At 37.7% G+C, this 67,660-nt stretch overlaps 1 protein-coding gene and 1 non-coding gene across 4 annotated transcripts; both read left to right on the top strand.

The window, feature by feature from the left end:
- The first annotated feature begins 7,510 nt into the window (after positions 1–7,510).
- On the top strand, positions 7,511–34,697 carry cd99 (CD99 molecule). Of its 3 annotated transcripts, XM_051704434.1 has the most exons (14): positions 7,511–7,748; positions 18,181–18,222; positions 18,459–18,509; positions 18,671–18,703; positions 23,906–23,947; positions 24,174–24,194; positions 24,365–24,397; positions 24,933–24,983; positions 25,118–25,201; positions 25,824–25,850; positions 26,022–26,045; positions 29,813–29,929; positions 30,536–30,589; positions 33,398–34,649. In XM_051704434.1, the coding sequence occupies exons 1-14, from the start codon at positions 7,691–7,693 to the stop codon at positions 33,424–33,426; spliced, it is 666 nt and encodes a 221-aa protein (XP_051560394.1). In that variant the 5' UTR covers positions 7,511–7,690; the 3' UTR covers positions 33,427–34,649. The 3 variants fall into 3 exon arrangements, with proteins under 3 accessions (XP_051560394.1, XP_051560395.1, XP_051560396.1); XM_051704435.1 differs by lacking the exon at positions 24,365–24,397 and having other exon boundaries at positions 33,398–34,697; XM_051704436.1 differs by lacking the exons at positions 29,813–29,929; positions 30,536–30,589; positions 33,398–34,649 and adding an exon at positions 28,155–29,803.
- trnar-ucu (transfer RNA arginine (anticodon UCU)) lies at positions 30,286–30,377 on the top strand. Its single transcript is given in 2 exon segments — positions 30,286–30,322; positions 30,342–30,377. It is a non-coding gene; the product is annotated as a tRNA-Arg (tRNA).
- Positions 34,698–67,660: the final 32,963 nt, after the last annotated feature.

The following is a 67,660-nucleotide window of genomic DNA, read 5'->3' as shown; positions in this document are numbered from 1 at the left end:
GTTTTTAATAAAAAACATCAAAATGTTATTAATGAGAGAGTGCAACAAAAATCCATCTTCCAAACCATGTCTTTACTTTACCCAAATACACTTTGATAAACATATAATAATGATTTATATTTTAGAGCTGTTTGGACGGATTTCACGGGAAATTGCATACATACGTCATTCGCCTGTGTGTGTTCACGTCATATCCGTACACAGAGAAAATAAGCTCTGGCTACTGTAGCGCATGTATGATGTGGGAGTAGCGTGAAGCTGAAAGTTTGTTGTCACAATGAACCAGAAAAATTTACCATGGATCATTCAAAACAGCAAACCTCCGGGGAATCACTGGTTGTAAAATTAAAGAAACCCCGAACAGAGCAGAGTTCTACAAGCAAAAAGGGAAAGTGACATAGTCCGTAATAAAACCCGAATCAACATCGGCTTGGCTTTTCAGAGGTGGCGACAACTCCGAGATCTGAAAGGATTTAAAAGCGACTCAGAGATGGCTTTTTTCTTACACAACAGGTAAGATATTTTATTGATATGGTTTATGTATATGTATAGTTGTGTAATCACACACACACACACTGTGTGAAGTGAAATACAGTAATTATACTGTAATGGGTGCAGAACTTTTCACTTGCTAGCACACGTGTGTATTTTTCTTCATAACAGCAATAATTTATATAAATAAATCCTTTAGTACTAGGCCTGCCAAGGACATGTGAGTCTTGAAATGATGTTGACCACTGGTTGGTAACAATGACAATCTATAAAGTAGTTACTACCGTGGTCTATTTGGCCAGAATATCCTACAGTTATAAAAACTTTACAACGTTTGACCTTATCAGACTAGCAATCATTGTCTAATGTTAACGAATGTTGCCTAACTTTTGTAACGTCATTTATTTCAAAACATCAATGTTTCCAATAAGTCAAAACAACAGCATAATATATGGCTTTCCTTCCTGAGATGAGGAGGGCCAGACAGAGGCTACAAGAGTTCAATTGGAATTAAATTCCAGATGCAGTATATGGTGCAACCAATATACCAATAATCAATCAATCAATAAATAAATAAACTTTTAACTTTAAAGGCTGAAATACACCGGGAACTCTTTTTTTGAAATATATGCGCTTCACTGTTTCTAGCTGCTCATTCAAACAGATATGGGAAATAAAATGTATACTACAATAACCTACAACATATCACAATATAAACAATTAAAAGTAAACATTGTCATATTTCAACAGATGATCATTAGTGATTGCTTGTCATAAATTTCCGATATGTACTAATAATTGCGAACTGCTCTGCAACAGCTGAAAACACTCACAAGCCCCCATGTGCTTGGAGAAAACACAACAGTCACGTTTTCATTCTGAAGGACGCATAGCATGCATTTATTTAATTAAATCTTATTCTTTTGAAGTTTGATTATCACATTAGGTTACACAGTTGAAGTCAGAAGTTTACATTCACCTTAGTCAAATACATTTAAACTCAGTTTTTCACAATTCCTGACAATTAATCGTAAAAACCATTCCCTGTCTTAGGTCAGTTAGGATCACTACTTTATTTTAAGAATGTGAAATATCAGAATAATAGTAGAGAGAATTATTTATTTCAGCTTTTATTTCTTTCATCACATTCCCAGTGGGTCAGAAGTTTACATACACTTTGTTAGTATTTGGTAGCATAGCCTTTAACCTGTTCAGCTCTTAGGGTTTTTTTTTTTTTTGGAATTCTGCCTGAAACTGACATACCCAAATCTGAAGGCTCCTCTTACCCACATACAGTGAAGTAAATGTAAAATGTTGGTCTCATTTTAAAGGAAACGTAATTATTGTATAATTAATAATTAGCAATAATCAATAATTGTTATTGTATGTGTTCAAACTACTGTAATAAACCCAAAAAATAAGTGCTTTTTGAATTATGTTTTTGAAAGTGCATAATTCTGGCCCTGTATGCTCTTTTTAATATATGGCAAGTTTTGTTTGATTCCACTAGATGGCAGCAAATATTGAAAAAAAAAAAAGATTTTTTTCTCTTTCATTTAACATTCAAAAGGTATTACTATGAAATCGAGGGAGGCAAAGTGGCCATTTAGTGTCTACAAGGTCCCGGGTTATCCAAAATGCAAAAACAAGCTATTACAAAGAATATTACACCAAAAATCCTACTTTTACTATTTGGTATACATGACAACAGCACTTACAAGGATTCCCAAACAGGTTTTCTTATCTTCTTTTCAAAGACATTAGTAATGGGATAGACGAAATTGAGACCTGAGACATGAAAATACTGAAGATGTTTTTATATATATATTTATTTATTTATAATATCATAACAAATGTATAAACTCTCTTTTGCTGCATGTTTTGCTTTTTTGGAGCCATACTGAGATAAATAATATACTATAAAAAATAAAGTGTGTGTCTGCGTGTGCGTCTGCAAGTGCTTCGGCAATACGAAGTGCGTCTCACCTGAGCGCACGTTACATGCCTTGTGTTGACGCCCAACTGCGCACAGACTATGATGATGATTATCTCAGGCTCTGATTGGTCGGGAGGGAAAGATTGACATGTCTTTGGACAGCTTAGATCATCAGCTTTCCAATGATATGTGTCTTGTCATTATCCATGGACGATACTATATTTTGCCGATTTTATGAATATAACAACCTATGTTGTGCACTATGGTGTTTACAAATATAAAAGATCTTCTTTGCGATTCATTCTGCAATCATTTGATCTGTTGTTTTATTCCAACAAAATAAAATAAATATACATAATCTGGAGAATGAGAGCTTTTGTATGATATATGGCTTGTCTATGTTCATCAAATCTGAGTGATATGAAAAATATTCAAATTCATAATCATACTTGATTTTTATCTGTATATTTGTTGCGGAAGTGGGAATTTAAACATTCAAATGCTGCACGATGTAAAATAAATTAAAAAAAATGATGGTTTTGTGTGAAAAGTAGAGGGTCTAAGCTTTGTAATGATACCACATATGACTGTTACTGTTCCATCAGGACATATAAATATTGAAGGATGATCGTGATTATATAATTTTCAACCCAGGGGCGGGTTTAAGAGCTGAAGTGGATTGTTTAACTTGGGTCAAACATTTTGGGTAGCCTTCCACAAGCTTCTTACAATAAGTTGCTGGAATTTTGGCCCTTTCCTCCAGACAGAACTGGTGTAACTGAGTCAGGTTTGTAGGCCTCCTTGCTCGCACACACTTTTTCAGTTCTGCCCACACATTTTCTATCAGATTGAGGTCAGAGCTTTGTGATGGCCACTCCAATGCTTTGACTTTGTTGTCCTTAAGCCATTTTACCACAACTTTTGAGGTATGCTTGGGGTCATTGTCCATTTGGAAGACCCATTTGCGATGAGCTTTAACTTCCTGGCTGATGTCTTAAGATGTTACTTCAATATATCCACATAATTTTCCTTCCACATGATGCCATCTATTTTGTGAAGTGCACCAGTTCCTCCTGCAGCAAAGCACCCCAACAACATGATGCTTCCACCCCATGCTTCATGGTTGGGATGGTGTTCTTTGGCTTGCAAGCCTCACCCTTTTTCCTCCAAACATAACGACAGTCATCATGGCCAAACAGTAAAATTTTTGTTTCATTTGACCAGAGGACATTTCTCCAGAAAGTAAGATCTTTGTCCCAATGTGCACTTGCAAACTGTAGTCTGGCTTTTTTATGGTGGTTTTGGAGCAGTGGCTTCTTCCTTGCTGAGCAGCCTTTCAGGTTATGTCGATATAAGACTAGTTTTACTGTGGATATAGATACTTGTCTACCTGTTTCCTCCAGCATCTTCACAAGGTCCTTTGCTGTTGTTCTGGGATTGATTTGCACTTTTTGCACCAAACTACATTCATCTCTAGGAGACAGAATGCGCCTCCTTCCTGAGCAGTATGAGGGCTGTGTGGTACCATGGTGTTTATTCTTGCATACTATTGTTTGTACAGATGAACGTGGTACCTTCAGGCATTTGGAAATTGCTCCCAAGGTTGAACCAGACTTGTGGAGGTCCACAATTTTTTTTCTGAGGTCTTGGCTGATTTCTTTTAATTCTCCCATGATGTCAAGCAAAGAGACACTGGGTTTGAAGGTAGGCCTTAAAATACATCCACAGGTACACCTCCAATTCAGTACACCTCCTATCGGATGCTAACTGACTAATTGTCTAAAGGCTTGACATCATTTTCTGGAATTTTCCAAGCTGTTTATAGGCACAGTTAACTTAGTGTATGTAAACTTCTGACCCACTGGAATTGTGATATAGTCAATTAAAAGTGAAACAATCTGTCTGTAAACTATGGTTGGAAAAATTACTCAAGTCATGCACAAAGCAGATGTCCTAAACGACTTGCCAAAACTATAGTTTGCTGATATTAAATTAGTGGAGTGGTTAAAAAATGACTTTAATGACAAGTGTATGTAAACTTCTGACTTCAACTGTATCAGGATTCCTGTTTTTCCGTCTCCAAGTTTAAGACATCTTTAAATGATAATTAAAGAGCACCTATTACGGTTTTTCAAATATGACCTTTCATGTAGTGTTATATAACTGTTTGTGAATGTAAAAAAGTCTGCAAAGTTTCAAAAATCAAAGTACACGACAAATGGAGTTATTGACTCCCAAAAGAAAGAACCGATTCTGAACACCTGAAATGAGTCGTTAGTAATTCCAGACTTACTTCCTGTACTAACTTAGATAATTTGGTAACAAAAAACCCTACCTCTGGTCTTCATTGGCTGCTCGCGAACAGCTTTGACCCGCCCTCAAACACTACACTAAGCGGTAGACCAATCACAACAGACTGGGACATCTGACTAATCAGAGCAGAGTAGGCTCTCTGAAAGGAGGAGTTTAGAATGAATCCTTTAGAACGGATCATTGAACGAGTCATTTTTGACACTGGGAAAAAAAGGTAATGCTGCAATTTAAATTATGAGCAAATTAAAGTGATTTTTGACCTTGGATGCATGTAAATCTATTGTATGAGACCTTTAAAACAAAATTAGGCACGTTTAAAAACCATAATAGGTGGTCTTTAAGACTTTTGTTGTATCATTTAAGATATTTAAGACTTTTTAAGGATCCACGGGAACCCTGAACACACTTCTTATTGCGTTCTGTTGACATTTCAGTTATTTGTTGCTTTTTTCCCCCCTACACTCAAACATAGACTAAAGAAAGTGGAAGCTGCGTTAGTCATTAAAACCAGAGTTATTATTGTTTCGAATTTTAATTTAATTTGTTAGTTCTACTTCATTTTCAATTTGTCCTTTCAATTTAGTTTAGTTTTATCTAAAATGATCCCTATCTAAAGAAGTAATATATACTGAGATTCCTTTTTTGTCTCTATCTGCCGACTGGTTTGGGAAAATAATGAGTCAACATTAGCACTTGCTGAGAAGTTACATCTCACGACTTGACTGCAAATGCTAAAGCTGAAAACACTGGTAAAGCCCATTGCTAATATTAGGGCCATTTAACACTGACATGCTAAAGCTGAAAACACTGGTAAAGCCCATTGCTAATATTAGGGCCATTTAACACTGACATGACTGTTAATTCACAGACAAAGTGGGGCAATTCTACGCGCTGCTTGTGCACCTAAAACCTTGATGCGTTCATGTCCACGCATTTATGAGGTATCATAAAGATTTGTTAGTACTACCTTGAAAAAGCTATATGACAACAGATACTCACATACTGTATATTCCACAAGACAAAAAGGTAACTGAATTTAAACAAATGATCCAGTTCAAAAGTTTACATTCCCTTGGTTCTAAAAGGATTAGTTCACCCAAAAATGAAAATTCAGTCATTGTTTACTCACCCCTGTGTTGTTATAACTCCATATTATTTTCTTTCTTTTTCTTAACACAAAGGGAGAAACTGTGAAAAAAAAAAAAAAAAAACTTGCGCTCAGTGATGTCACACAATGGCAGTTTATGATGATCACTTCTCCAAGCTTCAAAAGGACACAGAAGTATAATTCAGAAGTCTAACAAATTATTGTATGCGACTCATGTCTTGTTCTCAAGGAATACGATAAGGTTTGGTGAGAAACAAACTGAAATCTGATGTATTATTAAGTGGAACTCTTCACCGACCATTGATCTCCTGTGCACGTTCATGAGACAGACTGCACGCGTGCTTTAGAGCTACTGGCACGATAGCAAACCCTTTAATATGGTGTGTTGCTTTCTCTATGATTAATGACTATTTGTGTAATAATTGTTCATGAGTCCCTGCTTTGTCCTGAGCTGAGAAGCTGCCCACTTTTCTTAAGAAAAATACTGTACATTCTTTGGTTTCCCAGCATCTTTTGCACATTTTAGTTCTTCCCAGCAGTGGCTAAATGATATAGACATCCAGCTTTTGACACTTAGAACAACTGATGGACACAAAATGTGCAAACATTCATTGATGCTCAAGAAGGCAACACAAGAACCAAGGGGATGCAAACTTTTTAACAGGATGATTTGTGTAAATTACAGTACATTTTGTGTAATGTAGCTTTTGAAGGGCAGTACTACATAAAATATATAATCTTATCTCTTATATTTGCATACTTAAGAGTTAATTCATCAAGGACCAGTTTAAGTTGACAGATGCCTACACGTGTGGATACATCAAGCCAAAAAAAGACTTAATAGCCCAATATTAATCATATTTTTCTGAATTTTTATTTTGATATGTTGTTTTAATAAACTGTGAGAGACATGATGTGGGTGACTTGACTTAATGGAGTTCTTAACCATGACGAAACCGCGATCCGAGCACCGTCTTGGCTGCACAAACGCGTGTGCGATTTTACCAATTGTCAGGTCCCGTGCCGTGCGAAACTGCCTTTTAGTTTCTAGTACAATGGCTACATACCTGTCTTTATGTGTTCGTCGAGTCAGCCACCTCGGTAATCGATGTTATACAGCAGTCTCCGTAGTAACACGCAAGCGTATTTGGTTGACTGAGTGTAATGCTCTGCAGGTGTGTTTGCTCAGCACGGGTGAAACAAACTCTGGCTATGTCTACGACATCAGGGGGTGCTACAACTGCTTGCTGACAGAGTGACTATTTATTTCTGTTTCGTTATTTTTATTTATTTATTTATTTATTTATTTTGTTCATTGCATCACAAATCAAATGGTGCTATGTGCCCTGTTGCAGCGCCTAAATATAACACTAGATGGCGTAGGAAACCAGCTCATTTGCAATTTAACGGCATGGAAATAGCCACAAATGCTAACAATAATAATTATTAGTAGTAGTAGTTTTAATGTTTACCTCGAACAAATTGTATTTTATTTTTATTTATTTTTTCAAAATTGGCTGCAATGAACACAACAAAGCCTGTAGAAACGCGCACAGAAACGCAGGAAGGGCGTGGCGAAGCGCGCCTGTAAATCACTCTAATTAGGCTACACAGACAACTGCTGAATAGCAATTGGACCAAGCTTGGATCACAGAGGGGTGGGTAACTTTGGTTGTTGTTCAACGTCACTTTCCAGAAACTTGGAATGCAGAACGTTTTCATGCTTGTAACGTTCATGCGTTCACGTGTTATTTACAGATACACTTAAACGGATATCTTTTTTAGCGGAAAAAACGTAACTGCACAAGATTTCTTTTAATTTTTTATCTTTTTATAGCAAGATGACTTCATACCTGTGGATTCTCCTTCTGGCAAGTCTTGTGACAACAAGAGCGCAAGGTATGATTTCACCCTATACAGTTCACTTTATATTTAAGTAACATCGCATAGCTTTGAAACAATTTGGCTATTATTGTCAGGACTTAAAATTACAAACATAACAGTTGGACAAACAGAGGAGTCGTTTTTGCCAACCACTCTGTTGAGAGTGCATAGGCGCTTGAGACGGGAATCTAACCCCTAAATTTAAAAGGTCTTTAGACATACCAGTTTCAAGAAGTGTCAGTCATTTAGCTGAAAACAAACACATTAACTTCAAGAGAGTGAATCCATTATGTGAGAAGAAACAGCTCAACAGTGATAGTCACGCAATTGACACTTCTCACGTCGCATGTCCCTTTTCTCACAACTCTTACGCAAAGCTGAACTCAAAAGTTGGAAGCCCTGCCTAACAGTGATAAGAAAACACCTCAAAATATCTCCAGTTAGACCCCCAAGGTCACAGGGAAAAAAACAACAACATTTTCAACCAAACAAACGCTGCACTGAGCTGCTTTTTCAGCAGAGTTACCTTGGAACACAGTGTACTAAATATATTTGATCCCATGAGGTTGACTCCATACGTCCTGTGATGTTGTTCCTGGATTGGGCAGCAAAGCAAACTACAGGACTGTCTCCTTTGTAAATAGGGCATTGACAGTAGACACTTGTTTAGTATGATTGTTTGTCATGCATCAGTTTCACATGAATGCAATTCTCACATGTGGGCTGAGGATAAGTTCAGACACAACCAATTCAAATTTCAATGTTTTACATTTAAAACTTGTGACACTCAAGTTTGCACAAATCTTTGCCTTTCCAGAACTCTGAATGTAGGTTGTAGCCTATGGGATGAGGAACCGACTCAGATCCCTCTTGTTTCAGTTCTGACTCAACAGTCAGTCATCATGTGTTATGTGTAGACCTTAATAAAAAACAAACCATCATCCTTGCTTCTGCCAGGGTGTGTTCGCACACACTCCCTCACGTGTGTTTGGTAATCTGAGAACATTTGTGGTTTTTTCCCCACTATATAAGGATTCTAGTTTGAATTTTAACAGATCCCAGATCAGTACAAATGATCAACTCCTACTTAAAACCTTGAGGTCTGAAAGTACTCAATCGCATTTATCCATACACGCTGTCTGAAACTGGAGCTTAGTATGTTATATGGATGGGAGGTTTTGTTCAATTTATGATTCCTTTGTTCTCGTAGAATAGGCACAGTAAAACTGGGCAGGGCCACAACATTTTTTGTGTGAAGTGACCGGACAAATTCCTTCTAGGAATGAGATATATTTCTGTCTCTCTCTCTCACTCTCTCACACACTCACACAGACACACATTTATTGGGGGGTCATGCAAAAAAAAATAATTAGGCAGCAGGTGATGTTATGCTTTCTATGAGAGTGTCTTGTCACTACCTTCTCACTGCGTGCTACCATTTACTATAACACTAATAGCTATTATACTTGGAAATGATATAGAGAAAATAATTACATTGACTCATTTTAGTTTCTTAACTAGGGCTCCACGTACAACCGTTATTTGGGTTTGAACTATGTGAAATGGGGCCACCTGCAATTCAGCTCAAACCAGTAGTGTTGGGTTCGAGTCCACCTTAGTCAAGTCCGAGTCTTTAAACAATCGAGTCTGAGTTGAGTCCAAGTCTAAAAGGGTCCGAGTCAAACTCAAGACCGAGTCCATAACAGGCGAAGTCCTAGTCGATTCCGAATTAATCTGTTCATGAATCTGAATTAAAATTGTAACTGTAAACTCAACATCAATATTTTAAGCAATTTGTCAATATAAATGCAACAAAAACACCTCTGTTGCATTTCATATTCACATTTTATGATTAGTATACTGCTGAACAAATTTCATAGTGGTTTCAGAATGAAAGCATATGCTTTAGGTGTATGAAGATAAAACTGTCCTTCAACACTCTTCTTATTGTGTTCTGTTGACTTTTTCAATTGTTTTTTTATTTTTCCCCTCCACTCAAACATAGAATAAAGAAAGCGAAAGCTGCGTTAGTCATTACAACCAGAGTTATTATTTTGAATTTGAATTTAGTTTTTTTTTTCTACTTCATTTTCAATTTGTCCATTCAGTTTAGTTTAGTTTTATCTAAAATTATGGGTGAAATACATGTAATTAAATTTAATGTGTTTAATACATTTAATAAATGGTAATATTAAAACATTTAATAATGGCCATAAAATTAAACGGAAAATAAAAACAGGAAAGATCAGATACCATTAGAAATGTATTTTTATTACACTTCACACTTTTCAGTCCTCCTGCTGTGTCCAGGCATAGCCTACTTCCCTAAAGTTAAGATCAAATTTTTTATGACAAACTCTCCTTGAGCTGATGTGTTGTTCTTTTCACATTATATTTAGTATGAATAATAGGTGAATAGAGACTTCTCCCCTCACTTGTGTTCTTCATTGCCATTGAAACGCAAGTGCCAGCTTTTCAGGTAACACACAGAGGTTGCACTACAAATATGTAACGGACTGTGTTGTACAATTTCCATGGTCTATTTCATCCATCATTTTAGTTTAAATATCTCTAATACATAGCATATTTGATTTTGTCTCGATATAGTCAACATTTTCAGTTAGAAATGGCTTTGCGTAGTAACGTGAGTCTGATAAAACATTTGTTCTATTTAATAATTTGCAGAGTTGGGGAACATACTTTTAAAAGTGTACTTACGTTATTGATGTTTCTGGATGAGAGCGGCAGAGCATGTGTGGCGATCTCTTTCCCGCACGCACGCGCACGCACACACAAACACACACAGAGAGAAAGTACTTTGAAAGAGTGCGTGCTGCTGCTCTCAGCCAGAATAATCACATGTAAGGACATATACGTGTGAAAACTGATGTGCAGTCTCAAATACACAGAATGTATGATGGTACTAACTGTAGAGAGCACATCATTATGAAGACAAAGCCAAATCCCGGACATTTAGAGGCAATTTTGAAATCCCAGCCAGATGCTTTATTCAGGTCTGAAAAAGAGGATAAGTCCAGGAAAAAGAGAATGTATGGTCACCCTATGTTACGTTATTTTTTTTGTCATTGCATCACAAATGCCATGGACTCAGCTGGACTCAGAAACAAAATCCTGAGTCCTAAAGGCCCGAGTCTGAATCAAGTCCGAATAAAAATGCATCCGAGTCCGTGACAAGTCCAAGTCCATTAAAAGTGTACTTGTGACTCGGACTCGAGTCCGAGACCGAACTCGGGTACCACAACTCTACAAATCAGGTTAAAGGGTTAGTTCACACAAAAATGAAAATTCTCACATGATTTACTTACCTTTAAGCCATCCCATATGTGTATTACTTTCCTTCTTCAGCAGAACTGAAGGGAAGATTTTTATAAGCAGATTTCAGCTCAGTTTGTCAATACAATGCATGTAAATGGGTGCCATCAGGCTGCTGGCTGTTTGATGGTCCAAAACGCATATTTAGGCAGCATAAAAGTAATCCAGACAACTCCAGTTGATCAATTAATTAGGGATGCACCTAATTATTATTGACCGATAACCAGGAAAATCAAAATATTATTATTGCGCCGATAATGAAATTGCTGCAGATAGTTTAAGTTTTGTTTACTTGCGGATAAAATTATCTGCCTGCGGCATCTGCGGCAGCGACAGTACGCATGCGCATACACAGTGTGTCTGTGTGAGTGAGAGCCAAGTTTATGTTGTTCTGTGAGGATTATGTCAACATTTCTTCACCTTGTTACATTGTTTTGGGGCTGGTTTTAGTCATCTGGTGAAAGTAACGATGGCATTTCCCATATTCTGTTTGTTTCATGAGGCAATAAACGAAATGCGACAAAAACATGTATGTATGTTACATGGGGCTATCGTATTCGCTTATTCATGAAACATAAACAGAATTTGGGAAATAGCACATTGTTACTTACATCGCAGTATTGTGATTAAAACAAGTCCAAGCACAAACTAAAACGGGTTATTTAATAAGTTATACAGTGGAACTGTCACAGATGAGCACTGTAGCAAGCGTCTGTGAATGAGATGTGCATAAGCACAAGCACGCACATTCATAACACACACACAAACCACCGCTGCACTCGCAGTCCGGCTGCTGTTGTTCTGACAATCTGTGCTACCTGCTCAGTATGTGCTACCAGCAGTAAAAACAGTGATATGTAAAGTTAAAACATGGGTAGTACATGTTGGGAGGCACGGGAGAAACTTTCGGTATCTACTACAACAGCATGAAATGTGTTAAAAACCTAGGTAGCACATCTTGTCAGGCAGATAATATCTAGAGTTGAAGTCAGAAGTTTAAATACACTTAGGTTGAAGTCATTAAAACTAATTTTAACCACTCCACAGATTTCATATTAGCAAACTATAGTTTTGTCAAGTCGTTTAGGACATCTACTTTGTGCATGACACAAGTAATTTTTCCAATAGTTGTTTACAGACAGATTGTTTCACTTTTAATTGACTGTATCACAATTCCAGTGGGTCAGTTTACATTCACTAAGTTAACTGTGCCTTTAAGCAGCTTGGAAAATTCCAGAAAATGATGTCAAGCCTTTAGGCAATTAGCCAATTAGCTTCTGATTGGCTAATTGGCTAATTGAGGGGTACCTGTGGATGTATTTTAAGGCATACCTTCAAACTCAGTGCCTCTTTGCTTGACATAATGCAAAAATCAAAAGAAATCAGCCAAGTCTGGTTCATCCTTGGGAGCAATTTCCAAATGCCTTAAGGTACCACGTTCATCTGTAAAATCAATAGTGTGCAAGTATAAACACCATGGGACCACATAGTCATCATACCGCTCAGGAAGGTGACGCATTCTGTCTCCTAGAGATGAACTTAGTTTGGTGTGAAAAGTGCAAATCAATCCCAGAACAACAGCAAAGGACCCTGTGAAGATGCTGGAGGAAACAGGTAGACAAGTATCTATATCCACAGTAAAAAGAGTCCTATATCGACATAACCTGAAAGGCTGCTCAGCAAGGAAGAAGCCAATGCTCCAGAACCGCCATAAAAAAGCCAGACTACAGTTTGCAAGTGCACATGGGGACAAAGATCTAACATTTTGGAGAAATTTCCTATCGTCTGGTTAAAGAAAAATTTGACTTTTTGGCCATAATGACCATCATTATGTTTGGAGGAAAAAGGGTGAGGCTTGCTAGCCGAAGAACACCATCCCAACCGTGAAGCATGGGGGTGGCAGCATCATGTTGTGGGGATGCTTTGCTGCAGGAGGGACTGGTGTACTTCACAAAATAAATGCCATCATGATGAAGGAAAATAGTGTGTATATATTGAAGCAACATCTCAAGACATCAGCCATGAAATGTTAAAGCTTGGTCGCAAATGGATCTTCCAAATGGGCAATGACACCAAGCATACCTCCAAAGCTGTTGCAAAATAGCATAAGGACAACAAAGTCAAGGTATTGGAGTGGCCATCACAAAGCACTAACCTCAATCCGATAGAAAATTTGTGGGCGAGCTAGGAGACCTACAACCCTGACTCCATTACACCAGTTCTGTCTGGAGGAATGGGCCAAAATTCCAGCAACTTATTGTGAGAAGCTTGTGGAAGGCTACCCAAAAAGTTTGACCCAAGTTAAACAATTTAAAGGCAATGCTACCAAATACTAACAAAGTGTATGTAAGCTTCTTTCCCACTGGAAATGTGATGAAAGAATTAAAAGCTGAAATAAATAAATTTCTCTACTATTATCCTGGCGTTTCACATTCTTAAAATAGTGATCCTAACTGACCTAAGACATACAATGTTTTTTACGATAAAATGTCAGGACTTGTGAAAAATTGAGTTTAAATGTATTTGGCTACGGTGTACGTAAACTTCTGACTTCAGCTGTATCAGGATGTGCTACCAGCATAACTGTCAGATAGTGCGATGTCGTGTGAGGCTGTGCTAATCCCTAACGAAACCCTAAAACTATGCGAATATAGCATTAATACTAATAATACACCATGTATACAGAGATTAGGGTTTGTTTTGTGTGTTTTGTTGTTTAATATTCATTACATGCAGTTTATCGCCTCATTTTGGTTCAATGTATTATTTCAGCTGTTAGAAGTTCAGTGTTCTCTCTCTGTGAGCAAGTCACCAGGATTACCGTAAACACTTATATAAATGGGTTCCATAATTATTATTTAAATCAGCATACATCTGTAATATAGGCACATTTATGGTTCATGTTACATCTGTCAAACCTTATATAGCAGTCCAAATTCCAAGCTTTTAAATGACACTTAACTCAGCAAAAAAAGAAACGTCCCTTTTTCAGGACACTGTATTTGAAAGAAAATTTTGTAAAAATCCAAATAACTTTACAGATCTTTATTGTAAAGTGTTTAAACAATGTTTTCCATGTTTGTGCAATGAACCATAAACAATTCATGAACATGCACCTGTGGAATGGTCATTAAGACACTAACAGCTTACAGACAGTAGGCAATTAAGGTCACAGTTATAAAAACTTAGGACACTAAAGAGACTCTTAAAAACACAAAGAAAGATGCCCAGGGTCCCTGCTCATCTGCGTGAACATGCCTTAGGCATGCTGCATGGAGGCATGAGGACTGCAGACGTGGCCAGGGCAATAAATTGCAATATCCGTACTGTGAGACGCCTAAGACAGCGCTACAGGGAGACAGGAAGGACAGTTGACCATCCTCGCAGTGGCAGACCACGTGTAACAACACCTGCACAGGATCGGTACATCCGAATATCACACCTGCGGGACAAGTACAGGATGGCAACAACAACTGCCCGAGTTACACCAGGAACGCACAATCCCTCCATCAGTGCTCAGATTGTCCGCAATAAGCTGAGAGAGGCTGGACTGAGGGCTCGTAGGCCTGTTGTAAAGCAGGTCCTTACCAGACATCACCGGCAACAACGTCGCCTATTGGCACAAACCCACCTTCGCTGGACCAGACAGGACTGGCAAAAAGTGCTTTTCACTGACGAGTCACTGTTTTGTCTCATCAGGGTTGATGGTTGGACTCGTGTTTATCATCGAAGGAATGAGCGTTACACCAAGGCCTTTACTCTGGAGTGGGATCGATTTGGAGGTGGAGGGTCCGTCATGGTCTGGGGCGGTGTGTCACAGCATCATCGGACTGAGCTTTTTGTCATTGCAGGCAATCTCAGCGCTGTGCGTTACAGGGAAGACATCCTCCTCCCTCATGTGGTACCCTTCCTGCTGGCTCATCCTGACATGACCCTCCAGCATGACAATGCCACCAGCCATACTGCTCGTTCTGTGCGTGATTTCCTGCAAGACAGGAATGTCAGTGTTCTGCCATGGCCAGCGAAGGGCCTGTATCTCTATCCCATTGAGCATGTCTGGGACCTGTTGGATCGGAGGGTGAAGGCTAGGGCTATTCCCCCCCCCCCCCGAAATGTCTGGGAACTTGCAAGTGCCTTGGTGGAAGAGTGGGGTAACATCTCACAGCAAGAACTGGCAAATCTGATGCGGTCCATGAGGAGGAGATGTACTGCAGTACATAATGCAGCTGGTGGCCACAACAGACCAGTTACTTTTGACCCTCCCTTTGTTCAGGGACACATTATTCAATTTCTGTTAGTCACATGTCTGTGAAACTTGTTCAGTTTATGTCTTAGTTGTTGAATCTTTTTATGTTCATACAAATATTTACACATGTTAAGTTTGCTGAAAATAAAAGCAGTTGAAAATGTGAGGACGTTTCTTTTTTTGCTGAGTTATATATATTGGGAATCGGTATCGGCCAAAATGAGCAGTCAGTTATCGGTATCGGCCCAGAAATTCCATATCTGTGCATCCCTACAATTAATGTCTTCTGTAGCAAACAGATAGGTTGGTGTAAGAAACAAAACTATAATTAAAGAGTTTTTAACTTTAAATTGGTGCTTCTGCCCAGCGCTGTATTTCTGTTTGAAATGACCTAACTCTCATGTGACGTTCGTTCCTCTGTTGTATACAAAGCCCACACTTCCGACATCTTGCGTGAACGCCCCATAGCGCTTACGTCACTGTGTCGACTGCTGGCAGGAAGCACATTTTTTAAGTTAATAAAGTTTTAATTATCGATTTATGTTTTTACACCAACCTATTGATTTGCTTCAGAAGATTAATTGATCAACTGGAGTCATGTGTATTACATTTATGCTGCCTAAATATGCCTTTTGGACCGTCAAACAGCCAGCAGCCTGATGGCACCAATTTACATGCATTGTATGGACAAACTGAGCTGAAATCTGCTTAAAAAAATCTTCACTTCAGTTCTGCTGAAGAAGGAAAGTAATGCACATCCAGGATGGCTTAAAGGTAAGTAAATCATGAGAGGATATTCATTTTTGGTGAACTAACCCTTTACTTGTCTTTGACTTGTTAAAGTATAACAATTTAGATTTCTAATGAATGGGTTATGGGAAATTAATTGGTCAGTACATTTCAATAAGCATTAATTGGCTGTTTATTATAAGTATTTTGCATGTTTGCAGTGCTTGGAATATGATTATGTCTATAAATGAAATACATACATTAGTAATTAGCAATGGAAATATAAGAAACAAACAAGTGCTGTTGAATCGGCTGGATGCATCCTTTATTGGCAAGTTTGGAGTTCTCATGGGATACAAATTAATTGTTAAGATGTGACTTTTTTTAAGGCCAGTTACTTAGACCACACTGGAAAAAAAAAAAAAAAAACATTAGTTGGCTCAACAACCATAACGTTTGAAAATAAATCGCTTGTACTCAGAAGCGTACATATTTATAACATTATTAGCTTTACTTAATTTGCATTAATTTGAACAACACAAAATATAAATTAAGGTGAACTTCAAGTGATACATAATTGTGAGCTCCTTGAGCTTCTTTGGCTTAAAAATAAAATAAAATAAATATTTTAACTACTACTAACTCAAACAAGTACAGAACTGAGGTTGTGTAGAATACCCATAAGACCTTGCTCTTGAATAATTTAAACATGTATGTTTGGTCAAAAGGGACTTATTGGGTTATTCAATTAGCTGTTATTAAGAATTCATAGAGATTTTTTAGCTCTTTTTAGTATTATTGATGATGTTTTACCGTAATTGGTTGTTTTGTGTAAAGTCACCATTAGGGTGATTAGTGTTCCCTTTGGTGAACTTCTGTTCAATCCACATCATTTTTCATTGCGCATGTGAATGTGCATAGTTGAAGTGCAGCTTTATCTGCGCTTCTTTGGGGAATCACTAATGACTGACCTTGGTCTGGGTCATTATTTTCTTTTGAGCCAATTACATTTAAGTAGAAACAATAATATAAATGATCATTTGAAATGGTGTGTTATTAGTTGTTAAATCTTATTCATGTGACATACTTTTTTAGGTAAAAAAAACTTAAACATTTGTGAATATCTAACAAATATTTTCTAGTTATGCTGATAAAATTAATTTACTTATAAAACGTGATGCAAAAATACAACACAGTATATATTTTAAGTAAATCCGACACATGATGTTTTTTCAGTGCAGGGTCTTCAACCTTTTTCAGGCCAAGCACCTCTTGGTGGATAGAGAAGTGGAGCAGGGATCCCATTCCATATTGTATAAAAATTGAGTGTTGCAGGGCATTTATTTGCATGTATGATGCTTACAATGCAAACCATTAACATAACTATTATTGAAGTGTAGACTTGCATACTTAATACTCTTAAATGTGGGAGTGACAATGAAACATATAGCTAATCTTTGGCCTCTTTTACTTTGTAGCCTTATATTATATTTATTTGTTTACCACATTATATATAAACAATAACTGCTGAACCCCATGCAGTATCAGCATGGACCCCTTGTTGAAGACCCCTGTACTATATAGGCCGATATTTGGCCATTTTAAGATTATCAAGATCGAGAACAATGCCTGCTTGGTTAGAAGCGTTAGCACTCTCTTTTTGGTTACCAAAATCTACCAACAGCCAATGTCAATGCTTAATGCACAATTTCTGTTTTTATTATTATAATTTTTTTGTGAATCTCATGTAGCTACATATTCTGTAAAAATGTGTATTTAATTACAGTGTACAGTATATGTGAACTTAGCTCTGTTGCTCTCATTAAATTAAATATAAGCCTATAGCTATCACGATTATATCTGCCATTGGGCACCTCAGCTCTCTAGTAGTCTGCATCAGCATTGACCATTGAAAAACTCATAGTTGATACATATACATAAATTAATTAATACGTTTTTTAATGTGATTAAACTGTCCAAAAGCATAGAGAATGACAAAAAGGCAAAAGTTTAACACTTGTTAAAAAATAATAATAATAGAAAATAATAATAATAATTCAATTGACAATAAATGTTTTGAAATGCACTTACACTGAAATCCACATTGTTTGAACATAACAAAAAAATGTCTTCTTGCAGACTTGGACCTCTCTGATGCCCTTTTTGATGATGGTGATAAGCGTAAGTAAAGAGTACTCTCTCATTTTAATATGGTTATCTGTATGTTGATGTGCTACTTTAATAATTATAATTATAATAAATGTAAGCAAGACATCTGTATTGTAAGGTAAAATATCTTTATTTTTGCAATCAAATGTGGATTACCTCATTTCTGTGTGAACAGTTAAACTATGCTAAAATGATGCACAAACTTTGTCTCAAAATGACTAATGGTATTCTTGTGATCTTATAAAAAGCTCCTACAAAGCCACCGGTGAAACCAGCCCCACCCAAAAACTCAAATCCAGGTAGAAGATTACTTTTATAACACATACAGTAATATGCTTAGACATGTTGTTTTGCTACATTTTGTATATTATGGACTATATCAGGAACAGGACACAGTACAGTAAATTGCTTTATTTGTCATGTTTCACTTATTTTAAATGGTATTGATTTACTCTTCCAGATGGGTTTGATCTGTTAGATGCCTTTGATTCAGGTAATGTGGGCTGTGCTCCAAGTATTTCTTTTTTTTTTTTTTTTTTTTTTTTTTTTGTGGTTAAATTTAAAATGACAGAAATAGAAATGAAAATGGAATGAAATTGGGAGAAATTCATATAACTGCTGTGCATATAAATGAAATGTCCATAAACATGATCATACACAGAAAATATGGGGTGTTTCCAGAAACATTAGATGATTATTAATAATAATTTTTTGAAATACCACCTGTGAACATTTTGTATTTAATATAGATTTCATACAAAAAAAGAGTTAGGGTTAGGTCAAATTTGATTGTGAATCACTCGTGCTTTTGCAAATAAATGGTGTAATAAATTCAGCCCAAAACCTGACCTGACAATAGATGGACCTTTCATCAAATTAAAAACTCGATGGTGATTTGCAATGGTCGTCTCAGCCTCAGGAAGGAAATACTATTGAAAACCTGTGGTATGAATTTAAGAATGTAATACACATAATATCAAGGAACTTGAAATGTTCTGCTTGGACCAAATATTAACTGTGGTGGATTAAGAATGTTACAATTATATACTGCTTCTCCATATGATCAGCGAATTCCAATCGAAAGTGATCATCCCTACTATGCCATACTCACACCAAAAGGACAGAACCCTTAAAGTGGGTACTCTGACTTAAACGACTCTTCGAATGACGTCCCCTTCCCGCAGTGCCCTTCAAGGGCGCAAAAATGCAGTTCGGAAAACGCCTGATTTCATATTTGTTATACATTATATTATATTATATTTAGTGCTGTCGAAGTTAACGTTTTATTAACACATTGTAATATTGTAACATCATTGCAGTGGCAAGACAGCTGCCATTTGAAGACCTACCTTACAATGCGAGGCGTGGTACGAGCACGAGGCAAAAGTTGCGATCGTCTGTTCTGCGACTGCTACTGTGTCCTTGAATAACATATAACGTGCGAGTAAGGGCAGCCAGTGGACTTTCTGGTGCCCCTCTAGGGAGTTGGTGCCCTACGCAGACTGCGTAATATACGTATAGGGTGTGGCGGTAATGATTACCGGCTAACGGAAACCCTGCTGCTGTCTCCAAGTTTCTGTCACAGTGTCTCTGTTTGATAGTGCTCTAGCCAAGTTGGTGACATTGCTGGAACCCTGCAGGTAATCTACACTGTTATTAACCCATTTAATCCCACCGGTTACAATTGTGACTGGGGTCTAAAAGGAGTTTTTGATGTATTTTGCACAGAGTTGCCAATTTGTAAATGACAGTGCAGACTTTTATGCATGTCTGTCAAAACAAGAAGCAAATAAATCCTGTCATAATACACTTACGACTACCATATTTTGTACATAATTTTAATTGAGTTGTGCTGTGTTCATTTTCTGTTATTCAACTCTGTTGGTGGGGTAGGTTTTGTGTGGATGACTGAAAAATGCATCTGGTTGAAACATATTTTGTCCACTCATGTTTATAAAGATATTGCGATTAATCGCAATTAACTACAAGACAAATTGTGCGATTAATCACTATTAAATATTTTAATCGTTTGACAGCCCTAATTACAGTGGTGTAGCAGTGTCTGAAGTTTAGAGATAATTATTGGGTATCAGTAGTCAAAATTAATAATATATTTGTGTTTTTTTTATTTGTTATGATTTATATCTATATTTATAGATAGATATATATATGCAGTAGGCCTATAGGTCTGTCGCTATTATTAAATAATTGTCTGATCGATTATTGTGCACTTGAAATTCTAATCACATTTTAATCCCCTAATACAAGAATTGTAAGCGAATGTATAAATGCCATGAACAGTGCTTTTGTGTTTCATTCAGTTGAACTCTGAGCATCATTGAGCCGCACCACGGAAGACGCTCTGATGCGTGCATCATCAGCAGAGGCTTGCGCCAAACTCCCGCGAAAATATACACGAAAATAATATAAACTTTGATAGTAAACACAATGCGCTCTGGTTTCACTTTAATTTAAAAGATTAGTTCAACCAAAAATGAAAATTCTCTCATTATTCATTTACACTGATGCCATCCCAGATGTGAATGACTTCAGCAGAACACAAATTAAGATATTTAGAAAAATGTTGAAGCTCTGTAGATCCTTATAATGTAAGTAAACAGGTGCCAAACTGTACATAAGTGCACAAGTTAACTCTATAAACAACCATTTCGTGGGTGATAGTTTTTCCAAAAATATGATTGAAGGATGATTGGGGAGGGGGGGGTCCTTAAAGTACACATTTCATTATGATTGGTAAATATAATAGTTACCTTGATCAATAATTAAAACATTTTTGTTGCTTCCGGCCAGTGCTGGGATGCTGTTTGAAATGAACTAACTCTCGCATGACATTCGTTCCTCTGTTGTATACAAAGCGCGCGCTTCCGACATAGCACTTACGTCATTGATGCTTCGATTGCTGGCAGGAAGCAGTTCTTTAAAGTTAATAAACTTTTAATTATCGATTTTACACCGACCTGACATTAATTGATCGACTTGAGTCATGTGGATTACTTTTATGCTGCCTAAATATGCCTTTTGGACTGTCAAATAGCCAGCAGCCTGATGGCACCCATTTATCTACATTATAAGGACCTACAGAGCTTCAACATTTTTCTAAAAATCTTAATTTGTGTTTTGCTGAAGAAAGACAGTCATACACATCTAGGAGGGTATCAGGGTTAGTGATTGAGAGAATTTAAATTTTTGGGTGAAATATTCCTTTAATGATCGTGTGATGGAAAATGTTCCTGGTCATATTGGGTTCATACACGCAGTGTTAATGACACGAAGTGACACAGAGGCGACGCATGCTTTACTCTATTTCTGTTGAGTCATTAAATGATGAAACGAAATCTCAAAGGTTTTGCTTAATGAGAAATGAGGGCTTGTAGGTTTAATCAAAGAGCATTAAAATAACATGTGAAAGTGAAGAAATTAGGACAGAAATATTTTACTATTGCATAATATAGTATAATATAGTGTTATAGTATAAATCACACACACACACACACACACACACACACACACATACATATATATATATCAGTATAAATGTAAAATTGACCAAAACTAAAGTTGACCAAAAAGAGAGACATATTTTAAGTATTTAGAAATATTTTGATATTTAAAACATTGTTTTTCTTGTCATTCATAAGTTTTTAAATCCTTTAAAGGAAATTATATTTCCCTATTTTATTTTATATATTTGAAGTTAAGGATGTAAAAATGACTTATTAAGGTGTATAAAGCACACATAAGTTATGACAATTAATCGTGAAAGCCCTATAAGAGACAATTAATCATCATAGCCATAAAACAGACAATTAATTGTCTTAATCGCAAGTATATGTTTGACATTTAATTGTCAGCCACATTTCATAATCATGATAGATAGAGTTGAAGTCAGAAGTTTACATACACATTAGCCAAATACATTTAAAATCAGTTTTTCGCAATTACGGACATTTAATCATAGAAAACATTCCTGTCTTAGGTCAGTTAGGATCACTACTTTATTTTAATAATGTGAAATGTCAGAATAATATTAGAGAGAATTATTTATTTCAGCTTTTATTTCTTTAATCACATTCCCAGTGGGTCAGAAGTTTACATACACTTTGTTAGTATTTGGTAGCATTGCATTTAAATGATTTAACTTGGGTCAAACTTTTTGGATAGCCTTCCACAAGCTTCTCACATTAAGTTGCTGGAATTTTGTCCCATTCCTCCAGACAGAACTGGTGTAACCGAGTCAGGTTTGTAGGCCTCGTTGCTTTCACATGCTTCTTCAGTTTTGCCCACACATTTTCTATCAGATTGAGGTCAGGGCTTTATGATGGCCACTCCAATACTTTGAATTTGTTGTCCTTAACCATTTTACCACAACTTTGGAGGTATGCTTGGGGTCATTGTCCATTTGGAAGACCCATTTGCAACCAAGCTTTAATTTTCTGGCTGATGTCTTGAAATGTTGCTTCAATATATCCACATAATTTTCCTTCCTCCATGATGTGCATCTATTTTGTGAAGTGCACCAGTCCCTCCTGCAGCAAAGCACCCCCAGAACATGATGCTGCCGCCCCCATGCTTCACGGTTGGGATGGTGTTCTTCAGCTTGCAAGCCTCATCCTTTTCCCTCCAAACTTAGCGATGGTCATTATGGCCAAACAGTTCATTATTTGTTTCATTAGACCAGAGGCAATTTATCCAAAATGTAGTCCCCCTTTGTCCCCATGTGCACTTGCAAACTGTAGTCTGGCTTTTTAATGGCGGTTTTGGAACAGTGGCTACTTCCTTGCTGAGCAGCCTTTCAGTTTATGTCGATATAGGACTCGTTTTACTGTGGATGTAGATACTTGTATACCTGTTTCCTCCAGTATCTTCACAAGTCCTTTGCTGTTGTTTTGGAATTGATTTGCACTTTTCGCACCAAACTACATTCATCTCTAGGAGACAGAATGTGCCTCCTTCCTGAGTGGTATGATGGCTGCATGATCCCATGGTGTTTATACTTGCGTACTATTGTTTGTACAGATGAACGTGGTACCTTCAGGCATTTGGAAATTGCTCCCAAGGATGAACCAGACTTGTGGAGGTGCACAATTTTTTTTCTGAGGTCTTGGCTGATTTCTTTTGATTTTCCCATGATATCAAGCAAAGAGGCACTGAGTTTGAAGGTAGGCCTTAAAATACATCCACAGGTACACCTCCAATTCAGTACACCTCCTATCAGAAGTTAATTGGCTAATTGTCTAAAGGCTTGACATCATTTTCTGGAATTTTCCAGGCTGCTTAAAGGCACAGTTAACTTAGTGTGTGTAAACTTCTGACCCACTGGAATTGTGATACAGTCAATTCAAAGTGAAACAATCTGTCTGTAAACAATTATTGGAAAAATTACTCATGTCATGCACAAAGTAGATGTCCTAAACGACTTGCCAAAACTATAGTTTGCTAATATAAAATCTGTGGAGTGGTTAAAAAATTAGTTTTAATGACTTCAACCTAAGTGTTTGTAAATTTCTGACTAAAACTAGATAGATAGATAGATAGATAGATAGATAGATTCTGTAGCAGTTGTATTTTCCTCTTTTTCATTTAACTGAACCTTCTACTTATTTACACAATCCTAAACTCAGAAAGAAAAATATTTCTATTTATAAAATTTTTTTTGTGTGTTTATTATAAACAGATCCCAAGAAACCTGCTATTAATCCCCCCAAATCAGTAGATGGTAAGTAGCCTCATGGGATGTTTATGTAATTTGGGGTGTGCTGGGGTATTTATGTAATTTTATTTGTTTGTTCTTTTATATAATTCAACAGGTCAGTGCAACAGTGTTTTGAATGGCAGTTTAATGAAGGACAGTTGTCAATTCACTCTTTTATTCATGCTTTTTGTGTATGTTGAAATGTGTGATAGCAATGTAATTAACGTATTGTTCCTTATGTCATTTGCAGATCCAAAAAAACCAGCTGGAGGTAAAATATATAATTGCACACACGTCATTAAGTCAATTCCATATCTAAATCAGTTATTACTTAATTTCTGTAATCAGAAGACAGAGACATGTGAATCTATACAAACAAAATCCAAAAAATCTGTTCAAGGGCCAGGTGTTAACACATGACACTGATGTTTTCATTCTTAGAGGGCTTTGATCTGTTGGATGCATTTGGTCCAGGTAAAAACAGGAGTGTGTGTTGCTTTTTCTTGGGAACTTGTTGGGAGTTTCTTTGGTGGTTTACTGTAGTAACGTTTGTTTCTGTAGATTTCACTTCTTTGTTGTTTACAACCTTTCATTGGTAGCAAAACCATTGATTGATTTGAAACTAATTAAATTGCAATCATGCTTGTAGTTTGCATTATACGTTGGATCGGCACATTGTATAGGAACTCAAATGAGTACTGCAGTGCAAGCATTTCTGATAGTCAGAAGTTCATTCTGCTCTCAATGTACCAAAATCAATTGGGTTCATCTGAAATTACAAATGACTTTTCAGCTTTTCTATTTGAGTTAATACTTACTGTCTTTGTTCACATTTCCTTAGTTATACTCCGCTGTTATTTTCTAATGCCTTTAATTTTGCTGTTTGTGAATGTGCTATCTGGAATGATATATAGGAATAATGGATCATGGGTTTTATTTTTAATTAACAGTATGCTATAAATAATACATTTGTTATTTTGACACATTGTTTCATTTTTACCATCTGCAGATCCTGAGCCCAAAAAGCCTCTTGTTCCACCCAAAGAAGGAGGAGGAACTGGTAAGCTTCTGTTTATGTGTTCAAATGTTAAAATGTATTACACCACTCTTACATCCCAAAAACTTGTAATAAGATACTAATTTGCTTTGGGCTGCTATTATTGTCATTAAATCTTGCATTCACTTTTCATTAAGGTGGTGGATCTTTTGGTGACAAAGACCTGTTTGATTTAAGTGACACTGGGAGTGACTACAAGCCCGACGGAGGCCAAAGTGGAGGTTTGTGTTATGGTTTTTGTTAATTTTCCATATTCTTTATATCACCCATATTCAGTATGAGTTGTGGTTGTAAGTCTAGGCCTTTTATGAAAACAAATTCCAACAATGACAACCAACTTGTATCAAGTTCAGAGTTAAAATTATAGACAGATAATGTTACCCAATCCAGTTGTGGTATGGAAAGAAGAAAAAAAACTCCCAACAAACTGTTATATAACCTTTAAAACGGGAAACTAATCAGAAATCCACTGCAAATATGTTACAGAGATGTTCCCCATTCTCCAAATGAGATTACTACATCTTCTTTACAGTAAAAATAGATTCATGGGAAGGAAAAAGATTAAAATATAAACATGGCCATGTAATTAATACCACATTCAGTTTATACAGTATACTTTGTACTTCAACACGATGCACTGGGGTTTCCTGTAGGAGTGTTTTAGAACTTTACTGACTGTATTCTTTTCTGACTTCATCAGTTTGATATAAATATGTAAAGGTGAGTATTGTAGCCTAATTTTTTTAACTACATTTGGCTATATATTAGGACACGTATTGGTCTGTTCAGTGAAATAAATGTGCTGTGAGTGAATCTGACTGTGGGTTTTGGTTTTGGTTTAAGGGCAAGGCGCAGACCCTGCTTACAATGGTATTTATCTGCTTACATCATTTGGATATTTGTATGCCAAAAATATACCCTTGGAGTTATTGATTTTTCAGCTTTCTGTAACATGAAACATTATATTCACTACTTTAAGTAGACAATTTTGATTTCTTCCTTTGCTAAATATTTAATTGGACATTTTTGTTTTCTTTTTAGATGGCGCCTCGGACAAACCTCAAGGTACTTTTTATATTTAATAATCATAATGAAATGTGTATTTTAACCTCCCTCATCCTTCAATCATATTTTTGGAAAAACTATCACCCACGAAATGATGGTTGTTTATAGAGTTTATTTGTGCACTTGTGTACAGTTTAAAGTCAGTCTCTTAATCACTGCTGTGCCTTTGGGGAGTGCCTATGTTTCAGTACTCAGGCAAGGTCTCTTTTTCCTTCGCTCTCTTTTTGTTCCTTTGCCTCTTGTGGCTATTTGTCCTATCTAAAGCATGGCTCTACTTGCCAGTGTTTTTAAAAGCTTTCAGTGGAGTAAGGTTGTTTTTTTTGTTTTGGCAAGAATGACACATTCTGACCACACTCTAAAACATTTTAACTGAGCAAGTTAAAATGACTGAGCAAGACCTTGGAGACCGAGTCAGATTTTTGGAGTAGTATATGAGTTTTGGGGTATTCTATTTGTTTACCTGGCGAATAGTTGTATTGTTATCTTGGAGCCCGTTCTTCGCTTAATACATGAATGAGGTGATATGATGTATTCCAGATCTTCTAATCGTGATAATTCATCTCTAGCTATTTCGGTTCTTCAAATGCACGCGCAAATTTGATTTAGTATATTTTGATTGAGTTGTCTGAGATAATTGCGCATTCTTGTTTTTATTGAAAAGGGCAAATGTATCGATGAAACCGTGATCAGCAATGCAGAGATTGGTCTGGCTTGTCAAGACAGACCAATGTAATGATGTCATAAACTTTAGTATGGGTATTATTTAAATCACATCCACATGTGTCACAGATCCACCTGACCTTCCTGCCACAAACACTCAACCTTCACGCTCCCCCGAATACTGATCACCCGCACCTGTCTCCAATCACCGTGTCAATCAGCTCCTCTATATAACACCCCACTCTCCCTTCAGTCTTCGTCTGGTATCAAAGCAGTATATAGACTCACTTACCACCTCCTTACCTGACTCTTCAGACACCATTCCATGGATAACCTCCATCAAGTACTGTTGTCTGTTCCAGAACCAATCTGCTCATTCACCACTCACCTGCCATTTGCTGTCTGTGTTTGTGTTTGTTCAATGAATACCTGCTTTTGGGTTCACCACCATCTTCGAGTCTGGGTTACTGTAACAACATGTATAGATATATTTCTGTATAAATTAATTTATATTGAATAGATATTTAGTCAGAGCCATCAACATTAACGCTAACACCAGCCAAAACTAAAGTTATTTTAAAAGGAAACACTGCCTAAGTTACCAATATAAAGAGAAAAGGCAGACAATTGAGAATAAATTAAATGTGTTACTACTAAATTATTTTCAATTGCATTATTGACTTATAATTTCGATGTCATAAATTACAATCCTACTTGGATGATATATAAAATATTTATATTGTAATACAGTATGGGAAAGTGCATACATTCAAAAGTCTGTGTTTCATGGATGAGAAACAACAAAAATCATGAGAGATTTGTATTTATGTAAGTGGGCTATGTACACTTTTCTAACCGTACAACAGACACCGCTCTTATTAAGTTCTTTGCAGCTCTTGAGCTGCAAAGGGCACAAGGAACCAAAGTCAGTGCAGACTGTTGGTATTGTAGTTAAGTTTTCATGGATAAAATATGTACCGAATATGAAACTCATACAAATTTATGAGGTAAATTACTCCCACACAACTAAAGAAGTATGCATAGAAGACTAAAATGTGCTGTACCTATAATTATCTACAGTATTGTTATTATATTATTTTAATAGGGTGCTTTCATAAGAATGATGCCCCAGCTGGGACAGATTTTCAGTATCAGCTCCGGTTAAAAGCCGTGATCTAATCCTCTGTTCGTCAAATTAGCCAGGCTTAAGATTACGGACCTGTTGCTTGGGCAGCAACATCGAGATGATCTTCCAAGAACAGAACAATCCAGGATCAGGCCAAATCAGCAATGAAATCCAGATAATTCAGTAATCAGCGAACGAAGAACGGACCTCTCGATATTAGTTTTATGTAGTGCATTTAGTTTATCTAAAGACTGATTGATTTGACTGTTCATTGTGCCAGTAGCTGGGCCCTAAATCTCTGCTTCGATTGTCTGTCCTTGCAGATCTAAACCAGCAGTGGCTCCAGCTTATCAAGATTCTAGGCAAAAATATACCTGAAGGCCTCAGTGTCTGGATTGCTCACTTTAAACAAGTAGTGGAGCCGCTGTTAGAGAGGGTTTTGGAACTTCTGAACATAGCAGAGGAAAAGACTGAGCTCTAAATATCTTGGATAAGAATCCTCTTTGTTTGTGATGGGGTTTTAAGCTGTTTTACAATATGTTTACATGGTTTGTTTGTAAGGCTGGGACTGCTGGTGCTTTTTTTTATGTTGAAGTGATTAAGTTACGTTTTTTTGATTACGTTTTTGCAAATGTGGTGGTTAAGTATTTGTGACGAGGCAGAGGGCCGGGCCGTGACTAGCTTTCACTGTTACTAATCAGGCATAAAGAGACCACACATACCACACATAGCAGGCATTTATCCCTTGAGGGAACTCTCTTAGGGAAACTAAGTAGTTTGCACATACAGTTGTTAAGCTGTTAAACATCTGAATATCTAATTTAATGAGGGCTGGCTTTGTTTCTCATGAAATACTTTAAACATCAGCATTATTTGGCATTTTTATCCCCTCAGGTATGCTGTCAATGTTTTTAACTGGCTTGTATTTATTCAGGCTCACATTTTCTCTGAGGCTCTTAAGTTTTTTTTTTCCTCTCTAAAAAATGGGTATTTTTACTGTTATGCGTTTTTAATTTCAGTATTGGTAAAGCATTGAAATGGCTACTATCGATGTTCCTTTTTAATACATTGAAATATGAGAATTTTCTCTGTTTGGTTCATGTCATAGTCACACCCAACTGGTGTGACCTGTGCTATTATTAATTGTCAAGCAGATCTCACTGGGTACACCCCGTTAACAATGACACTTTGAGAATGTATTGAGAGTATGTGAAGAATTAGGGGTTGCCCTTTCTCTTCCTTATTCTATAGAACTGCCTGAGGTTTAGGGAAGAAAACCTGCATAGGTCTGAGAGTATTTTTGCTGAAGGTTTTTTTTACATTCAGTGATAATTTTTATATGTAGTTTGAAAGCTTCTATTTACAATCTTGTCTCAATAAAAATGGATGGGCCCAATTTTTACCCAGTTTTTTTTCTCCAACTTTTCCAGAAAAGTTGAAAGGCGGTGCATTCAAACAGTTCTTTCACACTTTCAGAAAGCAGAATTTATAAAAAAAATGTAAAACTATTTTATAAATAAGTATTTGAAGTCCAAAAATAATCTCTAATATTCTGGGTGAGCCTGGGTCTACGCCACTGGATAAGATCATCTGCCAGATGAATAAATGTAAATATATTATTGCATATTATCATGCGAGGCAGCAAGAACAATATGTACAAGGCTGTGGGGCAGGCCATAGTTTTATATTCTTGGATGGTATGAAATCCATGTTGCACCCCATAGTGGCAGAAACCAAAACTGTTACTTTATGCTTTCCTGCTGGGAAATTAACAATAATTTTATTCCACAAGTTACTGTAATTTGTCAGCTATTTCTGTTTCTCAAAAATGATTAATAACTGATTAAATAATTTTGAGGAAAAAGTTTGTATTCTTAGAGTTATATCACTTTGTTTGCGCATTTTAAAAGTACCTGAGTCTTGAGACATTGTCCTTTTTCTTCTTTTGTGCATCCTGTCCCTTTAAATGTGTCCCATGCAGAGGCTGGAGGCGGGGCTCTCGCTGCCATCATCAGTTCTGTGGGTGTTGCCCTCCTTGGTGCTGCATCAAGTTACTTTGCATATCAGAAAAAGAAACTATGTTTCAAAGTACAAGGAGGTGAGTTTGGAACTCTTCTACAGTGAAAGAACTGGAATACTCATATGAGCACTTTTTTCAATTTGGTTTTGAATTCTAAAAAGTTAACCACTTAGTTGAGCAGATAAGACTGCAAAGAAAACAGTTACTTCTTTATACTTGACACTTTTTTAAAAACTAAAACCTTTTAACAACTTTAATAGTATGCTCCCCGAACTGTAAATGCAGACATGTAGCAGCAACAGTAAACCGTGTACTTTAGAGTAGCTCCACCAACACAGCAGCTCTTCTAGTGGAAGTGGGGGCTGGGCACATGATGTGGCAGAGGGTTTAACAGCTTAGCTTGAATTACAAAAGGCCACAAAGTCTAAACAGGTGGCTCTGTGGCGCAATGGATAGCGCATTGGACTTCTAAGCAACACTTAGAGAAGTGATTCAAAGGTTGTGGGTTCGAGTCCCACCAGAGTCGAGATTTTTAAGAGAATGTAAAAGTCAGTTAACAACAGAATTGGCACTGTGTTGTCAAGAAGTGAAAATGCTGTTCACATATAACATTAGAAACAACTTTTGTTGGAGGATAAATGGAATTAATTCATTGGGTGAACTTCAGTGTACTTTTCTTGTTAGGTGAAGACCCAGAGAGTGGTAAAAACCAACATGGTGCTCAGTCTGAGCCTCAAGGTAAAGATTTTAAATTTAGCATAACAGAAACATGGGGTATTTTATATGGATGAAGCTTCATTAAGATTATTTGTATGAATTTTTTTTTACCCCAAATGTCATACACAAAGCTTCTTTGTGATTATTTCAGCCCTTGAATACATATGCACACTCGGTAGTGTTAAATCACCTAACCCTCATGCGCTGTTCAGTCATTTTTTACCGAAATACATTTTGTTTCTTCAATAAAACTGGTTTCCTTTATCTGACGGGTACGAGACTTGGTGACTTTTCATCCATTTGATATCTGAACACACATAAAGAAATTGGAGTTGATTCGATAAGTCTAAGTGGTAGAAAAAAAAGGAAAAAAAAGTTACACTTGTGCTGTTCCCGGTCAAAAGTGACCGCCAAAGGAAATAAATGGGGAAACACTAACAATCACATTTTATTTTTTTATTTCATTATTTATTATATAAAATCTACAAAAAAAAAAAAAACACACAGACATGAAGGGGTGAGACTACCAAACATTAAGAGTGCAAAACACAAACACACACACACACATACAAAAACATACACACACAAACATACACAAAACGGAACTGGTCAGACTATAAAACAGAAAAAAATTAAATTTATTTGTCAAAAAAAAATAAATAAATAAATATATATATATATATATATATATAAATCAGCCACAATGCAGAACACACACCAAAATAAATTGGTGAGGCCATAACACATCTAAACACACACACACACACACACACACACACACACACACACACACACACACACACATATTCATCTTGTTACAACCAGGGATAAATTAGGTTATTACGTGTTGTTCTACTCATTTCAGGTATGCAAAAACTGACAAAAATGACCTCAAACAGATCAAATAAAATGCTAAACTTTGACAAAAGTAGTCTTTGATAATGTTTATATATACACTGGCGGCCAAAATGTGGAATAATGTACAGATTTTGCTCCTATGGAAAGAAATTAATACTTTTGTTCACCAAAGTGGCATTCAACTGATCACAGTGTATAGTCAGGACATTAATAACATGAAAAATTACTATTACAGTTTGAAAAAAAAAGTTAAGAACTTCTTAAACTACTTCAAAAGGTTCTCATCAAAAAATCCTCCATGTGCAGCAATGACAGCTTTGCAGATTCTTGGCATTCTTGCTGTCAGTTTGTCCAGATACTCAGGCGACATTTCACCCCACATTTCCTGTAGCACTTGCCATAGATGTGGCTGTCTTGATGGGCCCTTCTTACGCACCTTACAGTCTAGCTGATCCCACAAAAGCTCAATGGGATTAAGATCCATAGCACTTTTTTCCAATTATCCGTTGTCAGATGTCTGTGTTTCTTTGCCCACTCTAAACTTTTTTTTTTTTTTTCCTGTTTCAAAAGTGGCTTTTTCTTTGCAATAACGCCTGCATCCCTGAGTCTTCTCTTTACTGTTGTACATGAAACTGGTGTTGAGCGGGTAGAATTCAATGAAGCTGTCAGCTGAGGACATGTGCGACATCTATTTCTCAAACTAGAGACTCTGATGTACTTATCCTCTTGTTTAGTTGTATATCTGGCCTTCCACATCTCTTTTTGTCCTTGTTAGAGCCAGTTGTCCTTTGTCTTTGAAGACTGTAGTGCACACCTTTGTATGAAATCTTCAGTTTTTGTGGCAATTTCAAGCATTGTATAGCCTTCATTCCTCAAAATAATGATTGTCTGATGAGTTTCTAGAGAAAACTGTTTCTTTTTTGCCATTTTTGACCTAATATTGACCTTAAGACCTGCCAGTCTATTGCATACAGTGGCAACTCAAAAACAAACAAAGACAATGTTAAGCTTCATTTAATGAACCAAATAGCTTTCAGCAGTGTTTGATATAATGGCAAGTGATTTTCTAGTACCAAATTAGCACTTTAGCATGATTACTCAAGGATAAGGTGTTGGAGTGATGGCTGCTGGAAATGGGGCCTGTCTAGATTTGATCAAAAATGACTTTGTGATTGTGATGGTGCTGTTTTTTTTTTTTTTTTTACATCAGTAATGTTCTGACTATACTTTGTTATCAGTTGAATGACACTTTGGTGAATTAAAGTACCAATTTCCTTCCAAAACCGCAAAATCTGTACATTATTCCAAACTTTTGGCTGCCAGTGTATATCTAAATGCAGAACTTTTGACACAATCTAGAAATCATCTTTTCTTCAACCAGGTTATCATGTATAAACACTAGTGCATCTAGTAATTTCATCTGTTATTTTTATTTTTTTATTTTTTTAAATGGACAGCACAGTTTCATTCTTGAGACTTTAAGGTCTCAAACAGTATATAATTTGAGGAATGGTTCAGTATTTGAGAAAGTATTCATAAGTAAACAATGTCATATAGGTAAATAAATTAGTAAAAAAAGAACACCCAAAAATGCACAACTTCAGTGTTTTTTCAATATTTAATTTAGAGCGGTTACATTTCTTTCATAACAATTAAAATAATTACACGTTTATGGTTTCTGGTCACTTTTGACAGGGAGCAACTGGAACGTGATTTAGTGAAGATTTTTTTTTTTTTTTTGTTCAGATTAAAGAACTTTTGTATATATATATATATATATATATGTGTGTGTGTGTGTGTGTGTGTGTGTGTATATATATATATATATATATATATATATATATATATATTATTATTTTTTTTTTTTCCATTATTGTTACCATTTGTTAAGGTTTTATATGGATTTCACTGTTTTCTAATATTTCAGCTTGTAGATTCACTATTGTCAATTTACTATTTTCTCCCCCAAAGTTCTCAGCAACCTGCTTCGTTCATCCTAAATGGCCTTAGATCTGCCCAATGAAAACAAAATATGCACCTTCAGCATGTACAAATATGGAGAGCCTAACCCAATGGGAAAAATGTTTATTATGTCAGAGGATGTGTTGACTATCTTAGTTGTTGTTGTTGTTTTGTTTTTTTTTCTCTAAGTTGTATTAACTCTGATCTTTTTGTTTAAGAATGTTTTTTTTAATTTTTTTTTAACGTGTCTGTGTTCATGCATTTTTTTGACAACTTATTGCTTTGTCTCTGGAGGAGGCTGAATACTAAATAGCTTTTAGCTTTCTCAAACTAGTGCAAATGTAAGAGACAGCACTTAAAATTTAAGGAAATAATTACTATTTTTGCAGAAGTACAAGTTGCAAGAGGCACTTGCTGTTGTAAAGCGTTAACTGACTATATACAGATAAAGCGTTGTTGTTGTTGTTGTTGTTGTAATGTTTTACTGCAGAAATTGTGCTTTTGTTTGTTGTATTAACTTTAGCCATTAATTATTAATGTACAGCTACTGAATCTCCTGTTGCCTCTGCTTCTAAAGCATGATAATAAGTATGTTTCATTGTATTCTTTTTGCTCTTCACATCACCAAACAACACTGCTAAGCATAGCCAAGCATATCTACTTAGGCAGCAGCCAATGAGCATAAGGATTGTCTTCTGCGACGTTTAGTGAAACATGGCAGGCCATGCCATTTCAACATGGTGAAACACATTGAAGGGGTGACCCGCACCATGTATAATAGAAACACTTTTTATAGAAAACTATTATGAGTACAGTCTTCATCTCATGTGAGTGTATACCATTCAGATCACTCTTCACAACAACACAATTCATTTTTTAATGTGTAAAACTTTTTAAATTAGTCCCAAATTACTGAATGCACCTTTAAGAAATACATTTGAAAGGCTATCATGATTTGGCAAAGTAAAAAGACCCTTATTTCATTATTATTGTAAATTCTTGTGGAGTAGGATTTGATCAACTTGCATTTAATGTGTAATGCGTGTAACTTGCCTTGAATTTAAGGAGTATTCTTTCATACGAGTCACTATCTTGAACCATAAATTGCAGACGTGTATTTCGGCTTGATCAATTTTGCCTTTTCTTGTGTTTTTCTTGTTTAATTGTAAGTTAAATTTAAGTTCTGTTTGAATTTACCTTGTTCACAAAATAAAGCCACTGGCCATTTCTGGATTCAGAATGGTTATTGTTGTTAACTAGCCTATTTTGTTATTAAGTCATAAAATTGAACTGGTGATTTTGTTTTGCAGTGTGGTGTCATCACTTTTTCATTTAATTGTGTGTCTGTGTGTGCTCTTGTCCTGTAATGAGGTTGATGACCTCATAATCGATATTCTGTGTCCAATGACCACTGTCGTGTGACTGTTACATCAAACCATTTTTTTTATTATTATTTCACTAGTCAGTTGAGCGTGGATTGAACTCTGCAGCTTAACGAGCGCAAGAGTTGCGTTTCATGGACTGTGTATGTTTTTAAACTCTGACATTGCACTTGTGTTATTTGTCCTACTTCGTAACAGACAAAATTTCCTTATTTTCTTTTAAAGAGCGATAAAAATTGGATGAAGAATGGCGGGTAAATTGTTGACGCTTCTGTTGCCATTTGCGTCCAAATGTCAGGCAATAGTTCGCCAGAGGGTTCTGCTCTCTTTGAAAGTCAAATAATGGGAAAATAGATGAAGAGTATTCTGGAGCTCTCTAAATGTATAAACTGGACACGTAGTCTGGTCTCGTGTATTCTTCTATCATAAAAGCTATAATAAATACACTATAATTAAAGAATTTTGAAAAAGATTCAGTTCATTGAACACACATTGAACTTGCAAAAAAATGTGTCACAATTTGGGGTACATAGTTTGTTAAAGGCTTCTCAGCTAAATTTAAACTGTAAAACGGTTCTAAACATGCAAAAATGTAAAATCAACTGTAGATCTGGTCAACAGTTATTGCATTTAATGAACTGTGCAAAATTACAACAACTTGCCCCAATATAAATGTGACCGCCTGTCCTGGCCTGACATTTCTGAAAAATACTCTTGTACTAAGAACACAGTTTAACCTTTTGGTTAAAATACATTCATTATAAAGGTGAGCTTTGTCTGAATGTGGTTTTAATGTGTTCATTAGAAAAATATGATACTGAATTTTAGTTTAAAGTATAGAATTTACAAAAAACATTTTAACTCAAGAAAATGTTGAACTAGTACAGTATTGCACTCTTGGCCTCTATCTACCATGTCTTTCTATTTCTATGTGTCTCTGTCTCTCTTTCTCTCAGAGGCTCAGGCCTTTGTAACCTTGGCCACCACAGATTCATATTGCATGGGGTGTTTAGTGATTGGCAAAGTTTGCACAGACACGGAACGTCAAGGAAGCTGGTGGTGGTGGTGTCCCCCAATGTCACCAGAGAAGTAAAGTGGGCGATGAACATTGCTCTTATGGCTAAAGACTCTACCATTATATTTGATGGTAGCACTTTAGTTTACAGTACTGTTCTATATTTATGTACTATATAATTCCAACAACTACAGTAATTACTAGGTACTAACCCTAAACCTAACCCCAACCTTAATCTTAACCCATATTAAGTACATGTAGTTACGTATTATTACTTAGTACTTTCTTGGGTAAGTACACTGTTAGTATACTGAAAGTACACATACTGTAAAATAAAGTGCAACCAATTTGATATAACATTACTGTATTTACAGTTTAGAATGTTGACATTTGTAACTATACTAACAAAGTTCAGAGGAGGAACAGAAAGGTGATAAAGAGTGATTAAGTGACACTGTATTACATTATAAAACTGCTTTCAAAAGGGTAACACTTTGCCAAAATTGAAGCATATCATATGTGAGATAGTTTTCTAATATTGTATTAATTTATTTGTTAATGTATTAATAATCATGTTTTCTATTGCCTCTCAATTACCTTGGATTTCCTTTTTTTTTTTTTTGCCTCATTGATTTTTATGCATTTGTCTAGGTTGCCTTTGGAGGATGTTTTTGATGAAGTTAACATGGCAGACATTTTGGACAGTAGAGACAGGGCTCATCACTCCTGGCTGGGACGTCCTGAACTGGAAGTCACCTTAACCAAGCTCCACTGCTGGACTCTTACACAGTACAGCAAGTGTGTGTTCCTGGATGCAGACACACTTGTGAGTACTTAGTTGTGAAAGAGCAGTTAAATACATTTAGCATTCTTGTTGTGTTTGAATAAAAAGACGCTAAAGAAAGCAAAGAATAGATTTCAAATATAGACATACAACAAGGGAAAAAAAATCAACCACACAAAAACAAAAATAATAAACATATAATGCAAAATATATAGCTTTTTTTTTTTAAACTGTATTGTAATTTTAATTATTAAAATGTGTTATGTAACACAATATGCAAGAATGAAGTCAACGATGTGCCATAATTTCTATAGAAGATGTGGCAATGCAGTTTAATTACAGAGCTTCGGATGATGTCTAATTATCAGATGAATGAAGCATTTGAAATAAATTATCTGACTATTGTCCTAATGCAGATGTTGATTGGCCCTGGTTGTGGTCACGGTTACAGGAACATTTCCTTGCTACTGGTGTCATACAGGCTTTCAGATAATGTAATTATTTTAATTCAGTTTATTCTATCAGTCATTCTGTCATGATCACCAATCTAACATTTAATTTGCATTGGCAAATTTTCCATCTTTCTGGTACTCATGTTAGTGGTCCCTAAGTTTGGCTGTTCTGCTAATCTGTGTTGCAGGTACTGTGTAATGTACAGTAGATGAGCTGTTTGACTATAAGGAATTGTCTGCTGCACCTGATCCAGGCTGGCCAGATTGCTTCAATTCTGGAGTATTTGTGTTCATGCCTTCTTTAAACACCCACTCCCAACTACTGGAGCATGCCACTCAGCATGGCAGTTTTGATGGTGAGTCAATTCAGTTATTCTTATGTTATGCTAAAATCAGTTGTTAGTTCAATCTAAATGGGCTGCATAGCATGTTGTAAATTTAATTAGCCTTGAATGCTGCTTTGCAAGATTTGTCAACCTTATCTCATTGAACCACAATGCCTACATTTTTGCAAAATTATTTTCACGTGACACATTGTATCATGTCAGTTTCCTTGTGAAATTAACCCTAGAGGTGCTAAAACAATAATGACTTATATTCCCTTTCCCACAAATAGGCACAGCCCATCTATATGGGCAGGTATGGCAGAGCCCCACCTAATATTCATCAATTTGAAAACATAGATCCATACTATAAATTGGCAATATGTAAGTTGTTAACCCGTAATGTGTTCAAAATTCTGACATATGTATTTAAAAGCAGGTCTAGGGTAAGTTTTTATTCTATTTTTAAGTCTTAATTTAGCTGAAACCTCCGCAACACTTTATTTGCTATAGATCTAAGGCATGTGGGGCAGAGAATCTGCTGCCCTTCTGAACTCCACAGCACCCCTTATTTTTCCAATGGAAATCTGTAGTCAAATATGGTACTGCGACGATCCCTCTTTGAAACGCATTGGGGCAGAAATTAATCTGCCCATAAACGTAGATCCAAAGCAAAGGTAACTTCAGTATTATTGCTCCAGCAGTGTGACTGATTGCGAACATGGCGAGCACTATCGATGAACGTGTTTGTAACAGCATGTTGTTCTAAGACATGAGAGTGTCATAGAAGAATGACAAAATGACGTAGCTGCTTTTTTTCAATTTTTCTTTAGTATTTACAGTATTTAAAACTCCTAAACTTAAAAACCTCATCTGTTTTTTGTTTTTTGTTTGTTTTTTGTTTTTTATCTCACATTCACTTTTTATAACACTATAGGTTAGGTTTACGTTTAAGGTTTAGGGTAGAGAAGTAGGTTTGTAGCTTAAAACTTAAAAAACATTGACTGCTGTGATACATACAAGGAGCCATGTAATGTCATTTTGCAGAAATGTCACCACAGTCAAGTAATTTTCATGAGATCAGGCTGAGTTTTGTAATTTTTAATAAAGAAGAAGAAAAAAAAAAAAACAGGAGCTAAATCTATATTCATTAATTAATTTATTAATTCTAGATCATTTAACTTAGTGATCTCAGATAAATCACTTATAAATTGATTATGTGGCACAACTTGTCATGTTTAGGAGGAGACCAGTGTGTTTTTAAACACTTTCTTCAGTGACTGGGCAGTGGAGGATATCAGGAAACATTAACCATTTGTGTACAACCTTACAGCCATTGTGCACCTATCTACCAGCACTTCATCAGTAAGTTTCCAGAGGACACTCTTATTATTTAGGTATACCAGTAATTCCTGATGGTATTTATTTTTGTATTAGTTCCATTATGTATCAAATCCATAAGTAAATTGACAAATCAGCATGGTAAAATTATTTGGTTTTATACAAGTTTGGCCATCAAGCAAAAGCTGTCCACTTTCTGAGTGGCACCAAGCCCTGGCACTATCCATTTAATGCGCAGAAAGCCAATGAGTCATTTCATAGGGATTCCAACAAGAACCTTGAGAAATTAATAAATTCATGGTGGGCAGAGTACTACGGTGAAAGACAGCAAAAAGTTCAAATAGATGACCTGAATGAAGATTCACCTCTATATCACCATGTAAGACTACACTCACATTGTAAATTCTGTCCTTTCACAGGTATTTTATGTTATAGTGTTATATACTGTGCATACCACACTTAGTACAAAAAACAAACAAAATAAAAACAAAAAAACTTCATATACATTATCTTTAGCATAAATATTGTATTGAAACGACCTTGACTTAATATTTGTAAAGTTATGTAAATCAGTTTAAGGTATAGAGTCCATTCAGCTTTGGAACAGTTTAGTAAATATTTGAACTGTGCAGATAGTATGTCAAATTTATGTGATAATCCTATAGAACATGTATTTACTCAGCTTTATTGTTTATTTAACACATGTTTTTCTCATGTATTAGAACAAGTCAGAGTCCAGTCCCTCCTGGTGTCCATTCATACTATCTGTATAATCTGTCAATCATCTTTAGTCTTTATCTTGGTTTGCAGTCAGAGCAGCAATTGGCTCCTTTACAGACACCCCAGACTCCATTGCAAACCCAAAAGAGCAGCACTGAAGCCCACCACAGAGAGGTCTGATTTTGGATACACTGAATATCAGCTCATCTGAAATGCCTGAGGAGATGGTAAGTGTATTTTTTAAGCGTATCTCTCTCTTTCTTCCTCCCTCTCCCAGATCAAATGATCATGATCATGATCCCCAGAGAAATGAGAGTTGCTTTCTCCTCTGAAGAATTGCGCTAGCATATTTGAGGAATTACGCAAAATGCAATCTGTCTTCTTCTCTCACTCTAACTCTCTTTCTGAATGATCGCCACCTTGTTTTTAACCCTCTAAGGTACATGGTGCCAACATTTTCCTTCACTTTCTCACTACTCAGGAAAAAAATATTCAACAAATAGCATTGTTGGAATTAAAAGGGCAGGCTTTAATGAAACCAATAATATGCTGTTTTTAAGCATAATGACAATTGATTTTCTCTGCAGTACTGTTTTCACAAAGGGAATCTTTCTTTACGGTGAAGACCCATGCTGAAATGCTGCTCAAATTGAGCTATTAAACCATTTTTTAAAATTTTTTTTTTACATCTCTACATCTGGATTTCTGAACCTTTGATAAGTTAAATAGCTATTTTAGTTCACATATCAACTTTATTTAACATATTGAAGTTTTACAGTAAATTTAGAAAATATGAACATTGTCACATGGCAACTATATACCACAATGATATTGCAGTAATGCATTTCCTCATTGGAAATATTTATAGATAGTGGCATCAGTTATACTTTTTGTTTTTAAGTGTTTATAGTCAAATAATTGTTTCCACACAAGTAACACAATTATTATTTATGTTTTGTTATGTAGAAAAAAGCAATCCATTTTATTAAAATGCATTCTACAGAAATACCAAGAAGAAGAGTGCATAACTGACTTTAACTGTGAAGATGATCTAGGCTTTTAAGAGCAATATTAAAGGATAAATAATAAGGAATCACTGAATTTGAGTTTGTAGGAGTTTCAAAGTTATGAATTCATAAAAAACATGAATATATATATTCATTTTTTTAATGAAATCATAAACTAGGGTTAGGGTTTGTGGTAAAGAGTCTTAGGTGGTTAAAAGTATTGCACCCTCCAGGGTTTTTGAGAAATCCAGTGACACACCCAACAACAGTGACTCACTGCAAAACAAAGAGAACATAAAACAGTGAATATGCTTTCAAAGAGTCTCATAATGTGAAGTGTTTGCATATAATGCAAGTATTTGATTTTCTTTCCATTCAATAAATTGTGCTTTTGCCATTTATTATATTTTGTTAGATTGCATAAAATGTGAATGCACATGCATTTGTTTCATGCAAATTAAGTTATACAGGAGAAGACCTTTTGCTCCAAAATCCTCGGACAATTTTGCTGATGTCTTCAGTCATTGGTTTAAACATTTATTTAATTTTTGTCCTGTCTTTCAAGAATATTCTCTTTGATGTCCTCTCTGGTGGGGAGGCAGAGGAGTGCTCTCTAGTTGTCGCTCCATCTGGGCAAGAGAGTAAGGACACAGGCCCAGAGACTTCTGCTGATTCTACCGCAACCACTGGAGAAGCTGAACCAGATAATGTATGACAATGAGCTAATTTCTTTCACTAACTTATTGGAGAATCTACCGTAAATCTTGTTGTTTCTCCTTTTATTACAACTTTACGTGATATAAATTATAGGTAGGCTACCTGAGTATCTGAGCTCTGCTCAAAGTGATAAAAAAAAAGGTTGTCTTATTTTTATAAAATAAAATGATATTAAAGAATTTCCCTTTTAAATCGGTGCGTCAGTAGTTGACGCCATGCAAACTACACCCAGGAGTCAGGATCTCTGAGGCTTGTTTAGAATCTCACCAATCTCATGACAGATGGTACTTGATGCTCCACCCGTATGGATACCAGAACATGTTTGTGTGCCGGGAAATGAAAAAAATGAATAAATAAATAAAACAGATAAAATGGCCAAAGAGTCACTTAAACTGAACAATCCAACTTTAACGGTCACAATAAGTAGGACAGAAGGAGAAAGCAGAATTTTGGATGCTTGTAAATGGCAGGAGTATTGGGACGGTTGTAAGACAGGCCAACATTTGTATAATATTCAACACAATATAAGACACAATAAAATTTTACAAAACTCCAGTAGAGAAGAACAGGTCATTTTAACACATTTAAGGATGGGTCATACAAAAAAAGGTAAGAGAAAAAAAAATACAGAAAAGTTGCTATTTTTTCAAATTGTTAAATAGCAAAAACTATAATACAATGTAGTTTAGCTCATGTTTCACATGATTTTATATCCATAACAAGGCTACCTCATTATACCTGGGCTGAACCAAAATCCAAATGCTGGACCTTTTTGCTGACCAAGTCATTTATAATGTCTTTGATGTCCAACCTGACTAGACATTACTGTATTGACTGTACTTGTTATATAACAGCTGATCATCAACCCAATTTTTTTTTTCACATTAATCCCAAAATTTCAGTATTCAATACCAATGGCAGTGAAATTTTATGCTTCTTGATATCAAAAGTAATAGCCTTTTAAAAAGTTTTTTAAACTCTTTTTTTATATAAAAGCTAAATGTTTATATAAATATTACATCAAAGCAAAGGCATTTAGACTTCAAGAATTTCTTATGTAAACTTTGTTTCAAGTTCTCACCGTTCAGACAAACTGTAATTAACAAAATAATAACAAAGAAAGAAATCCAAGCAATAGAATAAAAAGTTCTTAAAGGCTTTCAGGTGTCTTACAGAAGTATCAAGTATTTCAGTAAATACAAGTAAATAAAATATTGATACTTATAGCTACTAACATTACCCAGCCAAGGGCAGAAAGCTGTTTTCTCTTTTTCTTGATGACATTGTTGTCTTAGTAAAAACATATCAGACAGTGGTAGGTCTGTAATTCTGCATTTACAAAGCTTAATGCATCCCATGTTTTGACACACATCCAATTTTTCCCTGCACATTATACAAACCAAATCTGTTTACATTAATACCTCCCCAAGACGAGGATTTTGACCAGATGTTATCAGGACCGATCCCGTTTGATGTCCCTACTGTGTGCTAACCTGTCTTGCATGTCTTGATTGACTGAGCTCCTGCAGTTCTTCTGGCCTCCAGCTCATTCTTTTCCAGTCGTTTCTGGTACCCAGGATTGTTTTTGTTTTTTTCTCCCGATACTCTCTTGTGCTTTATCTGTATGATCATTTAGTCATGGTGTAGGGGCCTATAGCATAACTACTGGAGTTTTTGTGGGCCCCCCTGAGCTATGGCCCCTAGAATTGTCACCACTTTTCACCCCACTAGCAATGGCCCTGCTTCAACATCTTGCACATTTATCAGCGGGTTGTATTGTCTTCTCCCATTTGTGTGGCGGCGAACAGCGTATCCTTTTACACCGTATTGTATTTGTGTGACAGTGTACTCGAGGGTTGGGCAACCTATGGCACGTGGAGGGGTAATCACTGGTACGCAAGAGTGGAACATGCATTTAATTTATATTAAGTCCCTCTTCCCTGCATGCCAAACTACATTGATTCAATCCTTCTTCATATATCCTTAACTTCCGGTGAGTCGCGCAATTGATTAAAGGAATAATTTACCCAAAATGAAAATTCTCTAATTATTTACTTACCCCCATGCCATCCCAGATGTGTATGACTTTCTTTAATCTGCAGAACACAAACAAATATTTTTAGAAAAAATATCTCCGTTCTGTAGGTCCATATAATGCAAGTGAGTGGTGACCAAACCTTTGAAGCACATAAAGGCAGCATAAAAGTAATCCTGAAAACTGCAGTGTTTTAATCAATGTCTTCTGAAGCAATCCATGTGCAGCTTGCTAAAACCTGGCGCTCTCCCTACTGAGCAAGAGTCAGATCCCTGGCGCAGCTGTCTTCACAGCATTGGATCGTGCCATGCAGAGAGGCTACTTGGTGGTTCCCTCAGTCGAAGAAGCTGTTGCAGCTCACTTGTGTCCCTCGTCTGCAGCGGTGGCTTGGGAAACCAATCCAGTGCTGCCGTCCAAGCGCTGTAGGCTGATGTCCTCCCTGGTTGGCAAGGCTTACACCAGTTATATTTGTATCAATGTCACAAATTATTTTATTTTTTTTCACAAAAGCACATTAAATGTACATTTTTGAACCCGAATACAAAAGCAATTTGCAAAACTAAAACTAACTTTACTGTGCTAATGCAGTAGGTTTGGCATTTATGTGTGAATTTAATTGTAAATCAGATTTGATGAAATCGCTTTTGATGGACTAAACCTTTCAAAAGTCACGGTGACACATGGCTATATGACACACAGAGAGGCCACTGAGATGGTAGATGGGACGTTGACCACCTCCAGGCAGGCTGGCACAGACTCGGACCCCTCCAGGGGAGCTGCAGCAGACTTGGACACAGGAGCCCGTCTCCTCCTCCACTTGTGGTGGACAGAAGCCATCGCAGGCTCTGCCACCTCCTGGCAGTCAACACCCTCATGGCAGTCAGCAGCAGGCTCGGCCGCCTCCTAACGGTCAGCAGCGGGCTTGTTTAGGAGGGCTGCGGCTGGACCATTCTTCCTCCTCCTCCTTCGCTTAAGGGTCTTAGGAGGACTGGGGATTTGGCTGGTTGAGGGTTGGATGGTGGAATGGTCAACACAGAGGGGCTGCCCGTAGTGAGGGGTTATCCACTCCTTCCGATGGGTATCATAGCCCACAAACCCCCAAAATGAAAATATCCCAAGCCTTCCCATCTCCCACAGACCGAGGGGATCCTCAAGGCAGGTGTTAAAAATGTCCTTGAAAGCGGCTTCGTTGAAGTCCAGCCCGTCCGGTGTGATCAGGAAATCACTGGCGAAGTCCCTCACTTCCGTCACCCCTTGATGGAGGGAATAGAGCCGGTCAAGCTGGACCATGCACTCTCTTACAGAACTCCGGGTGTGGGGGATGGGAAGAGGAAGGTGACCATTTTACTCTGCTGAGTCCTAAACTGGCCAGTTCATTCTATCAGGGTTCTTTCAGGGTTGGAGAAAGGGTGAGGACTCAAATGCAGAGTTAAATACGGTTTATTTGAAAAATAAAACAAAAACAAACTCAAAGTTCCCCGAGGGGCAAAAACACAGTCCCAGAGCAGGGATTCAAGTAGCCTGGTTGATCTGGCAAGGGGAGTCTCAAAATCCATGTGGTTAAGCTAAATAACTGGAACTAGCAGGAAACAGCCTAGAAACTGGAACCGACAGACAAGACACCTTGACAGGAAAATATCCACAAACATTCCTCAGGATTTTCCACAGCGAACTGGCACAAGACAAGAGTACACAGGGAGATTAATTAAGAAAGGAATTTAGGAGGGTAATGGGGAGAGGCAGGTGAAACTGATAAACTAATAACAAGGCAAACGAGGGGGCAGGGTTTCACTTAAGACAGCACAGACACAAGTGCACATGGCAATGAGAAAACACAAAGCCAAGTGCAATCGCACAACGCTAGTGTTATGATCCAGCCACAAAAACTATAAACAAGACCAACCGAAGTGGCATGATCCTGACACTAGATACACAAGACACAGAAGCACAGGTGACAGGATCCCGACACAACAAAAACTCAACTAGAAAGTCGGGATCCTAACAATCTGTGCTCTAAGAGGTATGTTTATACTTTACATACTGAACTGTATATTTATATTTCTTTATTTGTATCTGTTTTTCAGGTGTGTTTATGGGCCTTATTTAAAATATGTATTTTATTTATAAATTATTCCCAACATAGCTACCTAATTTTAGCTGGTGTTTTAACATTCACTTTTGAACATATTCTGGCCAACTTTGTTTCCATTGATTGTTTTGCTGTAAATAAACATTCACACAAAAATATGTGGGTAATTAACATAAAATGTTAAGCATTGCCAGCAGTGTCCTGTGTTGTGACATATTTTCTTCATCTAACTATTTAAAAAAAAAAAACACCTTGTATAGCTGTAATTATAATACTTATTATACTTTATACTATTACACTATACTAAATGTAACTATACATTTCCATGACCCCATATCAACTGAGACACTAGTTTACAGTATTTGCACTTCTAGAAAAAAGTTGAACAATGAATTTAAAAAAAATTAAAATGTTGAGGAAATGCTTACTTGTCACAGCACCTAAATTTGTCAAGGTTCGCACTCCGCGTGAACTAAGGAAGAGAGGGCAAAACTCAAAAATGCAAAATGATGGGTGTTTATTAAACAAGAATTAAACAGAAACTACAAGGCAATATGCGCTCAAGCCAAACGACAGACAAGACAAGCGAATGCACTGCAACACCAACAAAGTGATGCCATTCACTCTCACACTAGACAAAACCTGAGCGCCCATCGCGAAGCAACCGCCACGCGATACAGGCAACAAACGAGACAAGACACCTGCGTGAGAGTTCAGCCACAAATAAACCCGACATTTCAGACCCAAGTGACCGAACCTCAGCACAACGTAAAGACAGATCGCGACCGGGACGCGCAGCGCAAAGCGAGTGCAACGCGAAGCGTGCCTGAGGTCGCAAGAGACAGATACAAACCATTGACCCAAGTGCATGACGCCAAGATGACAAAAAGAGCAATGCACTCACGCAAATAACAGACAAGACATGAGAAAGCATGAAAATGCCAATAAGGCAAGCCATGCATTCTCACACAAGACACAGACTAAAACTAACGGAAGTGGCTGAACCCTGACAAAATTACACACTTTTCCTTGTACTTTCATGTACATTTTAACCTAACATCTGCATGTTGGGGAAAAAAAAGAAGTTCTCGGACATGTTATTTGACTGAGCTTTAAAGTGCTTATTTTTAGTGCAAAAAAAACAAATACTAATCACTTTTGCAGTGGTTCTATAGATGTTTTAAAGAGAGGACAATTTTCGCAATGGTGGGGCATGTTGTCATGATTTTGCCTAGAGCCCCACAAACCCACGGGCTGGCCCTGGTGATGATAATATTGCGTCTCTTTCTTTCGGCCCATGGTTCAACACAAAATGTTTAAATTGAGCCATAAAATGAAATCACTGAGCTGGTGTGTTATAGTGTAGTGTGTTGCAGGCCAGGTGTAGTGGGCCGCTCTGGGCCACAAAATCCAGGGCCACTTTTTAGTTTCAGTCCGCCCCTGGCTTCCTTGCTAGTGGCTAATATCAAGTCTGTGTGTGCAATTCCACAACCCACCCCCTCTCTTTCAAAAACACTCACAAGACTCACCAAATTTATATCAGCAGTAGGCTGATTTAGAATTAGTAATTTAAAAAAGAACAATTAGGGAAATCAGTAAATTATAAACAGTTTACTGCAGTTGCCTGATTAATATATAATCACACAATACATACAAAAGTAACTTAAGTCTAATTATGAGTATTTTAAAATGCAATGTGATCTTTACTACTAGTACTTGATTTTTGTAATTTGATTACAAATTTGATTGGTAAAAATGTCAAAGTTTTAGGTAGGTCTGGTTTTTGAAAATATTAGTGTATATACTGCCAAATGATGGTGGCACATGAGATCAGTTTTTAAATTTAAAATCTTAAATTGATGCCCATCAGTATTTTCCCAAAATTTTCATATTGTTATGAGTATTATTATTATTATATGGTAATTAAAGTTTAATTGGTCCTACTTTATATTAGGTGTCTTTAACTACTATGCAATTAAGCATTTGATACAATGTACTTATGTATATGCGTGATGCATTGTACTGACATTTAAGGTACCTGCATTTAATTACATTTGTAGTTACACTGTTAACCTTACATCTAACCCTAAACTCCACCTTTGCCCTAAAACCTAACTCTAACCTCTGACCCTACCCCTACTCCTAAACCTACCTGTACCTCAACCTCAATAACAGCAAATGTGAATCTTGTGAGAAGTTTGCAGAGCAACATGTTGTTACAGAGTAAATGCATTGTATTGTATGTATTTCAATGTTAGTACATAGTATTTAAAGACACATAATATAAAGTATGACCGTTGAATTACATCATATTGTCCCCTGAATTGCAGATCCCAGCCGAGACAGAGGAGGAAAACCTGGCGCATCGATGCATGTGGGAAGAGGGTCACATTGATTACATGGGCAAAGATGCCTTCGACAACATCAAGAGGAAACTTGACCGATTCCTTGATTAACAGTGTATGTGTATAGATTTGTGATGATGTGAATATATAGCACATAAGATCTAATTTTTGTCAGTACTGTATGTTCATCCTTATTTCAACTGTTACATTTTCACGACCTCAAATATAGCCATTTTGTCTACCTCTCTAGTTTATATTTACAACCACCTGTTCATACTAAAATTCACTTGAGATATGTCTCAAATATACAAATGTAACTATTAAAACAGATTTCATTATTGAGTTCCTGTGTTCAAAGCATATAGCATATTTGATACTATCTGTGTAATTAAGCCTCTGTTGTGATTATTTGTTTGCAGCTTTAAGAAACCTTTAAAGTTAATCTCAGTCTCTAGACCTGTTAATAAAGCCAATATGAATCAAATACTTAATAAAATCTTAATTATGTGAGGATTCCATTTGGGGACTTTAGGAGAATGAGATGATAATAATTGTGAATTAGAATAAGCTGAACTGTAACAAATCTTTTTGAACCAAGAGGGAAATGTGCCTAACAATTTACTGCTGCACTTTATCTGTTGCATTGCCCTGCACAGGCATCTTTTGCCGCTAGAGGTCAGGCTGTGAACACATATGTAGTACCACCAATGTTCTTCATTCAAATCAAATCAAATCACTTTTATTGTCACACAGCCATATACACAAGTGCAATGATGTGTGAAATTCTTGGGTGCAGTTCCGATCAACATAGCAGTCGTAACAGTGATGAGACAGTACCAATTTACAATAACATCAAATTAACACAGCACAATTTAAAGTCTAATATACACATAATTACACACAATACAATATACAAATAATAACATACACTGTACAGTATACAATACACACAATATAGATACACATTATTCAATAAAAAAAGTATATATAGTAGTATACAGGTGCTGGTCATATAATTAGAATATCATCAAAAAGTTGATTTATTTCACTAATTCCATTCAAAAAGTGAAACTTGTATATTATATTCATTCATTACACACAGACTGATATATTTCAAATGTTTTTCTTTTAATTTTGATGATTATAACTGACAACTAAGGAAAATCCCAAATTTAGTATCTCAGAAAATTAGAATATTGTGAAAAGGTTCAATGTTGAAGACACCTGGTGCCACACTCTAATCAGCTAATTAACTCAAAACACCTGCAAAGGCCTTTAAATGGTCTCTCAGTCTAGTTCTGTACGCTACACAATCATGGGGAAGACTGCCGACTTGACAGTTGTCCAAAAGACGACCATTGACACGTTGCACAAGGAGGGCAAGACACAAAAGATCATTGCAAAAGAGGCTGGCTGTTCACAGAGCTCTGTGTCCAAGCACATTAATAGAGAGGCGAAGGGAAGGAAAAGATGTGGTAGAAAAAAGTGTACAAGCAATAGGGATAACCGCACCCTAGAGAGGATTGTGAAACAAAACCCATTCAAAAATGTGGGGGAGATTCACAAAGAGTGGACTGCAGCTGGAGTCAGTGCTTCAAGAACCACTACGCACAGACGTATGCAAGACATGGGTTTCAGCTGTCGCATTCCTTGTGTCAAGCCACTCTTGAACAACAGACAGCGTCTGAAGCGTCTCGCCTGGGCTAAAGACAAAAAGGACTGGACTGCTGCTGAGTGGTCCAAAGTTATGTTCTCTGATGAAAGTAAATTTTGCATTTCCTTTGGAAATCAGGGTCCCAGAGTCTGGAGGAAGAGAGGAGAGGCACACAATCCACGTTGCTTGAGGTCCAGTGTAAAGTTTCCACAGTCAGTGATGGTTTGGGGTGCCATGTCATCTGCTGGTGTTGGTCCACTGTGTTTTCTGAGGTCCAAGGTCAACGCAGCCGTATACCAGGAAGTTTTAGAGCACTTCATGCTTCCTGTTGCTGACCAACTTTATGGAGATGCAGATTTCATTTTCCAACAGGACTTGGCACCTGCACACAGTGCCAAAGCAACCAGTATCTGGTTTAAGGACCATGGTATCCCTGTTCTTAATTGGCCAGCAAACTCGCCTGACCTTAACCCCATAGAAAATCTATGGGGTATTGTGAAGAGGAAGATGCAATATGCCAGACCCAACAATGCAGAAGAGCTGAAGGCCACTATCAGAGCAACCTGGGCTCTCATAACACCTGAGCAGTGCCACAGACTGATCGACTCCATGCCACGCCGCATTGCTGCAGTAATTCAGGCAAAAGGAGCCCCAACTAAGTATTGAGTGCTGTACATGCTCATACTTTTCATGTTCATACTTTTCAGTTGGCCAAGAGAATATAATATAATAATAATAATATAATTTATGACAGTCCGGTGTGAGATGTAAGAGTAATAAAGTGCAGTGTTGATGTATTTTGATCGTGGGAGATCAAGAGTTCAAAAGTCTGATTGCTCGGGGGAAGAAGCTATCATGGAGTCGGCTGGTGTGGGTCCTGATGCTGCGATACCGCCTGCCTGATGGTAGCAGTGAGAACAGCCCATGGCTCGGGTGGCTGGAGTCTCTGATGATCCTCCGAGCTTTTTTCACACACTGCCTGGTATATATGTCCTGGAGGGAGGGAAGCTCACCTCCGATGATATGTCTGGCAGTTCGCACCACCCTTTGCAGTGTTTTGCGGTTGTGGGCTGTGCTATTGCTGTACCAGGCGGAGATGCAGCCAGTCAGGATGCTCTCTACAGTGCAGGTGTAGAACCGTGTGAGGATGTGGAGGTTCATTCCAAACTTCCTCAGCCATCCAGGAAGAAGAGGCACTGATGAGCCTTCTTCACAACAACTTCAGTGTGGATGGACCATGTGAGTTCCTCAGTGATGTGGACACCCAGGAACTTGAAGCTGCTGACTCTCTCCACTGGTGCTCCATTGATGGTGATGGGACTGTGTTCTCTGTCTTTTCTTCTGAAGTCCACCACAAGCTCCTTTGTCTTACTGACGTTGAGGGAGATGTTGTGCTCATGACACCAGTGTGTCAGAGTGTGCACCTCCTCTCTGTAGGCTGTTTCATCATTGTCAGTGATCAGACCTACCACCGTCGTGTCATCAGCAAACTTAATGATGGCATTGGAGCTATGTGTTGCCACACAGTCATGTGTGTACAAGGAATACAGTAGTGGGCTGAGAACACAGCCCTGCGGGGCTCCAGTGTTGAGGGTCAGTGATGAGGAGATGTTGCTGCCTATTCTAACCACCTGGCGTCTGCTTGACAGGAAGTCCAGGATCCAGCTGCACAGTGAGCTGTTTAAGCCCAGAGCCCGGAGTTTCTCATCTAGCTTGGAGGGCACTATGGTGTTGAGTGCTGAGCTGTAGTCTACAAACAGCATTCTCACATAAGTGTTCTTTTTTCCAGGTGGGAGAGAGCAGTGTGTATTGTAGATGCAATGACATCATCAGTGGAGCGGTTGTTGCGGTAAGCAAAATGCAATGGGTCTATAGAGAGAGGCAGCACAGAGCAGATGTAATCTCTGTTTAGTCTCTCAAAGCATTTGCTGATGATGGGGTTCAGAGCAACAGGACGCCAGTCATTTAAGCAAGTTATGCTTTTGATTGCTTTGGAACAGGCACAATGGTGGATGTTTTAAAGCATGTGGGGACTACAGACAAAGAGAGGGAAAGGTTGAAAATGTCCATAAAAACACCAGCCAGCTGGTTCGCGCACGCTCTGATGACCGGAATGCCATCTGGGCCCGCGGCTTTGTGGATATTCACCCGTCGGAAGGATCGGGTTACATCCGCTACAGAGACAGAGAGTGAACTAACCTCTGTAGCTTCGGCCGCGAGAGCTCTCTCCGCAAGGGCGGTGTTATTTCCCTCAAAATGAGCATAAAAAGTATTTAGCTCATCCGGGAGAGAGGCAGCGGTGTTCATGGCGGAGTTTTTATTCCCTTTAAAGTCCGTGATGATGTTAATTCCCTGCCACATGCTTCTAGAATTGGTGGTGTTAAACTGTCCTTCAATCTTGTTCCTGTACTGGCGTTTTGCTGTTCTGATAGTTTTTTGGAGGGCATAACTGGCTTGTTTATGCTCCTCCGCGTTCCCGGAATTGAAAGCGGAGGTCCGCACATTAAGTGCCACGCGAACATCGCTATTTATCCATGGCTTCTGGTTCGGATAGATCCGTGTTGTTCTGGTTGGAATGATGTCCTCCACGCACTTTCTGCTGAAACACATTACACTATCAGCGTAAAGCTCGATGTCGTCATCAGAGGCGGACCGGAACATCTCCCAGTCCGTGTGATCAAAACAGTCCTGTAGCGTAGAGTCTGATTGGTCCGACCAGCACTGGATCGTTCTGAGGGTGGGTGCTTCCTGTTTCAGTTTCTGCCTGTAAGCGGGCAGAAGCAGAATGGAAGAGTGGTCCGATTTGCCAAATGGTGGGCAGGGTTAGGGATTTGTAGCCATCCCGGAAGGGAGAGTAGCAATGGTCCAAAACCCGGTCCCCTCGTGTGTTGAAACTAATGTGCTGGTGGTATTTTGGTGCGACTGATTTGAAACTGGCTTTATTAAAGTCCCCGGTCGCAATGAATGCGGATTCAGGGTGCGTGGTTTCCTGCTAACTTATACTCCCATACAGTTCCTTGAGTGCCCGGTCTGTGTCGGCTTGTGGCGGGATGTACACAGCAGTGATAATGACCGCTGTGAATTCCCTCGGTAGCCAGAATGGTCGACACAGAAGCATGAGAAATTCCAGATCAGGAGAGCAGTAAGACTTGATAGAATGTACGTTCCTCTGATCACACCAGGATTCCACCACCAATCTTCTTTATCCAGCACTATAAACCATTTAGAAATGTATGAAATAGGTTTAATAAAATAGAATTTATAAAACCATTTATAAAATAGAGAATTTATTTGCTAGTGTGGGTACTAATTGTGTTTTCCTTGATTTTAATAGGCAATTATATAATTCTAATCTCTCTATGAGTTTTATTACACATTTTGACTTCCAAATTTGTTCAAACTTGTTTTTTGTTTTTGTTTTTTTGTCTCCCACAATTTGTCACTACCGAAACACCGTTTCACACCATAATAAACACCATAAAAAAGCGTTATTTTTTATTAAGAGTTTGTTTGCATCCCTTTGTAAAAATTATTTGTAGGAATTTTTCTAGATTTTAACAGCCAAATCAATTAAAACGACAATTTTAACGAATTTAAAGTTCAGTTTATATGATTTAAACTTTCTCAGTAAAATGCATACATGTGATCATACTAATTTGAGAATTAATGATTTATGAAAATGAACGTGTATTTAATCAATCATTTTCATACAATTTTAATTTATAACACAATTTTACTTTATTTTTGACAGAAAAACAGGTGTTTCCATAATGACTGCACTGTTTTGGTAGTGACCACACTGTTTTGGCAGTGCCATTTTTATGTTTAATTTGAAAGGTTATGTCATATTCCCCATTTTTTGCATTAACTCATAAAATGTTTTATGTTGAAAATATGTCAAACAGTAGTAATTAATAATAATAATAAAAAATAAAAAAATACATTTGTCCCCATCATTTGTATTTGGTAGGACAAATACTACTTTTTAATTTTCATTGAAGTAAAGGACTGCTTGCTTGCTCAAACATATTGTTTTCCATAAAGATGAGGAATAGTTTAAAATAATAACTGGTTTCAGTAAAAAAAGTTCATCAATAGCATTAATATAATAGCCTTAGCTGTCTGACTTTCTGAGAACTGTTAACAAATGTGTCCTCAAAAAGTCTGTTACAAATCAAATAGATCCAGCATCTTAAAGAAAAATATGACCAGGAAGTCAGACTGCATCCCTGTCTATCATGGCTGTAAGATGAGTAGTTAGATCCCATCATATTAAAGTAAATGTGTTCCAAAGTCTAAAAATCAGTGTGTAAGTTAAGAATTGTCATTATCGAACAAAAATTTGCTGCAATTAAATAAACTTTAAATCAACTTTGCTATTAAATAACCTAAAATATTATGTTATATAATTATAACTGTTCAAAGCTTATAATTATTTCCTCAAAAGTAATGGTTGAACATAACATTGTCACTACTTAAATAATCATTTCACTACCAAAACTTTATCATATGGTTTGGTAGTGACAATTTTAGCCAGTTTTGAGAATAACTAAAAAATGCTAGGGTTTTTGGCTTTTAATCTAAAATAAGTTTTATGTATGTGCAACTGTTCAAAGCTTATGATTATTTCCTTAAAATAAGTGGTTGAACGTAACATTTTGTCACTACTGAAATAATCATTTCACTCATGAATCTTTCGGTATTGACAATTTTAGCTAATATTTGCTTATGATTATTAGGAGATAATAATAAGCTTTGAACAATTGTACCTACATATATTTTAGAATGAACCCCAAAATAGTTTATTTAATTGCAGAAAATATGTTCGGTAGTGATGATTTTTAGTTACACACTGATTTTTCAGATTTTGGAGCACATTTACTTCAAAATAGTGGGATCCAGAGTACTCTTCTATATGGCCATGGTGGACAGGGATGTAGTCTCACTTTCTGGGCAAAAATACAGAGTTCTGGCCAAAATTAGATTTGGCCGATGCACTAAAACTTTGTGTTTCGGTAGTGACATGAAAACGTGGGATAGCATTTTAAAATAAAATGTAATTATATATTTTTTTAAAATAAAACCCTCATTAGAATCTAGATATTTCCTTTCACTTTAAAATACACCTGCTGATTACTTTTATTATGAGCACTTGTACACCTACTTATTCATGCAATTATCTAATCAGCCAATTGTGTGGCAGCAGTGCAATGCATAAAGTCATGCATATACGGGGTCAGGAGCTTCATTTAATGTTCACATAAACCATCAGAATGGGGGAAAAATGTGATCTCAATGGCATGATTTTTGGTGCCAGATGGTCTGGTATGAGTATTTCTGTAACTACTGATTTCCTGGGATTTTCAGGCACATCAGCCTTTATAATTCACTCAGAATGGTGTAAAAAAACAAAAAACAACAAGTGAGCGGCAGTTCTGCAGACGGAAACGCCTTTTTAATGAAAGGTCACCAGAGAAGGGCCAGACTGTTTCGAGCTGACAGAAAGGCTAGATAACCCCTCTGTACAATTGTAGTGAGCAAAATTGCATCTCAGAATGCACAACACACCAAACATTGATGCAGATGGGCCTCACTCCTGTCAGTCAAAAACACAAAGCATGCAACCATGCATAGACAGAGCAACCATGCAGCAACCCAGACCCAGCCAGAATAGATCCAGCAGAATTATTACAACTTTGTTCCATTTAAAAAATATATATATATTCTTGCAGTGTAATGTGGTACAATCCTTTATTGCATAATAGATTAAATGGACACTTAAAGAACTTCAAATACTGTATATCAAGTTGATAAATCTAGAACAAGTTGCAATAACACATTGAGAACAGGAATTCCAAACTGGCAAACATTTGTAGTCTTAGAGCACAGAACACAAGACAGATGTAGAGAAACGTAAAAGCAAAGCTGCCATACTAGGTGGAGCTGGGGATGGTGTTAGGAGGGTGTTAAGTGCAAAGTGCAAAGGTGCTTAACTAAATTCGAACAGGTATGTTGAGATATCACATTAATGAAATTCTGAATCCATAGCTATGAGCACTGACCGCTGCTAACTAATCTCAAGTGATGCTGTATCGAAACCATAGCTGCGATCCTTGACTGCTGGATACTGAAATATCAAAGTAATGCAATTCTGAATTCATATTTACAAATGCTAAAGAAACCTTCAGGGCAAAACAAGAGGATCTTAAACAATCTTGAAAGCAGGAGTCGCGTGGCGCCATGTGAGAGTCGGAGCTCTGCGCACTTCCCTAGTTTTTAATACTTTTTGTGTCAAAACCAGTGAGATTCGATACACCCTGTTCCACAACTGTTCTATGAGGACAATATGTCAAAGAATTCAAAATCCTCGGGCTCTAGAGACATTAAAAGACACTTACATGCTCAAACTGATACCCCTGACAGGGCCGCAGTTTGGATGGTGCGGTGGGAGAGATTCAACGTCAACTGCCGAGCATGTCAGCATTGCTGGCGAAGGTTGTTGCAGACTTGGAGGATCTTGCTGTAATACGTCGATCGATCACTGCCATGGAGACGAAATTCTCTGAGGTGGTTACAAGAGTGTTGGACATCAAGAAACGTATTGATTTTCTGGCGTTTTCGGAGAGGGAATTATCTGCTAATCTGCTACCGACCAAGATAGGCTTGGAACGCGTTTGGGAAAAGTTGGAAGACTTAGAGAATCATAGCCAGCGAAACAACGTCTGTATTGTTGGAATTCCAACAGAATAGTGAAATTCCTAAATGAGCTCTTCCCGAGTCTGCTCAACATAACAGGCCATAAACCTGAAATCGAGCGAGCTCATAGAGTTCCGGCTCGGAGATCCGCTGAGGGAGATAGGCCCTGATCAATTCTGGCCAAATTTCTGAGATCATCCAATAAAGATCTCATGTTACGCGAGGCGAGGAGTAAAGGAAGGCTTTCTTGGAAGAACCACAGCATTTTCTTGTTCCCAGATTTTGCAAATTCGACAAGAGAGAAACGTGATTGATTCAAGGAATGCAAGAAACTCTTACATCAACGGAAGTTCGCTTTTGCACTGATGTTCTTGGCCAAACTGAGAATAGATACTAAGGATGGCCGCAAAATATTTACATACCCACAGCAAGCGATGTCCTTCATAAAGTCAATGGAATGAGTAAGTTATTGTGTGACACTGTCTATGCAGCCGAGTGGACCTGACTCACTGAACATTCACTTGACCATCCGAGGAACTAAGTGCCTTCTTTGTTTCTTTTTGTGCTGGTTCCGCCTAGCGGCTGGAGTATGTTTTGTTCTGTCTTTCCTTGGAACCATTAGTAGCCATGATAAGAAAGGAGGATGATTTTGCAGGGGTGATGGTGGGAGGTGTGGCGCATAAGCTTTTGCTTTACACAGATGATATTTCGTCTCCGACCCCACTAGATCTATGCCTTGCCTCCACAGGATTATTAATTCCTTCTTTAAATTCTCAGGATACAGTGTCAGTTGGTCTAAATCTGAAGCTTTGGCTCTGACAGCGTTCTGCCCAGTAATGGCTTTTCAACAGGGCATCTTCCAGTGGCCCAAACAGGGCATTAAGTATTTGGGCATTTTATTCCCAGCAAATTTGTGTGATTTAATTAGAGTTAATTTTGACCCTTTAATAAAAAGGTTTTCGAGTGATGTGAGTAGGTGGGCTTCATTATATTTATCTATGATTGGGAAGGTTAATGTTATTAAAATGAATTGTATTCCAAAATTCAACTACCTGCTACAGTCTCTCCCTATAGATGTCCCCCTCTCTTATTTCAAGCAATTTGATAGCATAGCAAAGACCTTTATTTGGAATGGTAAACGTCCCAGTTTACATTTCAACAAATTACATAGGCCATTTGACAAAGGTGGGCTAGGCCTACCCAAGATTTTGTTTTATTATTATGCATTCAGTCGCAGACATTTGGCTCATTGATCGCTTCCACCTTAGAGAGCCCCTCCCTGGTTTTGTATTGAACAGGAAATCCTTGCCCCTATTTCGCCATTGCAAAGCCTTTCTATTAAACTAACCGGAGAAGTTAAGTGATGATGATATTCAGGGGGAAGGGTTTAATGTGAATAATTGATTCCGTATTTTACTGTATGTTGTGTTTGTATGTTTTATGATTGGAATCAATAAAAAATTGTTAATAATAACAACAACAACAACAAAAACAATCTCGAAAGCAAAAAGCATGTAGCCAAAAAAACCCGGATGGATAGAAGCTTACAACAACAGCATGTCACCAAAAACTGGCCTGGACAGGAGCTTACAGCAACAGCATGTTGCCAAACCCAGCCAGATATTCCCTCTCTTTGTCTGTAGTCCCCACATGCTTTAAAACATCCACCATTGTGCCTGTTCCAAAACAATCAAAAATAACTTGTTTAAATGACTGGCGTCCTGTTGCTCTGACCCCCATCATCAGCAAATGTTTTGAGAGACTAATCAGAGATTACATCTGCTCTGTATTGCCACTCTCTCTTGACCCGCTGCAGTTTGCTTACCGCAACAACCGCTCCACTGATGATGCCATTGCATCTACAATACACACTGCTCTCTCCCACCTGGAAAAAAAGAACACTTATGTGAGAATGCTGTTTGTAGACTACAGCTCAGCATTCAACACCATAGTGCCCTCCAAGCTAGATGAGAAACTCCGGGCTCTGGGCTTAAACAGCTCGCTGTGCAGCTGGATCCTGGACTTCCTGTCAAGCAGACGCCAGGTGGTTAGAATAGGCAGCAACATCTCCTCATCACTGACCCTCAACACTGGAGCCCCGCAGGGCTGTGTTCTCAGCCCACTACTGTATTCCTTGTACACACATGACTGTGTGGCAACACATAGCTCCAATGCCATCATTAAGTTTGCTGATGACACGACAGTGGTAGGTCTGATCACTGACAATGATGAAACAGCCTACAGAGAGGAGGTACACACTCTGACACACTGGTGTCAGGAGCACAACCTCTCCCTCAACGTCAGTAAGACAAAGGAGCTTGTGGTGGACTTCAGAAGAAAACACAGAGAACACAGTCCCATCACCATCAATGGAGCACCAGTGGAGAGAGTAAGCAGCTTCAAGTTCCTGGGTGTCCACATCACTGAGGAACACACATGGTCCATCCACACTGAAGTTGTTGTGAAGAAGGCTCATCAGCACCTCTTCTTCCTGAGACGGCTGAGGAAGTTTGGAATGAACCGCCACATCCTCACACGGTTCTACACCTGCACTGTGGAGAGCATCCTGACTGGCTGTATCTCCGCCTGGTACGGTAATAGCACCGCCCACAACTGCAAAGCACTGCAAAGGGTGGTGCGAACTGCCAGACACATCATCGGAGGTGAGCTTCCCTCCCTCCAGGAAATATATACAAGGCGGTGTGTGAAAAAAGCTCGGAGGATCATCAGAAACTCTAGCCACCCGAGCCATGGGCTGTTCTCACTGCTACCATCAGGTAGGCGGTATCGCAGCATCAGGACCCGCACCAGCCGACTCCATGACAGCTTCTTCCCCCAAGCAATCAGACTTTTGAACTCTTGATCTCCCACGATCAAAATACAACAGCACTGCACTTTATTACCCTTACTCTTATATCTCACACCGGACTGTCATAAATTATATTATTATTATTATATTATGTTCTCTCTTAACAACTGACTATAAACCGACAGCCTGAATGTCAATACAGTACAATACTGTACATTCTATATATATATATACTTTTTTATATATTTTTATTTTTTATTTTTATTGAATAATGTGTAACTATATAGTGCGTATTGTATACTGTACAGTGTATGTTATTATTTGTATACTGTTGAGTGTAATTATGTGTATAACAGATGTTTAAATTGTGTTGTGTTAATTTGATGTTATTGTAAATTGGTATATGTCTCATCACTGTCACAACTGCTATGTTGATCGGAACTGCACCCAAGAATTTCACACACCATTGCACTTGTGTATATGGCTGTGTGACAATAAAGTGATTTGATTTGATTTGATTTGATATGAGCTGACTGTATTGGTTCTCTTACATTTGGTGTGTAATGAAATCAGGAGACAGATGGGAAACACTGAACAAGTTGCTTCTTTACTGAGAATTTGCAGCATAACATTACATGACAAAATTGTGCCCCCCAAAACACACCACTACCCTCCTTTACTTCAGGGAAGGTAACGTAAAGTGGTGTCGTAAATATTCAGTGCTTAACGTGAATATTACATCCCCTTCCTTTTGAAAAATGTAAAACAATGCGATATACAGTTCTAGTTTGTACTCAGGTACTTCTATAAAGCCTTTTATGTTAACTTTCAAAACAGCACAGTTTCAGCACTATAAACATAACACTGCTTCAACATGGTTAAACAGGTTACTTTATACATCATATTTTTAAACAGCAATTAAACACATAACATAGCACAAAATATAACAGTGCCTTTAAACGATGTGTGTCCTTTCATGTCTTTTTTTCAATTTCCTCCTTTTCTTTTATACGTATATCTCATTTCACACATAGGGGCAATGATCCATCTACACTCCAGATGAATCACAAGTCAAGAATGACTCTTGAGTGGACTTCTCGGCCGGATCTGGTATGGTATGTAGCAGGTTGTGCCTCCGGATCTCTTGGATGTAGTGTTGGCATTTCCGAAGACATGTGAGGTAGTGACGAGGAGTTGCTGCTCTGCTTGTCATCTATGGTGTTAACAGAGTTGTTGGCATTACTCACTTTATCTTTTTTTGTGCTGAGAATGTGACAGCGATTTTGGCGATACACTTGTCCCTCCAAAGTGCGAACATGGTAGGATCTTTGTGTGTTAGCAGGCTGGACAACAATAGTTGGCTTCCAAAGGCTGTGCTCTTGTATGCACACAAATTGTCCAGTGTGTAGCTGTGACATTGGGTGAGCTGAGGGATCGTAATACCTTTTCTGCTGCTGTTGCTTTTTCACGCGTCTGGTGTATGTGACTGTGAAGCTGACGGCTTCAGGTTGGAGCTGCTGGTTGGTGGTCAGTAGTGTGGAGTGTGGTTGGCGGCTCATGAGTAGCTGGACAGGTGATCTGAAGTTGTCAACAGGTGTGTTCCTATACTACAGTAAACTGAGGTAGGGGTCCTTCCTGTTCATTTTAGCTTTGGTCAGGATTGATTTCGCAATCTGTACAGCTTTTTCTGCCAGGCTGTTGCTTTGGGGGTAATGAGGAATTGTGGTGATGTGCGTAAATCCCCATGCTTCAGCAAAATCCTAAAATTCTTTGCACTTATACTGTGGGCCATTGTCAGAGATGACCTTCTCTGCAATGCCATGTCTGGTGAAAATAGCCTTGAGTTTTCTGATGACAGCAGTGGACGTGGTAGGGGTCAGTTTGTCTAGTTCAAAGTAGAGGCTGTAGTAGTCCTCAGTGACAATGTACTCTTCGTTGTTCCTTAAGAGGTCTGTTGCTACTACCTGCCAGGGTCTGGTTGGAATTTCATGAGGAATCATGGGCTCCTTGTCATTTGAGATGCGTCGCTCCAGGCAAGTAGCACATCTTTATATCATGTGTTCAATTTGTTTGCACATACCTGGCCAGAATAGTACATCCCGCACTCTTTGCTTGGACTTCTCTATGTCCATGTGACCAGTGTGAATGCATGACAGCATGTCTTCTCTGAGTGAGGTGGGTATCACTGTTTTTTCACCTTTGAGGATGATTCCGTTGGCCAGTGAGAGCTCATCTCTGTAGTTCCAGAAATCAGCATTGCTTGCTGGACACTTTCTCCTTTCCCAAGGCCATTCTTCCTGCATTACCTTTCTAACCAGGATGAGCTGGTTGTCCGTCTTGGTCTCGGCACGAATCTTCTGTAACTTTGTTTCACTGACAGATAAGCTCTTATACACCATGTGAAACTGTACATCCATATCTTCACTGAGGTTTTCATTATTTGTGGCAATGGATTTTCTTGATAGAGTGTCAGCCACAGGAATTTATTTTCCTGGGCGGTGGATTATGGTGATGTCGTATTTTTGGAGCTGAAAAATCAATATTTGTAGTCACGATGGGGCTGCAGTGAGCGGTTTCCTCATTACTGACTCGAGCAGCTTGTGGTCAGACTCCACTGTGACTTTTCGGCCATACACATATGAAAGCGCTTGCAGCCGAACAGGATGTTGTACAGCTTTTTCTCAATTTGAGCGTAGCTAACTTCGCATTCTGTCAGTGATTGTGATGCATAGGCTTGCCTTTCTGTAGCAGTACCACACCAAGGCCGTACTTCGATGCATCCACTTGGAGGTGAAGTTATTTTGTGGATCGTAATATGCGAGTACTGGGCTAGGCTCTCTGGTTATGAGATCTATCAGTTTGCGGAACGCAGCATCATGTTGTGAATCCCATACGAACTAGCTGGATTGTTTTAGCAATTGACGGAGTGGGGCATTGATGTCAGACAAACAGGGTGCAAACTTGGACAGGTAGTTTACCATCCCTAGAACTGTTTCAATCTCAGCTTTGTTTTTTGGGGGTTCCATCTGCTTGATCACTGAGACTTTCTCAGTGTCTAGTTTGATTCCTTCTGCGGACAAGTAATGACCAAAATAGCAGACTTCAGTGGCTCCCAGGATGCTTTTTTCCGGATTGAGTTTCACTCCTCTCTCTCGAGATCTCTGCAGCATCGCACACAGGTTGTTGTCGTGGTCCTCTTTGGTTCGGCCATAAACCAAGATGTCATCAACAATCGCCATGACACCTTTCAGACCCTCGTAAGTCTCATACTTTTTGTGTTGAAATTCGCCCTGAGGTGAAATTATGCTGAAAGGGAGATGGCTAAATCTGTATTGTCCGAATACAGTGTTGAAGGTTGTTAATTTGGAGGACTCTTCAGTGAGTTTTATTGCCCAATACCCTGATCGAGCATCTAAGACACTAAAATACTGTGCACTTGTCAGCTTGGGTGTGATGTCTTCTAGCACAGGTAAGGGGTAGTGTGAGCATTTGATAGCCTTGTTAAGGTTGCGTGGATCGAGACATATTCTGAGTTGCCAGTTCTTGGTTTATCCACAAGTGCATTTACCCAGTCGCTGGGCTCTTTTACTCTGGTTACAATGCCTTGTTTCTCTATGCTCTGTAGCTCCTCTTTTAGTCTGGCATGCAGAGCAAGAGGTATTCTTCTCAGTGGAAAGACGACTGGGGTTGCATCTGACTTTAGATGGATTGTATATTCACCTGGAAACAGCCCAATGCCATCAAACACACACGCATATTCCTCCATGAGGGGCTTGTCCTCCTCATTGGGTGTGCTCACAGAAAGTACTAACTTAATGAGGTCCAGATCTAAACATATTTTTAGACCTAACACAGGTGTTGCTTGTGTATCAACCACATATAAATCCATCAGCATTTCATTGTCTTTGTATTTATACAGCAGCGAACATGTCCCTTTCACTGTGAGCATCTGGTCTCCATATCCAGTGAGGCTATGTGTGGTGGGTTTTAGCTTGTACTTGTCTTTCAGTCTGTTATATTTGTGCAGCGGAATGACATTCACCTGAGCTCCGGTATCTAGCTTGAATCTGACTTCTGTCTTTTCTTCACCCATCAGCATGTTTGCAAAAGCCTGTTCTGTGTCCATTATTGATGGATTTTGTGAGACCGTATCCACAAAAAACTTTACAGGTGAGTCTCCATCCTCATAAGCATCCTCCTTGCTCACTGCGTGGATGTTTTTTTTTTTTCAATCCGAATGGCACACCTTGGCAAAATGATTGCATCTCCAGCATTTGGCACACTGTTTGCCTATAGCAGGGTATTTTCCAAAAGGTCCGTGAGCCTGGTTGCCACAGTCACCACATGCTTTAGCATGTACTGTGATGTCAATGTTGCTCCATCTCGGAGCTCTTATTCTGGCTTTTACGGGCCATCTCTGCACTCTGGAATGTATTTCGCTGTACGTGCTGACTGCATGCACTGTCTGATCACGGGGGCTGCACACACTATTGCTTGCAATAGTTTTGAGCCAAGCTTGTACGACCTCGTGTAATCAGGCAACATTCATGGCTTTATCTAGCGTTAACTCTGAACTAATGCTAAGCAATTTCTCCCATATTCGCAGAGAGTGGATGCCGAACACAATACGATCTCTGACCATCTCCTCACTGTCAGCCTAAGCACAGTCTTTCACTAACAGCAGTAGCTCAATCACGAACTATTCAAAAGTCTCATTGGCTGCTTGGATTCGTTTGTGAAACGTATATCTTGCTAAGATCGTGTTTGTTTTGAGCATCACATACACTACATATTTGTCACAGCACATCTGTAGAACCTTTGCCTCATCTTCTGTCAGCGCCCATGTGTTGAAAATGTCTCTTCCCTTTTCTCCTATCCACAGGAGCAGGTAGCTGCACTTCTTGTGGTCACTTCAACGGGCCCGCAAACATGAGCTTTGCATGTTGCTTGAACTTGTGCCTCGCATCAGGTAAATTAGTGGAATCCCAGTTCATATGCAGTGACGGTACTCCTGCGAAATCCATATCTAGTCAAACTTTGTCTTCTGACACCATATATTGTTTCTCTTACACTGGGTGTGTAATGAAATCAGGAGACAGACAGGAATCACTGAACAAGTTGCTTCTTTACTGAAAAGTTGCAGCATAATATTACATGATAAAATGGCACCCCCCCAAAACACACTACTACCCTGCTTTACATCAAGGAAGGTTACGTAAAGTGGTGTCGTAAATATTCAGTGCTTAATGTGAGTATTACACTGACAGCAACAGCATGTCACCAAAACCTGGTCGGATAAGGGGTTATGGCCAGGGCCACCCATAAGGGGGTAAAAAATGGGGACAGCTTTCAGGGGCCCAGCCACCGAGGGGGGCCCAAGAGAGATGGTTCAACTACGTAGATAGTGCTATGACGTCTGGAGATCGCCTGCTGGAGATCGCGCATGCACATTGGCCATGACAAATACCAGTGCTCCAATATGTAACAGCATGTGCACGCCCCCATCACCCCCGCTCAGCCGGACTGAGGGGGGCCCATAAGATATAAGTTTTCATGGGCCCATTTGGGAATTTGGGTGGGCCTGCTTATAGCCACAGCTTGTCGTCAAACCCAGCAGGATAGGGGCTTACAGCAGTAGCATGTCGCCATAACATGAACAGATAAAACAAAGAAGCTTGTCCTATTACTCTGTAGGGCTGACTAGTCATAATGCTGATAATTAAATTTCTATTGCAATGATGTGATGATAGAATTACATTAAAAGACTTAAGGCATAAGCATGTCATTTAGAAGAGGTTATTTATCCAAACAAGCCGAGACTGTCTTCCTTATTACTTAACAGACTAAACATTTAGCTTCACATTGGCCTTCTAAGCAACATGAAACAACTTCAAAACACTTATACACAGGATGCGACGGACATGTGCGATTGCAGCGGATAGGCATGTAACCAAATATATATACTTTAAATTGCGGCGTGACAAGAGTGGTCTAAAATTAAATACTGTAATTGACACTTGAAGAGCAGGTACCTTTGCAGCTTTAAACTCAATTTGATTAATGGAGTGCCCCAGACAGAGTTAGCAACTACCAATTTAGCTTAGCACAAAACCTGCGATGGACCATTTCGAATAACAATTTTGGATTTAAGGAGCAGCATCAGAAATAATGAATTAAGTGCAAAAAGACTCGACTTGAACATAATAAAAGGAAATGCTATATTAGCCAAAAATATTGCCTTGAAAAACAGACTCATAATCTTAAATACAAATAGGTTGATTGCTTGAAATTAAAAACATAATGATACTTTTAACATATCAGGGTTATAGATAAACTATGAAACTAAGAGGAACATTTCAGTCTGCTAAGGCCCATATTTTTGACAGTATCGAACCATATAAGAAAAACAATGGCCATCGGAGAACAAACTGGTCGCTGATATTCAGGATTGTGAACACTGACAAACATCTGTATATAGAACCAAAAATAGTCAGGAAATATACATGTATGCAGGTTAAGTGGAGCGTGCTGCACATTATCACTTTTAACACGCACTACAGACCCTGAACAGATGAGACATGCCAGTTTAACACGTAAAGCATTGAGAATAAAACCAACTCTTCTGTCCATTTTTAATTACTTCATCAATTTCTCATTGTTGAAGAAACTTGCAAATATAAGCAGACACCACTTCTGTAACAACTGCTGTGATACTATAATTTATGTCAATAGATTCGACCGCACTCTGCGCCGCATGTTAACACATTTGAACACAATTAAACATTCTTACCTAAACTGCGCTGGTTCATATTATGATAAGCAGTGTGACTGAACTATGCCATAAAAACACTTGCAATCCAGTCCAGATTTGTGTGCCAAAAGCTGAATGCTGTTACACATGTTGCTGAGTGTACCACTGTGGCTGAGCAGAGCACTCTGATGATAAGACTGCTAGATGATTATCATAATCAAATGGCCAAATACAAATTATTAGCAGGCTGCATTTGGCTCCCAAAATATCCCCATAAGTGCCACAGCAAGCCATTTAGAGCACAAAATAATTATTTAACCAAACTGGCATTATCTGTGAGGATATAAGCATGTAACTTGGGAGAATGGCAGCCAGAGGTGCTGCTGAGCAGCCAGTGGAGGCCGTAGGAGAAATGCGGGACTTGGAGAGGTGAGGCTTTGGAAGGACAACAGGTCTCATCTCTGTGATTCATCTTTAGATATATGGTGCGGTGGTTGATCTGCGATGAATTTCGATCTTTGTGGCCTTTTCAGTCCAGATGTTGGCTGAGTCGATATAAAGTTGCAAACGTGAAAGTTGAGGCTGAATTAACAGAATTTTCTGTTGGCCAGTCAATACATGGAGGTGGTGTTGTTGTCTAGATATGAACTTCTCCAGATACGACTGTTGAATCAGAATATCAGCGTTACCCTGGAAGAGATGCACTTTCAGTCCAGCATGTCCATGGCGAGTGACGAAACTAATATGTACTAAAAGTGGTATTCTTATGTCAGTTAACATAAGAGTGGTGTTAAAAGCAGCTTGCCATACGAAAATAGGTTGACAACGTAAGTGCAACTTGCATCTATGCAATGGAAAGGCAGCTAGGGAATTAATAAATGGAGGACTTAAATAGGACCGCTCTGATAAGCCTCTGAATTGTATTGGTAAACCTCATGATCAGCTGAGCGTCAACTGATTGCGAGCTTGAGTTTCTTAAGTCAAAATTTAGGGCTTATGGTTTGGGACAGCCACTTCCTAATAGAAAGTACTCTTTAAATCCTGATTTTGTATATATTTAGCATATTATTATCTCAATTCATGCCTTGGGTTTCAAGATATCATAACATATTCTTCTTAAATATCCAAAATCTGAATTCTTAATTATAATTATTTTTTTATGTTTAAAAAAAAAAAAAAAAAAAAACAAATATATATATATATATATATATATATATATATATATATATATATATATATATATATATATATATATTATATCTAATATTTTAAATATTATCTACCAGGCACCACAAAGTTTTTGGTACACAAACTTAAAAACGTGCTACCTTTTACTTTTCTGGAACAATATGACAGAACCATATTTTCAAATACCTTTTCAGTATTGAAGTCCCTTCATTATTGCAACCTTTAGCCTTGTTCACTCAATATCTTTGAAGATATGTTGAGTGCAATTGGCCTAAAGGTCCCCAATAAAGAAAATGTGCCTTTTTTTCTGATCCCAAGGTATAAGATGATCAAAACAAATATCTTTTTTTATTGAATGTTGATAGAGCAACATAATTTGTATGAAATGAAATTATAAACAAAACTTGTATTTGCTTAAAATAAAGTAAATATAAAGGCAATGAGGGGGGACTTTGACCACACACTTGGATGTGCTATAATCATATAGTGCACTGTAAATATATGGTCAGTAGTGACAGGGGAAAATTTGTCATCAAATGGAAATAATTTAATGAAAATACTTAAATAATTTTTTTTTTCCAAATATATGTAAAAATGTAGGTATTATCATAAATAAATAAGCAACAATGAAAAAAAAGTATTACATTAGATCTGCTAGAATCACAACCAATCTTAGGATTTCTTAATTCTGCATTTTAAAAATAAATATCACACACTGATTCTTGAGATAAGGGACAAAACATTTTTAATGAGAGTTTTTATTTTTTAATACTAAATTAACTTTAAATGGATATTTTTGTAGACAAAGGTCTCAGCTAATTAACCATTTAAGCGAACAGGTTTTTATAAAAATGCTTTTTTTCTGAAAATTGAAATTTATTCACTTCATAACTTACAGCTTACTGTAATTCGTGTCAACTCCGTCAGACAAACTAAAAAGCAAGCTATTTTAATTTGATCCACC

The sequence above is a fragment of the Myxocyprinus asiaticus genome, chromosome 8 (assembly GCF_019703515.2).
Source record: "Myxocyprinus asiaticus isolate MX2 ecotype Aquarium Trade chromosome 8, UBuf_Myxa_2, whole genome shotgun sequence".
Taxonomy (NCBI): domain Eukaryota; kingdom Metazoa; phylum Chordata; class Actinopteri; order Cypriniformes; family Catostomidae; genus Myxocyprinus; species Myxocyprinus asiaticus.
The sequence above is the reverse complement of the archived record's forward strand: the minus strand, read 5'-3'. Positions and strand labels throughout refer to the sequence as shown.

Bases quoted from the DNA above. Each gene is read 5' to 3' on its own strand.
- cd99 (XM_051704434.1), top strand. From the start codon at position 7,691: ATGACTTCATACCTGTGGATTCTCCTTCTGGCAAGTCTTGTGACAACA. The intron at 23,948-24,173 runs GTAAGTAGCCTC...TGTCATTTGCAG, and splicing joins TCCCCCCAAATCAGTAGATG to ATCCAAAAAAACCAGCTGGA. The intron at 25,851-26,021 runs GTATTTATCTGC...TTTTCTTTTTAG, and splicing joins CGCAGACCCTGCTTACAATG to ATGGCGCCTCGGACAAACCT.